This window comes from Pristiophorus japonicus, unplaced genomic scaffold (genome assembly GCF_044704955.1).
Source record: "Pristiophorus japonicus isolate sPriJap1 unplaced genomic scaffold, sPriJap1.hap1 HAP1_SCAFFOLD_112, whole genome shotgun sequence".
Lineage (NCBI taxonomy): Eukaryota > Metazoa > Chordata > Chondrichthyes > Pristiophoridae > Pristiophorus > Pristiophorus japonicus.
The window spans coordinates 213,127-285,215 of record NW_027250777.1 but is presented as its reverse complement, the minus strand read 5'-3'; the positions used below and the strand labels follow the sequence as shown (position 1 = coordinate 285,215).

At 45.7% G+C, this 72,089-nt stretch overlaps 5 non-coding genes across 5 annotated transcripts; 4 read left to right on the top strand and 1 right to left on the bottom strand.

Annotated features, from left to right (window-relative positions):
* Nucleotides 1–5,024: 5,024 nt before the first annotated feature.
* On the top strand, nt 5,025–5,097 carry trnav-cac (transfer RNA valine (anticodon CAC)). Its single transcript has one exon. It is a non-coding gene; the product is annotated as a tRNA-Val (tRNA).
* A 16,982-nt stretch (nt 5,098–22,079) lies between these two features.
* On the bottom strand, nt 22,080–22,153 carry trnan-guu (transfer RNA asparagine (anticodon GUU)). The gene has a single exon. It is a non-coding gene; the product is annotated as a tRNA-Asn (tRNA).
* Nucleotides 22,154–36,062: 13,909 nt separating this feature from the next.
* trnaw-cca (transfer RNA tryptophan (anticodon CCA)) lies at nt 36,063–36,134 on the top strand. The gene has a single exon. It is a non-coding gene; the product is annotated as a tRNA-Trp (tRNA).
* A 7,414-nt stretch (nt 36,135–43,548) lies between these two features.
* On the top strand, nt 43,549–43,622 carry trnaw-cca (transfer RNA tryptophan (anticodon CCA)). Its single transcript has one exon. It is a non-coding gene; the product is annotated as a tRNA-Trp (tRNA).
* An 11,529-nt stretch (nt 43,623–55,151) lies between these two features.
* On the top strand, nt 55,152–55,224 carry trnak-uuu (transfer RNA lysine (anticodon UUU)). The gene has a single exon. It is a non-coding gene; the product is annotated as a tRNA-Lys (tRNA).
* Nucleotides 55,225–72,089: the final 16,865 nt, after the last annotated feature.

The window sequence follows — 72,089 nt, the reverse complement described above, 5'->3', positions numbered from 1 at the left end:
AAAATTTAGAACTCAGCAGAGGAGGACAAAGGGTTTGATTAGGGCAGGGAAAATGGAGTACGAGAAGAAGCTTGCAGGGAACATTAAGACGGATTGCAAAAGTTTCTATAGATCTGTAAAGAGAAAAAGGTTAGTAAAGACAAACGTAGGTCCCCTGCAGTCAGAATCAGGGGAAGTCATAACGGGGAACAAAGAAATGGCAGACCAATTGAACAAGTATTTTGGTTTGGTAATCACTGAGGAGGACACAAACAACCTTTCGGATATAAAAGGGGTCGGAGGGTCTAGTAAGGAGGAGGAACTGAGGGAAATCCTTATTAGTCGGGAAATTGTGTTGGGGAAATTGATGGGATTGAAGGCCGATAAATCCCCAGGGCCTGATGGACTGCATCCCAGAGTACTTAAGGAGGTGGCCTTGGAAATAGCGGATGCATTGACAGTCATTTTCCAACATTCCATTGACTCTGGATCAGTTCCTATGGAGTGGAGGGTAGCCAATGTAACCCCACTTTTTAAAAAAGGAGGGAGAGAGAAAACAGGGAATTATAGACCGGTCAGCCTGACATCGGTACTGGGTAAAATGATGGAATCAATTATTAAGGATGTCATAGCAGTGCATTTGGAAAGAGGTAATATGATAGGTCCAAGTCAGCATGGATTTGTGAAAGGGAAATCATGCTTGACAAATCTTCTGGAATTTTTTGAGGATGTTTCCAGCAGAGTGGACAAGGGAGAGCCAGTTGATGTGGTATATTTGGACTTTCAGAAGGCTTTCGACAAGGTCCCACACAAGAGATTAATGTGCAAATTTAAAGCACATGGGATTGAGGGTAGTGTGCTGACATGGATTGAGAACTGGTTGTCAGACAGGAAGCAAAGATTAGGAGTAAATGGGGACATTTCAGAATGGCAGGCAGTGACTAGTGAGGTACCGCAAGGTTCTGTGCTGGGGCCCCAGCTGTTTACACTGTACATTAATGATTTAGACGAGGGGATTAAATGTAGTATCTCCAAATTTGCGGATGACACTAAGTAGGGTGGCAGTGTGAACTGCGAGGAGGATGCTATGAGGCTGCAGCGCGACTTGGATAGGGTGGGTGCGTGGGCAAATGCATGGCAGATGAAGCATAATGTGGATAAATGTGAGGTTATTCACTTTGGTGGTAAAAACAGAGAGACAGACTATTATCTGAATGGTGACAGATTAGGAAAAGGAGAGATGCAAAGAGACCTGGGTGTCATGGTACATCAGTCATTGAAGGTTGGCATGCAGGTACAGCAGGCGGTTAAGAAAGCAAATGGCATGTTGGCCTTCATAGCGAGGGGATTTGAGTATAGGGGCAGGGAGATGTTGCTACAATTGTACAGGGCCTTGGTGAGGCCACACCTGGAGTATTGTGTACAGTTTTGGTCTCCTAACCTGAGGAAGGACATTCTTGCTATTGAGGGAGTGCAGCGAAGGTTCACCAGACTGATTCCCGGGATGGCGGGACTGACCTATCAAGAAAGATTGGATCAACTGGGCTTGTATTCACTGGAGTTCAGAAGAATGAGAGGGGACCTCATAGAAACGTTTAAAATTCTGACGGGGTTAGACAGATTAGATGCAGGAAGAATCTTCCCAATGTTGGGGAAGTCCAGAACCAGGGGACACAGTCTAATGATAAGGGGGAAGCCATTTAGGAACGAGAGGAGGAAGAATTTCTTCACCCAGAGTGTGGTGAACCTGTGGAATTCTCTACCACAGAAAGTTTTTGATGCCAATTCACTAAATATATTCAAAAAGGAGTAGATGAAGTCCTTACTACTAGGGGAATCAAGGCGTATGGTGAGAAAGCAGGAATGGGGTACTGAAGTTACATGTTCAGCCAGGAACTCATTGAATGGTGGTGCAGGCTAGAAGGGCCGAATGGCCTACTCCTGCACCTATTTTCTATGTTTCTATGTTTCTAAATGTGGAAATGGCTGAGACCTTAAACAATTATTTTGCTTCGGTCTTCACAATGGAAGACACAGAAACCATGCCAGAAATTGCTGGTCACAGGAATGTGGGAAGAGAGGACCTTGAAACAATCACTGTCACTCGGGGTTAGTGCTGGACAGGCTAATGGGACTCAATGTAGACAAGTCCCCTGGTCCTGATGAAATGCCGGTATTAAAAGAGATGCCGGAAGTTATAGCAGATGCATTCGTTATAATCTACAAAAATTCTCTGGACTCTGCGGAGGTACCAGCGGATTGGAAAGCAGCTAATATAACGCCTCTGTTTAAAAAAGGGGGCAGACAAAAGGCAGATAACTATAGGCTGGTTAGTTTAACATCTGTAGTAGGGAAAATGCTTGAAACTATCATGAAGGAAGAAATAGTGGGACATCAAGATAGGAATAGTGCAATCAAGCAGACGCAGCTTGGATTCATGAAGGGGAAATCATGTTTAACTAATTTATTGGAATTCTTTGAGGATATAACGAGCATGTTGGATGTGTACCGATGGATGTGGTGTATTTAGATTTTCAAAAGGCATTCGATAAGGTACCACACAAAAGGTTACTGCAGAAGATAAAGATACGCGGAGTCAGTGGAAATGTATTAGCATGGATAGAGAATTGGCTGGCTAACAGAAAGCAGAGAGTCGGGATAAATGTGCCCTTTTCGGGTTGGAAATCGGTGGTTAGTGGTGTGCCACAGGAATCGGTGCTGGGACCACAACTGTTTACAATATACATAGATGACCTGGAAGAGGGGACAGAGTGTAGTGCAACAAAATTTGCAGATGACACAAAGATTAGTGGGAAAGCAGGTTGTGTAGAGGACAGAGAGGCTGCAAAGAGATTTAGATAGGTTAAATGAATGGGCTAAGGTTTGGCAGATGGAATACAATGTCGGAAAGTGTGAGGTCATCCACCTTGGGAAAAAAAAACAGTAAAAAGGGAATATTATTTGAATGGGGAGAAATTGCAACATGCTGCGGTGCAGAGGGACCTGGGGATCCTTGTGCATGAATCCCAAAAAGTTAGTTTGCAGGTGCAACAGGTAATCAGGAAGCCGAATGGAATGTTGGCCTTCATTGCGAGAGGCATGGAGTACAAAAGCAGGGAGGTCCTGCTGCAACTGTATAGGGTATTGGTGAGGACGCACCTGGAGTACTGCGTGCAGTTTTGGTCACCTTACTTAAGTAAGGATATACTAGCTTTGGAGAGGGTACAGAGACAATTCACTCGGCTGATTCCGGAGATGAGTGGGTTACCTTATGATGATAGATTGAGTAGACTGGGTCTTTACTCGTTGGAGTTCAGAAGGATGAGGGGTGATCTTGTAGAAACATTTAAAATAATGAAAGGGATAGACAAGATAAAGGCAGAGAGATTGTTTCCACTGGTCGGGGAGACTAGAACTTGGGGGCACAGCCTCAAAATACGGGGGAGACAATTTAAAACCGAGTTGAGAAGGAATGCCTTCTCCCAGAGGGTTGTGAATCTGTGGAATTCTCTGCCCAAGGAAGCAGTTGAGGCTAGCGCATTGAATGTATTCAAGTCACAGATAGATAGATTTTTAACCAATAAGGGAATTAAGGGTTATGAGGAGCGGGCGGATAAGTGGAGCTGAGTCCACGGCCAGATCAGCCATGATCTTGTTGAATGGCGGAGCAGGCTCGAGGGGCTAGATGGCCGACTCCTGTTCCTAATTCTTCTGTTCTTATGTTCTTATGTACCACTATCCCTCAGTAACCATATTATCATTTCTTTAATTCTGCAAAAGAAAGTTATCGGTTCATTGAACATGATTAAATGAATTAATTTTTTCACATTAGCTGTATGTTGACATTTATATAGGGCTATTAGTTTGAAAACTGTGTTGTAAATAGTATCTCCATGACCAAGAATCGAACCTGTGTTGCGGTGGTACAAGGGGTGGATTCAGTGAATCATTTGAATGTGATTTCAAGTGGCGTTTACTGTAGTGTATGTAGGCACCTTGCGTAATGACTCCACAAGGCAGGGTATGATACTTAAACTGTGTAGACCTGTTGTCATTTATTTGAAGCTCCTCGAGTGAGGACACCAAGCTGTGAGCTCCTTTATATACTGGGTTGCAGGTAACCTTTCAGTCTCAAGCAGCATCACCCTCTGGTGCAGGTAAGGTGTGTAGAGTGCAAGAGTCGATTCAGTGTTGCATAGCAGTGTTACAGACATCACACAGTAAACAGGCATGCATACACAACAGTTACAATCTTTTTCGGTGTGAATCAAGTGAACTGAAAATGACAATAATGTCATGAACTATAATGATGCAGCAGTAAAACGGTCTATCGGTCCCTGGTTGTCGAGTGGTAAGGATTCAATACTCTCAACGTTGTGTCCTGGATTCAATTCCCACCCTGGGAAGTTGTACTTTTAATTCAAAACCTTATAAAAAAAAGAGTTCATTTATTTTACAGATCTATATGCAAATCATGTATAAAAAATAAGAATCATTGACTTGAACATCATTAATTAATACATAAATTATTTTGTAAATCTTTTACCATTTATTTTGCCATAAGCCTGTGAGGAAATTTTTTCCGATCTCATTGGGTTTAATTGTGGTACAAATGACGAACCGGGGGCTGGGTTCAGGAAAGGTTTACGTAGTGCAGCCATTATCATGTTCACCTCCCACATGAAATGTCCCTGGTTTGAGCCTGGGCGCGTGCTTTATTTTAGAATATATTTGCTGTGAAATACATTGAACAAAAGTAGCCCCAGGTTCCGTGTCTTATGAGCAATGAACATTTTAAACCAATCTCCTAAAATACAGGGTGAGTAAAGTCAGATTTAAGGATTGAGTCGGCACAACTAGAGCTTTCTGATCCAGAAGATTCGGGGGGTGCGTTAATATGGGAGTTTAACGACTTTGAAAGGAACATTTTTGACTTGTGCAGCTTCGGTCAGAGAAATGTTTGTGAAAAGATTTTTTCACAGAAAGGGATTCAGAATTACACCTTCTGGCTTAACACTTCTCTCTGGGCATTAAGTTCAGTAGTGGTTTCTGTAGTGTAGTGGTTATCACGTTCGTCTCACACACGAAACGGCCCCGGTTCAAACCCGGGCCGAAACATCATTTTAGAATATATTTGCTGTGAAATAAATTGAAAAAAGTACCCCACGTTCCTTGTCTTCTGAGCAATGAACATTTGAAACCAATTTCAAAAATTCAGAGTGTGTCAAGTCAGATCGGGTGTAAAATATCATATATGATGAAAGCTCCTGAAATTATTACAGTTCAGTTATTGAAGTATTGAGTGTAAGTCTGCAAAACAATCTGGGTGGGAATATTGGCCCAAAAATTCCGGTTGGAGGCTTCCCGCGGACAATTCCCTTCCGATCGGTGATGTTTTAATCACCCCACCTCCCACAGAGTTTAATTAATTGCATGTAATTATTTGAAAAAAATTTTAATTTAAAAGTTACTTTCCGAACTCGGGCTCCCTCTGTGATTGCCTCACCACTAAACGAGCAGGATACACATTCAATAATTTAATTCCAGGCTTCATATTTTCTTTGCTGTTTCACAATAACCAGACCTATGCTCCAAAATCTGTCTCACCGTTTCCCCGGTGTCAGTCAGAGAAGCACATGGGACTGAATCAGTGACTTTGCTTTTTCAACCTGTCTTCTGAAGCGCCGAACGGTCCCACTCCGACAGTCAATGAACTGTTGGGACGTTAGTGTATCCAGGCTGCGGGTGGCTACCCCGAGCGCAGCAGAGGAGTTTCTGCATTAGTTCTGGGTGGAGGCAGTATTTCCCCTTCTCTCTTCCTCTTGTCTATATCCCTCGGCTTTGTTTTCTGGATTTATTCCCCCGGCCTCATTTTATGTGTTTAAAATGGAACAAAAGATGAAGTGTGCGACACTCTGGAACAATTTCTCTCACTCAAATATATCTATTTAGTGAAGTGAAATAAAGAGCAATTAAAGAATAAGGGAGAAGCCACTGTCGCTCTTTTGACAGGAGAATAAACTCGCCCATGACTGTTCATCCACAGCAAGTTTAAACATAATCTTCCTGCACGGGATGCTTTCACGTGGAAAGCAAACGTGATAAGGGCTCCACTGCGGAAACCGCTCTGACCAGAAGTACAGCAGAGGGCAGCTGACCAGTGAATGCCTTCTGTGCTGATCGGGAATGTGTTGGCTCACCTTAAACAACTTCTGTCCCTCACTGACAGCTGTCAATCCTTCTCCTCCGCTGCCCTTTACACAAACATGTCACTGATCCCCACCCACTATCCCACATCCGTATCGTGTTATCTTCCATGTTAGCACAGTGGGGCCGCGGAGACACCTACTCTCTCCCCGCGGTTAGTGAACTCAGTCAGTCTGTAAAATTAAAGGGGAACAAGTGTCCCGCAAAGGACACGGGAAAGAAGAGAGTCTGTAACCTGGGTTTAATTGTTTGTCAAAGGCTACCGTCCTGTTGTGTATTTCCAGCAGTTTCCTACTTTCACAGGTGGAGATACCAGGGCTGGACCATGCTCCTAAAATACAATGAGGTCAGGATAAAAGTTCCTCACATACTCAGGGCAAATTAAATGATTGAAGTTCTACAATGGATTAATTAATGATGTTTAAATCAATGAATCTTTTTTTCCACATGAGATGCATGTAACTCTTTCTTCTAAGGTTTTAATTTTGATGGAAATGCAATTTCCCTGGCCGGAAATCGACCCAGGGCCGCGGTGGTGAGAGCGCCGAATCCTAATCACTGGACCACCAGGGAACGCTGCATTGCTGCATCGCTGCATCGTAATGCTTGGTGTCATTATTGTCCTTTTCAATCCACTTGTTTCACACCGAAACACATCGTAACCTTGATCTGAATTTAACTTCACGTGATTCTTTTGAAATCACCATTAAATGATTTGGTAAAACCACTCCTTCTGCCACCGAAAAACAGCTTCGATTCCAGGTCAGGGCGGTAACTTCTGTAACAGCTTTTTTCAATTCAAAACCTTATAAAATTGACGACATGCAGCTAATATGAAAAAATAAGAATTCATTTAATCACCGTTAAATAACCGATAACCTTTTTCAGGATGAAATAAATAATAATATAGTTACTGAGGGACAGTAGTATCTTTAGTCATTCATTTTCTCTTTACATGTGATGAATTTTTATCCCTATCAAATTTACATGCTGTATGAGAAATTGTAAGTGTTTATGACTCAGTTGTAAAACCATTGATTGTGTGTGTGTCTATTCTTGATAGGAGGAGCACTTGAGACCGAAGTTCCAGTTCGATATATGCATCAATAGAATCAATTTTCAGCAGTTCCTTTAAACCCAATAACATAATTTATTTTGATTGGACTGGATGGAGGAACATGATCCATGTAACAAATTGTTATCGTTTTACTTGTGCTGAATGCTCATAAAAGTATTGGAGTGGGAACTCACTGGATAACAGCAAAGCTTTCAATGTTTGCGGAATATATTTGTGCAGCCAAAATGCACAATGACAACCCGGAACTGTGCGGCACCGAATCCTCGGGGAAAAACATTAAAAGGCTTCGCCCGGAGATGGGTTTGGATTACCTACCTTTCAGTTACCAGCCGAATGCGCTAAACCATTGCGCCACAGATACACACTGCAAGACATGCAAAACCAGGGTGTCAGTCAGTTAAAGCTTCAGATTTCTCCGACCGGGATGGAACTTATCCACTCTCAGTTGTACTTTTCCCAAATAAAGGGTGGTGCATTCATTGTGGATGTGTGGAAGCAGTCTGGTCCCGCAAACTGCAGACACTTCCATGTCACCACCAACCAGCTCTCCCACAACCGGTGTGATCTACCGTCCAGCCTTCCAGTGGCTTGCCTGTGAAGAAGTATGTTTCAAATGTTTTGGAATAGTTGGTTCCATGGTGTAATGGTGAGCCCTCTTGACTTTAAATCTACTGATTTGAGTTCAAATCTCAGTGAAACCTAAATTCTTGTTCTCCCATGTCGAAATCTCGACCTCCGAAAAGAATGACTCCGACACTTACAGCTCCGGTAGAAGTTTCCTTTTTAATTTACTTGCTCGCAAGGGGTAGGTTTCACTCAGTCAAGGGCTAAGTGAACACCTCCGAAATGGTTCAGTTTAACAAGATATTTATACAGTAAAACCAAAGTTCTGGCCTCTCCCTGTGTATTGCTGTCTCACAGTCAGTGAATACAGATAAAGAGTTAATTACTATATCCTGGTCCTGACATGGTTTACAGATATTTCCTTTTGTCAGGGTAATCAGGAAGCCAAACGGCCATTACTCCATGAGTCATAAGTAATGGGCTATCACCTGTCTTGTATTGTGTCAGGATTGTTTCAATTTCCTGGTCAGTTTATCTGTTTGCATCAAATGGATGAGGTCTCGGAAAGAGATAATGGCTAGAAGATAAGGGTGGGGTGACATGGAACTCCTGTAGTGTAGACAATAGGAGAGCACCATGGGGGGGTTACTTGTCTCAGCATGAGTTGTCTCCTAGCTGTCTGATGGCCATCAGCCATCTCACAGCAGGTTTAGCTGTTTATGCAAGCTGACTGCTAAAATGCAGAAAGTTCTGGAAGGGCCAGGACTCCATTTTAATCAAAAGGCACACAAATACCGTATGGTATCAGCTTCGATAAAAATACTTTCCACATTCCCCCATTTTGTCCTTCACAAGGACAACTCAATCCATTCTGATGTTGTACAGTCTCTCCATTTCCATTTCCACACAAGAGCCTTCAGCAGTTGTTGCTACCATAACTCTAGCCGTGGTCTCGGTAGGTAACATAGTTTCTCCCACCCTGGCACAGCAACACTTAACGATGACAAATAATAGATACAGGGCGAAGACTATCAGCAGGAATATGATCAAACCCTGTACCACATATTTCCCCTGGGCTCCCAACCATCCTGATGTTTTCAGCTAGACTGCCGATATCTTCTGATTTATCTGGGATATACGTACAGCATTCTTCACCTATTAATGCGCATGTTCCTCCCTCCTTGGCTAGGAGATAATCTAAGGCCATACGATTTTGGAGAGCCACTGTTCGAATAGCTACCATTTCGTCATTTATCCCTTCAAAGGCTTGGGAAGTTGCGTTGTCTACTGATTCTACTAAGTTAGCCAGTTCCCGTAACTGCCATTCGGTCAATGCTATTCCATAGGGTGGCACCATTACCTTGAATATTCCGTTTAGCCACCTCAAATCCCGTTTAAATCTGTGGCTTCCATAGGCCTCCCTTAGAGTCCTGACTGATCTGATAAGGGGTACCACATATCCTTAGTAACAGGACTCTGTCCAGTTGGCTGGTAACCATGGGTAGGCTTTATGGCCACAAAAAAAGTAGGTGCAATTATAGGACGTCAGCTCCTGGTCCTTTCGCACTGTCCCTACTCGAGTGGTCTCACCTTCCCACCCTTTACCTGGGGCTTTGTTATGGACCGTTGTCCAGCCAACGGTTGCTATCTTTCTCTCAGTGGGATTAGTTGTGGCTTGCCATTTAATCATTTGGGAACACTTGCTGCGTCCCATTTCTGGTCCTTTAGTTTCATTACTCACTAGGCATATTATACCTTCAGGATTTCCTATTCTGGGAGTAATGCTTAGGAAGGGAGGCTGATGGTTATTATCATAATTGGGCTGGTACCATCCCTGCAAGGCTGTAAGTTTATACTCTGCCGACCTCCATTCTGTTTGCTCCTTCGTTTCTGGCCCCTTAGTTAGTTTTGTCCTGTTTTGCACTGTCAACCATTCTACCATTTCTGATTCGTTAAAGGGGACAGATCTCAGGGGAATACCCCCCCTGGAGTGGACAGGTACATGGGAACATAACGAACAACTCGACAAGTTTCTTTCTTGAGCATACCTATGACTCAGAGCCATAAATACGTTTACGTGCAATTCCCTTCAGTGGCGGGTCTGTACCCCTGGTGTAATCAATAATGTGAAGTAAAACCCTGTCAAGCCCAGCACCATCAGTCCCCATAGTCCATACAGTTCCTTATTCAGTCTTCCTTTTTCTGTTCCTCTGATTCCTTCGTCCCTTCCTCCTGGTCGGGTGCCCGTTTGCAATGGGATGCGTGGATCCATGTTGGTCTTTCCTTTACCTTGATTGCAGTATTGGTCGCCAGCAAGACCTGGTATGGTCCTTCGAATCTTGGCTGTAGACTGCTTTTTCTTTTAAAAATCTTGATGTAAACGAATTCCCCTGGCTCCAGGTTATGACACTTCCCTTCCGCTGGCTTGACTTGGGCTTCCTTGACCTGTGATTGAAAGCTGGAAATACATTTTGTTAGTGCACAATAATTCAACATATGTTCCTCCATTTTGTGGATGTCCATCTGTTTTGCAGTAAATGGTGCTGTAAAAGGTAGTCGTTGGGGACGTCCCATAACTATCTCATGCGGTGACAGGCCTGTTGTTCTGTTGGTTGCAGATCGCATTACCATCAAAGCTAAGGGCAGCAGTTCTGTCCATTTCAGTCCAGTTTCATTGCATAGTTTTGCCAGCTTATTTTTAAGCATTCCATTATATCTTTCAACAAGTCCAGCTGATTGTGGATGATAACTGCAATGAAAACGTTGATTAATCTGTAAAGCTTTACACATTTCTCTTATAACTGTTCCCGTGAAATGTGACCCGTTATCACTGGAAAGCTTAGCAGGGATTCCGAAGCGCGGTACAATTTCTTTTAACAAACATTTAGCAACAGTAGTGGCATCGGCCTTTTTACATGGAAAGGCTTCAATCCATCTAGAGAACACATCTACAATAACTCATCCATACTTGAATCCCATACACATAGGTAATTCAATAAAATCCATTTGTAAATGTGCAAAAGGTCCGACTGGATTTGGGTGGGAGGCAGATTCTACTTTTTCCGTCTTACCCGGATTCATTGTCTGACAGGTAACACAATTTTCACAGATTTGTTTTGCAATTGCCGAAATACCTGGTGCATACTAAGTTGCCAAAATATAATCTGCCAATCCCCCTTTGCCTGCATGTGTGAATGTATGAACACATCGGGCAATCCATGGAGTAAGGATCTAGGGGCCACCACGCGGCCGTCATGGTGAACCCATATTCCTTCTGGATTTTTATAACATTGATCCTTCGTCCAGGTCACCACCTCCTCCGTACTGGCCTGTGTCTGAAAGGCCAGCACGTCATTAACAGTGGGTGGCGGGTCTGAGCAATTATTTTTCCTCAGTGGGAACAATGACACCTGCATCCCCCCTTTCGACAGAGCTGCTGACTTAGCTGCATTATCAGCTCTGGCATTCCCAAGTGCCACCTCATTCGACTGGCCTGTATGTGCTTGGGATTTGATAATGGCAAGTTTCAAAGGGCATTGAATGGCTCGCAGGAGATTTTCCACTTGTTCTGCATTTTTGATTGTCTGAGCCTGTTGCATAGCATAATAAGCTGCTGCCAACGAAGGAAGATATCCTGGTAGTCCGCGTGCCACTGGGTCTAGTTAGGTACTGAAATACGCTACCGGTCGCTGCCTGTCCCCATGTAACTGAGTTTAAACAGATTGTGCAAAACCCGACTTGTGATGCACAAATAAGTTGAATAGCTTAGTGTAATCTGGTAATCCCAAGGCGGGTGCTGAAGTGAGGGACTGTTTAAGGTTCTGAAAAGCATTCCGGGATACCTCATTCCAAATCAACTTCTCTGGTAGTGCGGGCATGGACATGTCTAACAGTGGATTAACAATCTCAGAATAACTCATATCCCATTGCCGGCAGTATCCTGTCATGCCGAGGAGGTGTTTCATTTCTCTCTTGGTTACTGGTAGTGGGGCAGAGCATATTGCTTTTACTCAGTCTTCTGTCAATTGTCTCGTATCTCTGACCAATTCGTGCCCTCGATACCGAACCTTTTCTGAGACAAATTATAACTTTGTCTTTGACACCTTGTGTCCTTTCGAGGCCAGAGCTTTTAATAACACAAGGGAGTCTGTTTCGCAGGTCAATTTGGAGGGTGAGGCAAGCAATAAGTCGTCAACATACTGCACAAGTGTAGAACCTGCTGGTAAAATTACATCTTCCAGATCCCTCTTTAGGCATTGTGAGAATATGGTAGGGCTCTCGGTAAATCCCTGCGGGAGTCTTGTCCACGTATATTGGCGTCCTTTATACGTGAAGGCAAACAGGAATTGGGACTCTGGGTGAATGGGTATTGAGAAAAATGCTGAACACAGATCAACTACTGTGTAATACGTTGATGATGCCGGAATACTGGCAAGTATAATTGCCGGGTTGGGTACCACTGGATAAGTTGGGAATACCGAATGATTCACGGCTCGTAGGTCTTGGACAAATCTCCATTTGTCACTATTGGGCTTCTGCACCGGAAAGATCGGTGTGTTACATGGACTTCTAGTTGGAACGATTACTCCCTGGGCCTGCAGGGACTTAATGACTGGCTCAATACCTTGTTCTGCGGCTGGGGACAAGGGGTATTTAGGCTTCTTGGGGAGCGGGGCGGTTGAATTGATCGCTACCTTATAGGGTTGTGCAGTGAGCATCCTTCCTACTTCATTAGCGTGTGTAGACCATAGTTGTTCTGGAACTTTAGCAAGAAGCTCTGCTGTGCTTTGTCGTACTGGGAAGCTAGTGGCTGAGAGCATCCTTTCTTCTAAGACAGCATCGAAGTATATTTTCCCATTCAACTTGACCGAATAGCCTCCCCCCCTTTCATGTTGCCCCAAAGTTCCATTACGTGTGTGCCATTTCTCTTGTACTGGGGATCCTTGCATTCTTTTAACCATTCGTCCGAAATCCTGGGGTTTATGTGTGCCTGCAACCGCAAGGGTGCAGTGTGGAACGCTCCCTTTAACCCTAAACAAGCTCTGACTGTGGGAGGATAATTCAACCCCTGCCGCTATCCCTTCGGGTCCGATAAAGATTTTTTCGATCATCAATTGATGTTTCTGGTGCAGGAATGGTAGATAAAAGATTTGTGCAGTAGCGTCTGATCCCGTGTTGTCACAATATGCTGTGCAGTGTGATGTTTCGTACCACTTGCCCAAGGTTTGCGATTTGAGGTAGTCTGTGATTAACCTTGTTACACACCAATATGAACCAACCAAATAGGGTAGGGTTTTGCTTAGTGTGGGGTCCAAATTTTCCCAGGCATACAATATGGGAGTTGTGGGTTGAAGTAGTGGATATGCGCCACATTTATCTATGGGGACTCGAACCTCCATACCAGCTGGGGAACAGAGGATCGTGGCATTCATTTTACATAACAGGTCACGTCCACACAGATTCACTGGAACCTCCTTAGACAGTAGGAATGAATGACTATCTTCGTAATCCTCTAATTGTACATTGATAGGGTTGGAGAAAAACATTTGCTGTGCATGTCCAGATAGTCCAATCACTGAGGTTTGATTAGTGGAAGTGGGAATTCCCCTTGTATCCTCCCTTGAAAGGACCGAATAGGTGGCACCAGTATCCACTAGGAATGGGACATCCTTTCCTTGTATTCGTATTTTTACTTCAGGTTCTCCTGTGGCATTTAACGAAACGACGGGTAGATGTTTGTTCGCAGCACTCGGGTCTGGGATTGGGTGTCATTGATCATTATACGGGCAATTTGGTGGTTGGCCGAATTGCTTTTGATTCTGTGATCCAAATGGATCTTGCACAGAGAAATTAGTCTGAGGTCTAGCATGTACCTGGATTGGGTCGCATACGGGTTGGGTACTGAAGGGGGAGGGTGTGCTCTGTTACCTGCCTGTTGAGTCCAATCATGATTTGCTTGTTGCTGTTTTGCCCGGCAAGTTCTAGCCCAGTGTCCAATCTCTACACAATTGTGACAGGTATCATATTGTTCCTGCCCTGCACCTCCTCTCCCTCTTCCCCTGTAATATCCTCCTCTGGCTCGCCCTCTTCCTCTACCCTGGGGGGGGGGGCGTAGGACGGTGTCACCGGGGTGGGTGTTATTGGAGCTGCTTGTCCTACAAACATAGAAACATAGAAACATAGAAAATAGGTGCAGGAGTAGGCCATTCGGCCCTTCTAGCCTGCACCGCCATTCAATGAGTTCATGGCTGAACATTCAACTTCAGTACCCCATTCCTGCTTTCTCGCCATACCCCTTGATCCCCCAAGCAGTAAGGACCTCATCTAACTCCTTTTTGAATATATTTAGTGAATTGGCCTCAACAACTTTCTGTGGTAGAGAATTCCACAGGTTCACCACTCTTTGGGTGAAGAAGTTCCTCCGTATCTCGGTCCTAAATGGCTTACCCCTTATCCTTAGACTGTGACCCCTGGTTCTGGACTTCCCCAACATTGGGAACATTCTTCCTGCATCTAACCTGTCTAACCCCGTCAGAATTTTATATGTTTCTATGAGGTCCCCTCTCATTCTTCTGAACTCCAGTGAATACAAGCCCAGTTGATCCAGTCTTTCTTGATAAGTCAGTCCTGCCATCCCGGGAATCAGTCTGGTGAACCTTCGCTGCACTCCCTCAATAGCAAGAATGTCCTTCCTCAGGTTAGGAGACCAAAACTGTACACAATACTCCAGGTGTGGCCTCACCAATGCCCTGTACAACTGTAGCAACACCTCCCTGCCCCTGTACTCAAATCCCCTTGCTATGAAGGCCAACATGCCATTTGCTTTCTTAACCGCCTGCTGCACCTGCATGCCAACCTTCAATGACTGATGTACCATGACACCCAGGTCTCTTTGCACCTCCCCTTTTCCTAATCTGTCACCATTCAGATAATAGTCTGTCTCTCTGTTTTTACCACCAAAGTGGATAACCTCACATTTATCCACATTATACTTCATCTGCCATGCATTTGCCCACTCACCTAACCTATCCAAGTCGCTCTGCAGCCTCACAGCATCCTCCTCGCAGCTCACACTGCCACCCAACTTAGTGTCATCCGCAAATTTGGAGATACTACATTTAATCCCCTCATCTAAATCATTAATGTACAGTGTAAACAGCTGGGGCCCCAGCACAGAACCTTGCGGTACCCCACTAGTCACTGCCTGCCATTCTGAAAAGTACCCATTTACTCCTACTCTTTGCTTCCTGTCTGACAACCAGTTCTCAATCCATGTCAGTACACTACCCCCAATCCCATGTGCTCTAACTTTGCACATCAATCTCTTGTGTGGGACCTTGTCAAACGCCTTCTGAAAGTCCAAATATACCACATCAACTGGTTCTCCCTTATCCACTCTACTGGAAACATCCTCAAAAAATTCCAGAAGATTTGTCAAGCATGATTTCCCTTTCACAAATCCATGCTGACTTGGACCTATCATGTCACCTCTTTCCAAATGCACTGCTATGACATCCTTAATAATTGATTCCATCATTTTACCCACTACCGATGTCAGGCTGACCGGTCTATAATTCCCTGTTTTCTCTCTCCCTCCTTTTTTAAAAAGTGGGGTTACATTGGCTACCCCCCACTCCATAGGAACTGATCCAGAGTCAATTGAATGTTGGAAAATGACTGTCAACGCATCCACTATTTCCAAGGCCACCTCCTTAAGTACTCTGGGATGCAGTCCATCAGGCCCTGGGGATTTATCGGCCTTCAATCCCATCAATTTCCCCAACACAATTTCCCGGCTAATAAGGATTTCCCTCAGTTCCTCCTCCTTACTAGACCCCCCGACCCCTTTTATAACCGGAAGGTTGTTCGTGTCCTCCTTTGTGAATACCGAACCAAAGTACTTGTTCAATTGGTCCGCCATTTCTTTGTTCCCCGTTATGACTTCCCCTGATTCTGACTGCAGGGGACCTACGTTTGTCTTTACTAACCTTTTTCTCTTTACATATCTATAGAAACTTTTGCAATCCGTCTTAATGTTCCCTGCAAGCTTCCTCTCATACTCCATTTTCCCTGCCCTAATCAAACCCTTTGTCCTCCTCTGCTGAGTTCTAAATTTCTCCCAGTCCCCAGGTTCGCTGCTATTTCTGGCCAATTTGTATGCCACTTCCTTGGCTTTAATACTATCCCTGATTTCCCTTGATAGCCACGGTTGAGCCACCTTCCCTTTTTTATTTCTATGCCAGACAGGAATGTACAATTGTTGTAGTTCATCCATGCGGTCTCTAAATGTCTGCCATTGCCCATCCACAGTCAACCCCTTAAGTATCATTCGCCAATCCATCTCAGCCAATTCACGCCTCATACCTTCAAAGTTAGCCTTCTTTAAGTTCTGGACCATGGTCTCTGAATTAACTGTTTCATTCTCCATCCTAATGCAGAATTCCACCATATTATGGTCACTCTTCCCCAAGGGGCCTCGCACAACGAGATTGCTAATTAATCCTTTCTCATTACATAACACCCAGTCTAAGATGGCCTCCCCCCTAGTTGGTTCCTCGACATATTGGTCTAAAAAACCATCCCTTATGCACTCCAGAAAATCCTCCTCCACCGTATAGCTTCCAGTTTGGTTAGCCCAATCTATGTGCATATTAAAGTCACCCATTATAACTGCTGCACCTTTATTGCACGCACCCCTAATTTCCTGTTTGATGCCCTCCCCAACATCACTACTACTGTTTGGAGGTCTGTACACAACTCCCACTAACGTTTTTTGCCCTTTGGTGTTCTGCAGCTCTACCCATATAGATTCCACATCATCCAAGCTAATGTCCTTCCTAACTATTGCCTTAATCTCCTCCTTAACCAGCAATGCTACCCCACCTCCTTTTCCTTTTATTCTATCCTTCCTGAATGTTGAATACCCCTGGATGTTGAGTTCCCAGCCCTGCTCATCCTGGAGCCACGTCTCCGTAATCCCAATCACCAAAAACATGGTGACCTTGCTTCTAGATTCTCGATTTCGCTCTTGTATGTCCTTTAACATAGATACAACCTTGGATAGCGATTCCTGTCGCCATCCGAGACAAACTAGTTTAAAGGGATCTCTGAGTTCGGGCCGTAGCCCGTTTACCACGGCGCTGATCATAGGAGCTTCTACCTCCTCCATTTTCATGCCTGAACATTGGTTCATGATCTCTCGCACTCTTTCTACATAATCCTCAACATCCTCCTCCTTTCTTTGTGTAGTTTCCATAATTTTGGACCAATTCACTTTTTTTTTTCCTCTTCTACCTGGGTCTCTGTCTATAAGGCATTCTTCTCGACAGGTTATTCTCTCTAAATTGAATGAACCATCGGGTGGAAATGGCCTGTTTTCACCCTTAGTCCATTTTACCCATTCTCTTAGGTGGTCAATTGAAGACTGACCACAATTCTGGAGCATGACATAGGCTGGTGTGCCTTTTGTGGTGTTTTAACTTGCTCCGGCACCTATTCTGGATGATTAAGATTTTCCACAGTTTCTGATCTCACAATCCTTTCGGCCAACCAAGTTCTCTACGCCCACTTCTCCTGGCCGTTACGTGGCCTGAAAAGGCTCTTAATTCGGGCTCAGTCTGGGTGTGTGAGATATGTTGGCACGAACCAATCGTAGTTGATCAATCAGTCACTGTTTCTTTCTTAATCAATCCTTGTGTTTTTTTTTTCGAATCACAACTTTCCCGAGTGACTCTTCCCGTTTCTCTCATGGCAATGACTCATAAAGGTATTGCACCCAACAGTAATACAAGGACAACAAACAATATTCCCGTGAGTACACAAATCATAATCTCTAAACAAATTATCAGTCTGCGTTGTTCGCCACTACAGACCGAGTCCTTAATTTATCCTAATAACAGCTGATAAAACTTAAGGTTCCGCACCCAAAATCTTTGATCGATTGCGCTCTTTTTTTTCATAGTCTTATCACATAAGAACCCCTTCCGAATTAAAAACAATAAAAATCTTATCACATAAGAACCTTCGATCGATTAGCGCTTTCTTTTTTCTTTTTTTTTTTAATAGTCTTATCACATAAGAACCCCTTCCGAATTAAAAACAATAAAAATCTTATCACATAAGAACCTGCAACCCTTTTCGATCGACGAGCGCTCCCTTACCTACAGAAACCTTCCCCGGGCTGTCTCGAGGTCTTTTTTCAGAACCTGTTCTCTTCTGCTGGCGAGTTGAGAAAGAAATGGTTATAAAAAAAATATCTTTAACTTTTAAATGCCGAGTCTTGTAGATGCAGTACCTCAGCTGTGGACAACAGATTACATCTGCGATTCAACAGTGAAGAAACCTCTTGTGAGCAAAGGCTCACCTTGTTTGGCCACCGAAGCCTTTCACTGGAGAGGCACTATGCCTGTATCCGTTTCACTCACAGGACAGAGAGTATGCATCTCGGTGGAACCTCCAATAACTGTCGAAATCTCGACCTCCGAAAAGAATGACTCCGACGCTTACAGCTCCGGTCGAAGTTTCCTTTTTAATTTACTTGCTCGCAAGGGGTAGGTTTCACTCAGTCAAGGGCTAAATGAACACCTCCGAAATGGTTCAGTTTAACAAGATATTTATACAGTAAAACCAAAGTTCTGGCCTCTCCCTGTGTATTGCTCTGTCTCACAGTCAGTGAATACAGATAAAGAGTTAATTGCTATATCCTGGTCCTGATATGGTGTCCAGATATTTCCTTTTGTCAGGGTTATCAGAAAGCCAAACGGCCATTACTCCATGAGTCATAGGTAATGGGCTATCACGTGTCTTGTATTGTGTCAGGATTGTTTCAATTTCCTGGTCAGTGTATCTGTTTGCATCAAATGGATGAGGTAAAGGAAAGAGATAATGGAAAGAAGATTAGGGTGGGTGATATGGAACTCCTGTAGTGTAGACAATAGGAGAGCACCATGGGGGTTACTTGTCTCAGCATGACTTGTCTCCTCGCTGTCTGATGGCCATCAGCCATCTCACAGCAGGTTTAGCTGTTTATGCAAGCTGACTGCTAAAATGCAGAAAGTTCTGGAAGGGCCAGGACTCCATTTTAATCAAAAGGCACACAAATACCGTATGGTGTCAGCTTAGATAAAAATACTTTCCACAAGACCAGTACCCGCTACCGAGAGTGGAGGACCTCTTTGCGATGCTATCCGGTGGCAAACTTTTTTCAAAATTGGACGTGACCTCAGCTTACATGACCCAGGAGCTGGCGAGAGAGTTGAAGAAGCTGACCATCATCACGACACACAAGGGGTTGTTTGAGTACAACAGATGTCCGTTCGGGATTCGCTCGGCCGCCGCGATCTTCCAACGAAATATGGAAAGCCTCCTCAATTCGATTCCAGGGATGGTGGTTTTTCAGGATGACATCCTCATCACGGGTTACGAGACTGAAGAACACCTCCACAACCTGGAGGAGGTGCTACGCAGACTGGACCGGGTAGGGCTGCGACTGAAAAAGGCGAAGTGCATCTTCCTAGCTCCAGAGGTAGAATTCCTGAGGATGAGGGTAGGAGTAGACGGGATGAGCCCTACTGCGTCCAAGACGGAAGCGATCCAGAGAGCACCCAGACCCCGTAACACGACGGAGCTGCGTTTGTTCCTGGGGCTCCCCAACTATTTGGTAACTTTCTTCCCAAATTGAGCACGCTGCTCGAGCCGCTACACGTGCTCCTAAGCAAAGGTCGCGAATGGGTCTGGGGGGACAGCCAGGAAAGGGCTTTTAATAGAGCACAAAATTTGTTCTGTTCCAACAATCTGTTAACGCGATATGACCCATGTAAGAAACTTGTGTTAACGTGCGATGCGTCGTCCTATGGTGTTGGGTGTGTGTTGCAGCAGTTCAATGCCAAGGGTCAGTTACAGCCGATAGCTTATGCCTCCAGAAGTCTGTCCCAGGCAGAGAGGGGCTACGGGATGATAGAAAAGGAGGCGCTCGCATGTGTATATTCGGTAAAGAAAATGCACCAGTACCTGTTTGGCAGGAAATTTGAGCTGGAGACAGTTCACAAACCCCTAACGTCCCTTTTGGCCGACAACAAGGCCATAAATGCAAACGCATCGGTCCGCATACAGAGGTGGCCACTCACGTCAGCCACCTATGACTACACAATTCGCCATAGACCGGGCACTGAAAACTGCGCCGATGCACTCAGCAGGCCCCACTAGCCACCACTGAGAGGGCTACCGAGCATGCCGCTGAGATGGTCATGGCTGTTGAAGCTTTCGGAAGCGAAGGCTCACCCGCGACAGCCCGTCAGATTAAAGTCTGGTCAAATAGAGACCCGCTATTGTCTCTAGTCAAGAAATGTGTCCTGAATGGGGACTGGGCAGCCACGTACAGGGCATGCCCTGAGGAATTTAAACCATTTCACAGGGGCAGGGATGAACTCTCGATTCAGGCCGATTGCCTACTGTGGGGAAACCGCGTAGTCATGCCCCAGATGGGCAGAGAGGTGTTCATCAGAGAACTCCACAATGAGCATCCGGGCATTGTCATGATGAAGGCAATTGCCAGGTCACACGTTTGGTGGCCAGGGATAGATGCAGATCTGGAAGTTTGTGTTCGCAGGTGCAACACGTGTGCCCAGCTGGGCAATGAGCCCAGGGAAGCCCCCCTTAGCCCCTGGCCATGGCCTGCCAAGCCTTGGTCACGCATCCATGATGACTACGCAGGTCCTTTCATCGGAAAAATGTTTTTGGTTGTAGTAGACGCCCACTCCAAATGGATCGAGTGTGACATTTTAAATTCAAGCACATCCTCTGCCACGGTAGAAAGTCTACGGGCAATGTTCGCCGCCCACGGTCTACCGGACATCTTGGTCAGCGACAATGGCCCGTGCTTCACAAGCACTGAATTCCAGGACTTCATGGCAGGCAATGGAATTAACCATGTCAGAAAGGCACCGTTCAAGCCAGCCTCAAACGGCCAGGCAGAACGAAAAGTGCAGATAATGAAACAGGGGATGCTCAGAATCCAAGGGGGTTCCCTACAAAGCCACTTATCACGCCTCCTGTTGGCGAATAGATCTCGACCACACTCGCTCACAGGGGTTCCACCCGCAGGGCTGCTAATGATAAGGATGCTCAAAACCCGTTATCCCTTATACACCCCACCATGAAAGAAATTGTTGAGAGCAGGCGCCAATCACAATATAACTACCATGACAGGAATGCGAGAGCACGATATATTGGTGTAAACGACCCTGTTGTTGTCCACAACTACACTGCAGGGCCTAAATGGCTCGCAGGGACTGTGATTGCCAAAGAGGGCAATAGGATTCTGGTAGTTAAACTTACCAATGGACAAATCTGCCGCAAACACATGGATCAAACAAAAAGGAGGTTCAGCAACCCCATAGTAGAAGCAGAGGAGAACATGATATAGAGTTCACTCCAGCACAGGTGACCGAACACCGGAACCAAAGGGAGGAGAGCCCAGTCACTGTGGGCAGTCCGGATAGGCCTGAGGCACCGCAAACAGCAGACACACAGGCCAGCGCCCAACAAACGGAGCCCCAACTCAGGTGCTCTACAAGAGAGCGTAAACCACCAGAGAAACTCAACCTGTGATCCCAAAAAGACTTTGGGGTAGGAGGTGATGTCATGTATTCAACCAACATTGTAACCCATTTTTAAATTCAAAACCTTATAAAATTGACGACTTGCAGCCAACGTGCAAAAGTAAGAATTCTTTTAATCACCGTTAATTTGCCGATAACCTTCTTCAGAATGAAATAAATAATAATATAATTACTGAGGAACAGTGCTATCCTCAATCATTCATTTTCTCTTTACATGTGATGAAGTTTTATCCCTATCTCATTTACACGCTGTATGAGAATGGTTTAAAATTGAAAGTGTTTATGACTCAGTTGTAAAACCATTGATTGTGTGTGTGTCTATACTTGATAGGAGGAGCACTTGAGACCGAAGTTCCAGTTCTATATATGTAACAATAGAATCAATTTCCACCAGTTTCTTCAAACCCAATAACACAATTTATTTCCAATGGGCTGGATGGAGGAACATGATCCATGTAAATTTTTTTTATCGTTTTACTTGAACTGAATGCTCATAAAATATTGGAGTGGTAACTAACCGGATAACAGCACAGATGGCAACATTTGTGGAATAGATTCGTGCAGCCAAAACGCACAATGAAAACCGTGGACTGTGCTGCACCGAATACTCGAGGAAAAACAGTTAAAGGCTTCGTCCCTGGGTGGGCTCGAACCACCAACCTTTCGGTTAACAGCCGACCGCGCTAACCCATTGCGCCACAGAGATTGATGGATGTATAAGGTGCAAAACAACCCAAACCAGGGGGTCAGTCAGTTAAAGCTTCAGATTGCTCTGACCAGAATGGAACTTGTCCACTCTCAGTTGTACTTTTCCCAAATAAATGGAGGGACATTCATTGTGGATGCGTGGAAGCAGTCTGGTTCCGCACACTGCAGACACTTCCATGTCACCACCAACCAGCTCTCCCACAACCGGTGTGATCTACCTTCCAGCCTTCCGGTGCCTTGTCTGTGACAAAGTATTCTGATTGTCCCAAAACCGGTATTAGGTTTGAATTCCTTTTCAGCTCCTGACTGCGGATATTCCTGTGATTAAACGGGAACTAAATGCTTACGGGGACAGTTGGATTCACCCTTTCTTTGCTTGGTGAAATTTCAATGATTGAAAGCGACACACATCAACCCCAAACCTCCCGTGAGATGAAAGCCCAGTTGCTGTTTCAAGTTTGAATGCAGGTACAAGCAGAACTTATTCAAAGAAAGTCCAAGTCCCTGAGGCACCTGATTATTTGCACCGAACTCCTTCGCAAAGAGTTGAGGTTCATGTTTGGTGATCTGGGCACATCTTTCCCCAAACTACAACACTTCAAACATAACTCAATAGTTGTAAAGCGCTTTGGGGCATCATGAGTTCCTGAAAGGCGCTGCAGATATGCAAGTCCTTCTTTGCAAAAGTTCGATGCAATTTCAAAATATGCGAGCAATATCAGGGCTCCTCTGGGACCCCACATAAATTTCAATGAACAACTCCGAAGGGAAATCACAGCCTGAGACCAACGAGCCAACTGTTTGACAAACGTGAAGATAAGATGTAACCATGATCAAAGCATTTTTTTGGGTCGCTATTCAGAACATAAGAACTTAAGAACTAGGAGCAGGAGGAGGCCATATGGCCACTCGAGCCTGCTCCGCCATTTAATATGATCATGGCTGATCCGATCATGGACTCAGGTCCACATCCCTGCCAGTTCCCCATAAGCCTTATTCCCTTATCAGTGAAGAAGCTACCTCTGTCTTAAATTTATTTAATGTCGTGGCTTTCTCAGCTCTCTGAGGCAGTGAGTTCGGCAGATTTACAACCCTCTGAGAGAAGAAATTCCTCCTCATCACAGATTTAAATGGGCGGCCCCTTATTCTGAGATTATGCCCCCTAGTTCTAGTCTCCGCTATCAGTGGAACCATCCTCTCTGCATCCACCTTATCAAGCTCCCTCATTACCTTATACGTTTCGCTAAGATAACCTCTCATTCTTCTGAATTCCAATGAGTAGAGGCCCAACCTACTCAACCTTTTCTCATAAGTCAACCCCTCATCTCCGGAGTCAACCCAGTGAACCTTCTCTGAACTGCCTCCAAAGCAAGTATATCCTTTCGTAAATATTGTAAGTGTTTGTGATCCTCGCCCAATTGCCAGACGGACGGTTTGAATCGCCCCCACCTTACGAAAGTTCTAGATCTGGGAATTATTATTCAGAGCGTAAATTAAATGAGTCACGGAAAGGGATGCTTCAGTGATAAATTGTAGTATATTTATTTGGTCTAACATACTCTGTCTAAAACATGCACTGCTAAACTAAATCACTGTCTCTGTGGAGAATAAAATCCCGGTTACAAACAACATACATACAGTACAGAAATGAACCTAGTAATACGCAGTAATTCCCTGGTGGATTCTAACCCCACCCCTACCAATGAATTACCCTCCCCAGAATAGCCCTGAAAAGCTTCACTTCTGAGAAAAGCCTGAGCCCTTACCCAGCTGGCCTGGGATATCTGGTTACTGGCTTGGGACACTCGCGACCATGTGCACCACCACACGCAGCCCGTTTCCTTGCTCAGCTCAGCTGTGGGAAGTCACTGCCTGGTCTTCAGTCTCGGTGGCTTCTTCTGCAGTACTGCGGCCCCTTCCTCTGGTACATCGATCGGTGGAGCGAGAGCGAGAGGGAGAGGGGGCTCTCTCTAGACACAAGCTGCAAGCTCCAAGCTTCACACCAAGCTCCAAGCTAAAAATAAAGTGGAAAGGACCCTGTCTATCTGGGAGTCTTGCTACCCCTATCTTTCCCACCAATCTTTAAAACCCCTTTGTTTCTAAGCACGGGTACTTAGTCAGTGATAGGCCATCCCACCCATGCATTGGGCTGATGGCCCTTAGTCTGGGCATCTCTCTGAGCCTTTGTGTTGGGAAAGACCCAGCTCCTCCTTGGCTGGCCAGGCTGGTGGGTTCATTGTTCTGTGTCTCCTTCTGAGATGGAGGTGAGAAGTGCTTTTACAAATTAGAGTGGCTTTGTCAGTGGCCCCCCTTCCTGGCCGACAGCTCTTTTGTCAATGGATGACTGACAGCTCTTTTGTCCCAGCTAACTGCCATTCGGTCTCTGGAGTTTTAAAAAAAACAGCTTTTTCACATATCTGCGCAGGGTGTTCCCAGCACAGGGAAGATAGCCTCAGAAAAATAAAATCCACAAAATATTCTCGACTGAGTCCATTCTTTAAACAGAAACTTTGCGATCTCTTCATTCTGCTCTGCTAATTATCGATCTTGCCACGTAAAAAGTGCGTTGGCATTGCATTGCATTAATGTAAAATTAATGAAAAGAAAATGCAACGTTTTGTCGAGTGCAAAACATGCAGTGACTGCATTTCAAAAAGCATTGCTTTTATTCATCCTGCAGAATGCATATTGCACAGATAATCTCAGCACATATTGTGCAGGCAAAGGCAGCATTAGACAACAAAGTGATTTGTCCTCCGCTGATTTGTCGCAGATAACTGACGGTTGAGCACACAATTTGACAACTAGACTTGTAGATCAAGCATCAATGAAAAAGGCAACAAAACTGCCCACCAGCACCAGGTATCTTTCACTTGTTTGCCCAAATTTTCAGCAGCTGGGACAACAAGAATTTAGATTTCACCGAGATTTAAACTCAGATCGCTAGATTTAAAATCAAGAGGGCTCACCATTACACCATGGAACCAACTATTCCAAAACTTTTGAAACATACTTCGTCACAGACAAGGCACTGGAAGGCTGGAAGGTAGATCACACCGGTTGTGGGAGAGCTGGTTGGCGGTGACATGGAAGTGTCTGCAGTGTGCGGGACCAGACTGCTTCCACACATCCACAATGAATGTCCCAGCCTTTACTTGGGAAAAGTACAACTGAGAGTGGATAAGTTCCATCCCGGTCGGAGCCATCTGAAGCTTTAACTGACTGACACCCTGGTTTTGCATGTCTTGCAGTGTGTATCTGTGGCACAATGTTTTAGCGTATTCGGCTGGTAACTGAAAGGTGGGTAATCCAAACCCATCTCCGGGCGAAGCCTTTTAATGTTTTTCCCCGAGGATTCGGTGCCGCACAGTTCCGGGTTGTCATTGTGCATTTTGGCTGCACGAATATATTCCGCAAACATTGCCAGCTTTGCTGTTATCCAGTGAGTTCCCACTCCAATACTTTTATGAGCTTTCAGCACAAATAAAACGATTACAATTTTTTACATGGATCAAGTTCCTCCATCCATTCCAATCAAAATAAATTATGTTATTGGGTTTAAAGAAACTGGTGAAAATTGATTCTATTGATGCATATATCGAACTGGAACTTCGGTCTCAATTGCTCCTCCTATCAAGAATAGACACACACACAATCAATGGTTTTACAACTGAGTCATAAACACTGACAATTTCTCAGACAGCATGCAAATGAGATAGGGATAAAAATTCAGCACATGTAAAGAGAAAATGAATGATTAAAGATAATACTGTCCCTCAGTAACTATATTATTATTTATTTCATCCTGAAAAAGGTGATCGATTATTTAATGGTGATTAAATGAATTCTTATGTTTTCATATTAGCTGCATGTCGTCAATTTTATAAGGTTTTGAATTGAAAAAAGCTGTTACAGAAGTTACCGCCCTGACCTGGAATCGAAGCTCTTTTTCGGTGGTATAAGGAGTGGTTTTACCTAATCATTTAATGGTGATTTCAAAAGAATCACGTGAAGTTAAATTCAGATCAAGGTTACGATATGTTTCGGTGTGAAACAAGTGGATTGAAAAGGACAATAATGACACCAAGCATTACGATGCAGCGATGCAGCAATGCAGCGTTCCCTGGTGGTCCAGTGATTAGGATTCGGCGCTCTCACCACCGCGGCCCTGGGTCAATTTCCGGCCAGGGAAATTGCACTTCCATCAAAATTAAAACCTTAGAAAGAAAGAGTTACATGCATCTCATGTGGAAAAAAAGATTCATTGATTTAAACATCATTAATTAATCCATTGTAGAACTTCAATCATTTATTTTGCCCTGATATGTGAGGAACTTTTATCCCGACCTCATTGTATTTTAGGAGTATGGTCCAGCCCCAGTATCTCCACCTGTGAAAGTAGGAAACTGCTGGAAAGACACAACAGGACGTGTAGCCTTTGACAAACAATTAAACCCAGGTTACAGACTCTCTTCCTTCCCCTGCCCTTTGCGGGACACTTGTTCCCCTTTAATTTTACAGACTGACTGAGTTCACTAACCGCGGGGAGAGAGTAGGTGCCTCCGCGGCCCCACTGTGCTAACATGGAAGATAACACGATGGTGATGTGGGGTGGTGGGTGGGGATCAGTGACATGTTTGTGTAAAGGGCAGCGGAGGAGAAGGATTGACAGCTGTCAGTGAGGGACAGAAGTTGTTTAAGGTGAGCCAACACATTCACGATCAGCACAGAAGGCATTCACTGGTCAGCTGCCCTCTGCTGTACTTCTGGTCAGAGGGGTTTCCGCAGTGGAGCCGTTATCACGTTTGCTTTCCACGTGAAAGGATCCCGTGCAGGAAGATTATGTTTAAACTTGCTGTGGATGAACAGCCATGGGCGAGTTTTATTCTCCTGTCAAAAGGGCGACAGTGGCTTCTCCCTTATTCTTTTATTTTGAGTACTGTTGAGGGGGATGACTCATCAGGGGAGGGCAGCAGCAGCCAAGTTCATGGCACCGTGGCTGGCTCTGCTGCACAGGAGGGCAAGAAAAAGAGTGGGACAGCAATAATGATAGGGGATTCAATGGTGAGGGGAATAGATAGGCGTTTCTGCGGCCGCGACCGAGACTCCAGGATGGTATGTTGCCTCCCTGGTGCAAGGGTGAAGGATGTCTCGGAGCGGGTGCAGGACATTCTGAAATGGGAGGGAGAACAGCCAGTTGTCGTGGTGCACATTGGTACCAACGACATAGGTAAAAAAAGGGATGAGGTGCTACGAAACGAATTTAAGGAGCTAGGAGCTAAATTAAAAAGTAGGACCTCAAAAGTAGTAATCTCGGGATTGCTACCAGTGCCACGTGATAGTCAGAGTAGGAATCGCAGGATAGCGCAGATGAATACGTGGCTTGAGCAGTGGTGCAGCAGGGAGGGATTCAACTTCCTGGGGCATTGGGACCGGTTCTGGGCGAGGTGGGACTAGTACAAACCGGACGGTCTGCACCTGGGCAGGACCGGAACCACTGTCCTAGGGGGAGTGTTTGCTAGTGCTGTTGGGGAGGATTTAAACTAATATGGCAGGGGGATGGGAACCAATGCAGGGAGACAGAGGGAAACAAAAAGGAGGCAAAAGCAAACGACAGAAAGGAGATGAGGAAAAGTGGAGGGCGGAGAAACCCAAGGCAAAGAACAAAGAGGGCCACTGTACAGCAAAATTCTAAAAGGACAAAGGGTGTTATAAAAACAAGCCTGAAGGCGTTGTGTCTTAATGCAAGGAGTATCCGCAATAAGGTGGATGAATTAATTGTGCAAATAGATGTTAATAAATATGATGTGATTGGGATTACGGAGACGTGGCTCCAGGATGATCAGGGCTGGGAACTCAACATTCAGGGGTATTCAACATTCAGGAAGAATAGAACAAAAGGAAAAGGAGGTGGGGTAGCATTGTTGGTTAAAGAGGAGATTAATGCAATAGTTAGGAAAGACATTAGCTTGGATGATGTGGTATCTATATGGGTAGAGCTGCAGAACACGAAAGGGCAAAAAACGTGAGTAGGAGTTGTGTACAGTCCTCCAAACAGTAATAGGGATGATGGGGAGGGCATCAAACAGGAAATTAGGGGTGCATGCAATAAAGGTGCAGCAGTTATAATGGGTGACTTTAATATGCACATAGATTGGGGTAGCCAAACTGGAAACAATACGGTGGAGGAGGATTTCCTGGAGTGCATAAGGGATGGTTTTCTAGACCAATATGTTGAGGAAGCAACTAGGGGGGAGGCCATCTTAGACTGGGTGTTGTGTAATGAGAGAGGATTAATTAGCAATCTCATTGTGCGAGGCCCCTTGGGGAAGAGTGACCATAATATGGTGGAATTCTGCATTAGGATGGAGAATGAAACAGTAAATTCAGAGACCATGGTCCAGAACTTAAAGAAGGGTAACTTTGAAGGTATGAGGCGTGAATTGGCTAGGGTCGATTGGCGAATGATACTTAGGGGGTTGACTGTGGATGGGCAATGGCAGACATTTAGAGACCGCATGGATGAATAACAACAATTGTACATTCCTGTCTGGTGTAAAAATAAAAAAGGGAAGGTGGCTCAACCGTGGCTATCTAGGGAAATCAGGGATAGTATTAAAGCCAAGGAAGTGGCATACAAATTGGCCTGAAATAGCAGCGAACCTGGGGACTGGGAGAAATTTAGAACTCAGCAGAGGAGGACAAAGGGTTTGATTAGGGCAGGGAAAATGGAGTACGAGAAGAAGCTTGCAGGGAACATTAAGGTGGATTGCAAAAGTTTCTATAGGTATGTAAAGAGAAAAAGGTTAGTAAAGACAAACGTAGGTCCCCTGCAGTCAGAATCAGGGGAAGTCATAACGGGGAACAAAGAAATGGCAGACCAATTGAACAAGTACTTAGGTTCGGTATTCACTAAGGAGGATACAAACAACCTTCCGGATATAAAAGGGGTCAGAGGGTCTAGTAAGGAGGGGGAACTGAAGGAAATCTTTATTAGTCGGGAAATTGTGTTGGGGAAATTGATGGGATTGAAGGCCGATAAATCCCCAGGAGCTGATGGACTGCATCCCAGAGTACTTGAGGAGGTGGCCTTGGAAATAGCGGATGCATTGACAGTCATTTTCCAACATTCCATTGACTCTGGATCAGTTCCTATGGAGTGGAGGGTAGCCAATGTAACCCCACTTTTTAAAAAAGGAGGGAGAGAGAAAACAGGGAATTATAGACCGGTCAGCCTGACCTCAGTAGTGGGTAAAATGATGGAATCAATTATTAAGGATATCATAGCAGTGCATCTGGAAAATGGTGACATGATAGGTCCAAGTCAGCATGGATTTGTGAAAGGGAAATCATGCTTGACAAATCTTCTGGAATTTTTTGAGGATGTTTCCAGTAAAGTGGACAAAGGAGAACCAGTTGATGTGGTATATTTGGACTTTCAGAAGGCTTTCGACAAGGTCCCACACAAGAGATTAATGTGCAAAGTTAAATCACATGGGATTGGGGGTATTGTGCTGACGTGGATTGAGAACTGGTTGGCAGACAGGAAGCAAAGAGTAGGAGTAAACGGGTACTTTTCAGAATGGCAGGCAGTGACTAGTGGGGTGCCGCAAGGTTCTGTGCTGGGGCCCCAGCTGTTTACATTGTACATTAATGATTTAGACGAGGGGATTAAATGCAGTATCTCCTAATTTTCGGATGACACTAAGTTGGGTGGCAGTGTGAGCTGCGAGGAGGATGCTATTAGGCTGCAGAGTGACTTGGATAGGTTAGGTGAGTGGGCAAATGCATGGCAGATGAAGTATAATGTGGATAAATGTGAGGTTATCCACTTTGGTGGTAAAAACAGAGAGAAAGACAATTATCTGAATGGTGACAGATTAGGAAAAGGGAAGGTGCAACGAGACCTGGGTGTCATGGTACATCAGTCATTGAAGGTTAGCATGCAGGTACAGCAGGCGGTTAAGAAAGCAAATGGCATGTTGGCCTTCATAGCGAGGGGATTTGAATACAGGGGCAGGGAGGTGTTGCTACAGTTGTACAGGGCCTTGGTGAGGCCACACCTGGAGTATTGTGTACAGTTTTGGTCTCCTAACTTGAGGAAGGACATTCTTGCTATTGAGGGAGTGCAGCGAAGATTCACCAGACTGATTCCCGGGATGGCGGGACTGACCTATCAAGAAAGACTGGATCAACTGGGCTTGTATTCACTGGCGTTCAGAAGAATGAGAGGGGACCTCATAGAAACGTTTAAAATTCTGACGGGTTTAGACAGATTAGATGCAGGAAGAATGTTCCCAATGTTGGGGAATTCCAGAACCAGGAGTCACAGTCTGAGGATAAGGGGTAAGCCATTTAGGACCGAGATGAGGAGAAACTTCTTCACCCAGAGAGTGGTGAACCTGTGGAATTCTCTACCACAGAAAGTAGTTGAGGCCAATTCACTAAATATATTCAAAAGGGAGTTAGATGAAGTCCTTACTACTCGGGGGATCAAGGGTTATGGCGAGAAAGCAGGAAGGGGGCACTGAAGTTTCATGTTCAGCCATGAACTCATTGAATGGTGGTGCAGGCAAGAAGGACTGAATGGCCTGCTCCTGCACCTATTTTCTAAGTTTCTATGTTTCTAATTGCTCTTTATTTCACTTCACTAAATAGATACATTTGAGTGAGAGAAATTGTTCCAGAGTGTCGCACACTTCATCTCTTGTTCCCTTTTAAACACATAAAATGAGGCCGGGGGAATAAATCCAGAAAACAAAGCCGAGGGATCGAGACAAGTGGAAGAGAGAAGGGGAAATACTGCCTCTACACACCGGAGAAGTGTGAGCTTGTGGACCGGAGAAGTTGCAGCTGCTGGAGCTGTGCGTTTCATCGGGGCGGGACGGGGGGAGAGCCCGCCGAGCGACCGGAGAAGCTGAGAAGCTGCTGTGCTTTTCATCGGGTTTGACACTGTTTAAAAATGGCAGAGTGCCAACTTTTCTCTCCCTACTGCCCATGCGCGAAGGTGCCGGCAGTGTTTTCGGCGCAGGCATTTGGCTCCGCCCCCCACTTCACCATCGACACCACGCCAGGACTCCGGGGACTGTACACAGCGGCGAGGATGGGGCGAGTTTTTCCCCGCGCCGTTTCCAGCGCGCAAAGTCGGTGCGCTTGAGGTCAGTGCGCCGACAAAACTGCTTGGGGAAAATCTAGCCCTTGAAGAGCAAGGAGTACACTGAAGGAAATACAAATATGTTTGCCTAGCAACTGTCAAATTTTAATAACTTTTTATGCATCCATCGAAACAGCAAAAAAACAGGGCACTCGGCCCATAGTACCTAATATATAGCCCACAGTACAAGAGTAAGGAAGTCTTGCTACAGTTGTACAAGGCCCTGGTGAGACCACACCTGGAGTACTGCACACAGTTTTGGTCTCCTTATTTGAGGAAGGAAATATTTGCCTGGGAGGAGGTACAACAGAGGTTCACCAGATTGATTCCTGGGATGAGAGGACTGTCTTAAGTTGAGAGATTGTGTAGAATGGGCCGATACTCTCCGGGGTTTAGAAGAATGAGAGGTAATCTCATTGAAACACACAATATTCTGAATAGGATTAACAGGGTAGATGCTGAGAGGTTGTATCCCCCGGGCTGGAGTGTCTACAACCAGGGGGTACAGTCTCAGGTTAAGGGATCGGCCATTTAAGACAGAGATGAGGAGTAATTTTTTCATTCAGAGGGATATGCATCTTTGGAATTTTCTGCCCCACAGACCTGTGGATGCTGAGTCTCTGAATATATTCAAGGCTGCGTTAGATAGATTTTTCGAGTCTCGGGGAATCAAGGGATCGAGAGATCACTGGAGTTTGGAAGAATGAGAGGGGATCTCATGGAAACATATAAAATTCTGACGGGACTGGACAGGTCCCGATGATGGGGAAGCCCAGAACCAGGGGTCGGAGTCTAAGGGATAAGCGGTAAGCCATTTAGGACTGAGATGAGGAGAAGCTTCTTCACTCAGAGATTTGTTAACCTGTGGAATTCTCTGCCGCAGAGTTGTTGATGCCAGTTTGTTAGATATATTCAAGAGGGAGTTAGATGTGGCCCTTCTCGCTAAAGGGATCAAGGGGTATGGAGAGAAAGCAGGAAAGGGGTACTGAGCTGAATGATCATCCATGATCTTATTGAATGGTGGTGCAGGCTCGAAGGGCCGAATGGCCTACTCCTGCACCTATTTTCTATGTTTCGATGTTTCTATGTCCTGCTACTGCTTCTTTAATAATGGATTCCAACATTTGCCCAACCACAGATGATAGGCTAACTGGTCTATAGTTTCCTGCTTTTTGTCAGCCTCCTTTTTTAAATCGGAGCATTACATTTGCAGTTTTCCAATCTGCTGGGTCCTCCCCAGAATCCAGGCAGTGCATGTCCACAGATCCCTGAAAGTAGCAGGCCAGGTAGATAAGGTGGTTGAGAAGGAATATGGAATGCTTGCCTTTATTAGCCGGGGCATAGAATACAAGAGATGGGGTCGGTGGGGCAGGTTTGGTCACAGCTGGAGTACTGCTTGCAGTTCTGGTCGCCATATTACAGGAAGGACATGATTGCACTGAAAATGGTGCAGAGGAGATTTACGAGGATGTTGCCGGGAGTGGAGAATCTTCGCCATGAGGACAGATTAGATAGGCTGGATTTGTTTTCCATGGAACAGAGCCTGAGGGGAGATCTCATTGAGGTGTATAAAATTATGAGGGTTCGAGATATAGTGGATAGAAAGGACCTATTTCCCTTAACAGAGGGATCAACAACAAGGAGGCATAAATTTAAAGTAATTGGGAGAAAGTTTAGAGGGGATATTTCTTCACGCAGAGGGATGTGGGGGTCTGGAACTCACTGCCTGAAAGGGTGGTAGAGGCAGAAACCCTCACCACATGTAAAAAGTGTTGGATGTGCACCTGAAGTGCCGTAACCTGCAGGTTTATGGACCTCGAGCTGGAAAGTGGGATTAGGCTGGATAGCCTCTTGTTGGCCGGCACGGACACGATGGGCCGAAATGGCCTCCTTCCATGCTGCAAACTTCTTTGATTCTATGAACTCGTTTGCAAAGAGTTGAGGTGATTTGGGCACATCTTTCCTCACATGACAACATTTCAAAGGCAACTCAACGGCTGTAAAGCGCTTTGGGTCGGAATGAGTTCCTGACAGACATGCAAGTCCTTCTTTGCAAACGTTCAATGCAAACTCAAGGCTGGTCTGGGATTTGAAGCCAGGATCTTTCTGCAAATTTCAAGTAACAACCACGAAACAAGAATCATACCCCTAGACCAACAAACTACCGGCTTAGCTGATGTGGAGATAAGATGTAACCATTATTGAAGCATTTTTAGCGTGCGTTGCTGTTCTTGATCGGAGGAGCACATGAGACGGAATCAGTGACTTTGCCTTTTCGACATGTCTTCTGAAGCGCCACACGGTCCCACTCCTGCAGTCAATGAGCTGTTGGAACGTTAATGTATCCATCATCATCATCATCATAGGCGGTCCCTCGAAACGAGGATGACTTGCTTCCACGCCGAAAAAGGATGAGTTCACAGGTGTTTCAATGAAGGGCCCGAACGACATCCCGAAGGGTGGAAGATGCCTGTGCGTGGATTTTTTTAACGTGTGTTGGCCGTTGCACCCCAGCCATCACACGGGCTTGACAGAGCGAGGTCTTGGTCCAGTGGCAAGGGTTAACCAAGACGACAGGCGACCAGCTCTGCCGCACGGACCTAGTGCACACACATGTCGCAGTGTGGGCTGGCCCGTGCTAACCCTGGGCACCTGGTCCGAAACTCATGCCTCCGCTGGGCCCCGATCACTTCCCTCTACAGTCTCTCGCCGCTCCTTCGCCCCGATCTCGCCGCTCCTGCTGTATCTGCCCACCCTCCTATCACCGACCTGGACCTTGATGACGTCACTCTTCGCTGCCGCCGCCCTCCTGCACCAGCTCGCGCTGCTCCCTGGAGTATTCTCCCGGGACCTCCAAGCTGCTCCCAGGGCCGCTCGCCGTTCCTTTTATGGCCCCGACCTGCCGCTGGTGTTCTCCCGTTAGTGTATCCAGGCTATAGGTGGACACCCCGAGCGCAGCAGAGGGGTTTCTGCATTAGTTCTGGGTGGGGACAGTATCTTTCCCCTTCTCTCTTCCTCTTGTCTGTATCCCTGGGCTTTTATTTCTCTATTTATTCCCCCTGTCTCAGTTTCTCGTGTTTAAAAGGGAACAAAAGATGAAATGGGTATCACTGTGGAACAATTTCTCTCACTCAAAGATAGACGCATTACCGTTGCACTATGAGGTCTAGGTAGCTAGCCGTTGATATTCAGGTTCATATATAAATATATATAAATATATCTGCATGTATCATAACTGTTCCCTGGTGGTCGGGGGTTAAGATCCGGCACACTAAACTGGTTTCAATTCTCGATCAATTCATCGCATAAAAATAATTGAGGTCTGCGAGACGATTAATAATTGCTGTTATCACCATGAATACCAATACTTTCTGCGATAGACCGAGCTTACAGACTATCTGACTTCTCCTGCCCATTGCCGAGCACGTGTTCGGGGTTTAATTTAGTAAACTGGGCGAGTTCGCTGATCGCGGGGAGACGGTAGGAGCCTCTGTGGCCCCACTGTGAGGATGTGGAAGTGTACACGGTGGCTGGGTGATCCGTGACATTTCTGTAAAGGGCAGCAGAGGAGAAGGATTGAGAACTTTCAGTGTGGGACAGAAGTTGTTTGAGGTGAGCCAACACATTCCCGATCAGCACAGAGGGAGCACAATGGTCAGCTCCGCTCTGTTGCGGCTGCTGTGCCAGAGGTTTCTGTAGTGTAGTGGTTATCACATTTGTTTTACACGTGAAAAGTACCCGGTTTGATTCTGGGTAAAAACATGATGTTTAAACTTGCTATAAGGGAACAATCGGAGGAGAGTTTAGTCTCCTGGAAAATGCTGCCTGACCTGCTGAGATTTCCAGCATTTGCTGTCGTTATTTGCTATTTATTCTCCTGGTAAAATGGCTCCCTTATTCCTGAATTGCTCTTTATTTAACCAATAAATAGATAACTTTCAGTGAGAGAAAACGGATCCACCGGGGACCTTTCGCATGTGAGGCCAACGTGATATCCGCCACACTGCAGCCCATCAAAGGGCGAGAAACCACTGAATATAAAGGATGAGCTCACAAATATCAGGGGCAGTGCAGTCTGGTCAACGTCAAACCCACCTTTCTTATTCATCAATGGCATGAACGGGAGTCAGACGCCACAAAGTTTAATTAAAGATACAAATACAAGTAACACTTCCAAATCTTTTCACTGTAACATTCTTTCACTTTATTTGAAATCCTACTGCGTTGAATCTGAAAATGAGCACCGTGGGATTTCATCTTCACCACTGATTCTATTTTCTGTGCACGGAAGGAATAACCGAAGCTGTTAAATTTGACAAAAGTTGCCCCGGATTGCTGGTGACATCGGCAATACAGTCTGTAAAATGGGTTAACATGCTGAAGAACATAAGAACAAAAGAAATAAGAGCAGGAGTCGGTCATACGCCCCTCGAGTCTGCTCCACCATTTAATACGATCATGGTCGATGCGATCATGGACTCAGGTCCACCTCCCTGCCTGCTCCCCAAAGCACAGGACAAATGATTGAAGTATCGACTGTCCCTCAGTTAGCATTTCTTTCATTGTGCAAAAGAAGGTGACGGGTTAATTAATGATGCTTTTCCATGAACGCAACACAAACGTTTAAGAAAAAAACATACGGTGACTGGCAGGTGAGCGTTGCTTCTGACACCTGGTGGGAATGGGCGGGGAATTTAAAGCCCCTTGAATTGTGAAAGCTTCATATAGAGGAACATCTCAAACACATTGTGTAGGCCTCGTGGCGCAACGGTAGCGTGTCTGACTCCAGATCAGAAGGTTGCGTGTTCAAATCACGTCGGGGTCACTGTTCTTTCAGAATTAATATTTTCTTTGCTGTTTGGCAATAACCAGACCTTTGTTCCAAGGTCTGTCTCATTATTTCCCCGGTGTCAGGCAGAGATACGCCTGCTGCCCTCATTTAATTCATGTGACAGGACACAACAGTTCAAAATCAACTTGCAGGTGGCCACACACACCGCCGAGCGGTCTGAGGTGCGGTGATTAGATCGCAGTTTTCTCTGGAGATGTGGGTTTGAATCCAACTTCTGACATTTCTTATTTTTAATCATTAAGTGAAACTCATTGTTTGACACCACGACCAACTCCTTAAAACTGGGATTCAGCAGCTCACCTGCTCGCTTAACATTTCCGTCTGACCTGGTGCTGAAAGTGGAGATGTTTCCGCAGTGTCGCGGTTAACACATTCGCCACACACGCGAAAGCTCACCAGGCGGGAATATTTTCTATAGCTTTCTCCTCATGCGTGCTCAGGGGCAAATTGGTTCTCCTGTGAAAAGTTCATAAGATGTACGAATTAGGGGCCGGAGTACGCCATTCGGCCCCTCGAGCCTGGTCCTCCATTCAAGAAGATCCTGGCAGTTCCTCGACAGCAAGTTTAAACATCTGGGGCGGAGCCAACAGGCTCCTGTCTGCAATCAGTGAGAGAACGGTATGTTTGGCAGAAGCCTGGCGAGCTCAGTCGGTGGAATATAAGACTTTTAATCTCAGGGTCGTGGTTTCGACACCCACTTTGGACATTTAAATTTTTCATAGAATTATAGAATGACAGAAGTTTGCAGCACAGAAGGAGGCCATTTTGGCCCATCACTTCCACCCCGGCCAACAAGAGGCGATCCAGCTTCATCCCACTTTCCAGCTCTGGGTCCATAACCCTGCAGGTTACGGCACTTCAGGTGCACATCCAAATACTTTTTACATGTGGTATCTGCCTCCGCCATTCTTTCAGGCAGCGAGTTCCTGACCCCCACAAACCTCTGCATAAGAATTTTACCTTCAAATCCTCTTTAAACCTTCTACCAATTACTTTAAATATATGCCCCTGTGTTGTTGACCCCTCTGCTATTCACTCTATCTAGGCCCCTCATAATTTTATACATCTCAATGTTGTCTCCCCTCAGCCTCCTCTGTTCCAATGAAAACAAACCCAGCCGATCCAATCTGTCCTCATAGCTAAGATTCTCCACGCCTGGCAACATCCTCGTAAATCTCCTCTGTACCCTCTCATACAATCACGTAATTCCTGTAATACGGTGACCAGAACTACATGCAATACTCCAGCTGTGGCCGAACCAGTGTTTTATACATTTCAAGCATAACCAACCTGCTCTTCTATCCCATGCCTCAGCCAATAAAGGTAAGCATTCCGTGTGTCTTCTTACCCACCTTATCCAACTGGCCTGCTACCTTCAGGGATCTGTGGACATACACTCCAAGGTCCCTTTGTTCTTCCACACTTCTCAATGTCGGACCATTTAATGTGTGTTTCTTTCCTTGTTTGCCCTCCCCAAATGCACAGCCTCACACTTATCTGGATTAAATTAGAAACACCTGAAAACGTTTTAATCAGACCTCCTATATTTAAGTTTAGATCATTGATGTTGCCACTAAAAGCCAGGGAACCAGCATGAGCCCTGTGGAACCCCACGAGAACAATCCTTCCAGTCCCAAACACTCCCATCAAACATTACCCTTTGTCCTGCCTCTGAGCCAATTTTGGATCCAACTTGCCACATTGCCCTGGATCCCATGGGCTTTTACTTTCGTGACCAGTCTTCCAGGTGGGAACTTGGCGAAAGCTTTGCTAAAATCCTGAAACACTACATCATACGCACTGCCCTCATCAATCCACTTGGTTACCTCCTCAAAAAATTCAATCAAGTGAGTCAGACTAAACCTTCCCTGAACAAATCCATGCTGACTATCCGTGATTAACCCATGTCTTTCTAAATGCAGAAAGTAAATCATCGATAAATTTTATCCTGCTTTCACGGGAAAACACCATGAATTAACCGATGATCTTTGTTGTGTATGTATAAAATAAGTATACACCCTGTACACTCAATGTACAGTTACATAAGACCACTGGATGTATCTTCACACTGTACACACACTATGCTTGTACCACCAGAGGGTGCAACTGGTGGAGACCTCGGGGTCACCTTTACACGACAGGTAACCAGGTATAAAAGGGAGCTCACAGTATTGTACCCTCACTCAGGAGCTGCAATAAGTGGACCAAGGTCACCACAGTTCAAGTACAATACCTTACCTCGTGGAGTCATTACGAGAGTGCTTACAGACACAATAACTGGTGACGAGAATACGAATTTCCATGTGACAATGGCTAACCTTGGCACGTTCGAACAATTCGCCGATGGGGAAGATTGGGAGGCCTTTGTGGAAAGGCTCGAACACTTCTTTATTGCGAATGACGTGGGGGGAGACGACCCGACCTCGCTGGCTGATAAGTGCAGAGCTATCCTGCTCAGCAGTTTTGGGCCCACCATCTATTTCCTTGTCAGGGACCTGCTAGTCCCAGAGAAGACAATAACATATCTGGAGCTCGTAACGCTGATACAGGAACAGCTCAAACCGATAGAGAGCATCCTCACAGCCAGACACCGGTTCTCTCCCCACCGGTGGATCCGAAGGCCAAGAAATTGCAAAATATGCTGCAGACCTGAGACGATTGGCTGTACCACGTGATTTTAGCAATCACCTCACTTCACCACTAAGGGACATCTTTGTTATTGGAATCGGTCACGAGGGCCTTCTCCACAAACTGCTCTCTGCGGACACCACGGTCACCCTGCAGATGACAATTAACGTGAGCCAGGCGTTCATGATCTCGGCCTGCGATTCCAAGTGGATGTCCCACCCCCAGGACTCTAACCCAGCAAGTACTGTGAACCGAAAGGTGCCTTTTAGAGGCAGGGCTGCTGCTAGCAGTCTCTCTCAGGGAAGAGAGAACAGAACCCCGAGTCCCAGAATCCTGAGTCCGCCACATGGGGCCAACCGGCCAACCCCATGCTGGCGCTGTGGAGGAAATCACAGGGCCCACCAGTGCCGCAATAAAGACTATACTTGCAAAGGCTGTAACATGAAGGGCCACCTCCAGCGAATATGCAAGAGAAATTGTACTCACCGAGTCGATGAAGAGTTGGCTGATCATCCGGAGTCCAGCGACGATGAGGTGTACGGAGTGTTTACCTGCACCACCGAGAGTTCCCCGTTGAAAATGGAAGTTGAAGTCAACTATGTTCCAGTCACGATGGAGGTGGACACAGGGGTGAGCCAGTCACTGATGAATCAGGCAGCCTTTGAGAAACTCTGGGACAATCCAATCGAACGACCTAAAATGATCCTGATCGAAGTGAAACTGCTGAACTACACAAACGATACATCCCAGTCGTTGGCAGCGTGGATGTCCAGGTGTCCCATGGCAGCGCGATGCACAGGTTACATTTGTGGATCGTTGCTGGGGATGGTCCAAAGCTATTAGGAAAATGCCTTCTAGAAGTCAAAATACATCACATCCACGGGTTTATCTTCATCCAACCTGTTTATTACATCCTTAAAGAATTCCAGCAAATTTGTCAAACATGACTTCCTTACATAAATCCCTGCTGACTCTGTCTGATTGAATTATTTTTTCCAACTGTTCTTCTGCTGCTTCTTTAATAATGGACTCCAACATTTTCCCAACCACAGGTGTTAGACTAACTGGTCTATAGCTTCCTGCTTTTTGTCTGCCTCCTTTTTTAAATAGGGGCGTTATATTTGCAGTTTTCCAATCAACTGGGTCCTCACAGAATCCAGGGAGTGCATGTCCACAGATCCCTGAAAGTAGCAGGCCAGGTAGATAAGGTGGTTAAGAAGGAATATGGAATGCTTGCCTTTATTAGCCGAGGCATAGATTACAAGAGATGGGGTGGGGATTTATACTTGTACTGTATAAAACACAGGTTAGGCCACAGCTGGAGTACTGTGTGCAGCTCTCTTCGCTGTATTACAGGAAGTACGTGATTGCACTGAAGAGGGCACAGAGGAGATTTACGAGGATGTTGCCGGGAGTGGAGAATCCTGTCGATCAGGACAGATTCGATAGGCTGGGTTTGTTTTCCCTGGAACAGAGGAGGCTGAGAGGAGGCCTCACTGAGGTGTATAAAATTATGAGGGGCCTAGATATAGTGGATAGAAAGGGCCTATTTCCCTTAGCAGAGGGGGTCAACAATAAGGAGGCATAAATTTAAAGTTATTGGTAGAAAATTTAGAGAATAAATTTCTTCACGCAGAGGGTGGTGGGGGTCTGGAACTCACTGCCTGAAAGGTTGGTAGAGGCAGAAACCCTCACCACATTTAAAAAGTGCTTGGATGTGCACCTGAAGTGCCGTAACCTGCAGGGTTATGGACCTAGAGCTGGAAATTGGGATTAGGCTGGATAGTCTCTTGTTGGCCGGCGCGGACATGATGGGCCGAAATGGCCTCCTTCTGTACTGTAAACTTCAATGATTCTATGAACTCCTTCGCAAATAGTTGAGGTTCGTATGGGGTGATTTGGGTACATCTTTCCTCACATGGCAACACTTCAAAGGTAACTCCATAGCTGTAAAGCGCTTTGGGGCGTCATGAGTTCCTGACAGGCACTGCAGAAATGCAAGTCCTTCTTTGCAAAAGTTTGACGCAAATTCAAAATTTGCGGCAAATTGAGGGTTCATGCGGGATTTGAACCCAGAAACACTCGCAAATTTCAATTAAGAACCCCAAAGCTGCAAGCATACTCATAAACCAACAAGCCAACTGTTTAGCAAATGTGGAGATAAGGGTTAACCATTATTGAAGCATTTTTAGTGTGTGTTGCTATTCTTGATTGGAGGAGCACATGAGACGGAATCAGTGACTTTGTCTTTTCGACATGTCTTCTGAAGTGCCACACGGTCCCACTCCTGCAGTCAATGAGCTGTTGGGACGTTAATGTATCCGTCATCATCATCATCATAGGCGGTTCCACGAAACGAGGATGACTTGCTTCCACGCCGAAAAAGGATGAGTTCACAGGTGTTTAAATGAAAGACCCAAACTACATCCCGAAGGGTGGAATATGACTGTGCATGGATTTTTTTAATGTGTGGTGGCCGTTGCATCCCAGCCATCACACGGGCTTGACAGAGCGAGGTCTTGGTCCAGTGGCAAGGGTTAACCAAGACAACTGGAGACCAGCTCTGCTGCACGGACCTAGTGCACACACATATCGCAGTGTGGGCTGGCCCGTGCTGCGCCTGGGCCCCTGACCCTGAACCCATGCCTCCCCTGGGCCCCGATCACATCCCTCTCCAGTCTCTCACCACTCCTTCGCCCCGATCTCGCCGCTGCTGCTGTATCTGCCCACACTCCAATCACCGACCTGGACCTTGATGACATCTCTCTTCGCTGCCGCCGCCCTCCTGCACCAGCTCGCGCTGCTCCCTGGAGTAGTCTCCCGGGACCTCCAAGCTGCTCCCAGGGCCGCTCGCCGTTCCTTTTATGGCCCCGACCTGCCGCTGGTGTTCTCCCGTTCGTGTATCCAGGCTGTGGGTGGCCACCCCGAGCGCAGCAGAGGGGTTTCTGCATTAGTTCTGGGTGGGGACAATATCTTTCCCCTTCTCTCTTCCTCTTGTCTGCATCCCTGTGCTTTTATTTCCCTATTTATTCCCCCTGTCTCAGTTTCTAGTGTTTAAAAGGGAACAAAAGATGAAATTGGTGTTTCTGTGGAACAACTTCGCTCACTCAAAGTTAGACGCACTACCGTTGCACCATGAGGTCTAGGTAGCTAGCCGTTGATATTCAGGTTCATATATAAATATATATAAATATATCTGCATGTATCATAACCGTTCCCTGGTGGTCGCGGGGTTAAGATCCGGTGAACTAATCTGGTTTCGATCTTCGATCTGTTCATTGCATTAAAATAATTGAGGACTGTGAGACAATTAATAATTGCTGTAATCACCATGAATACCAATACTTTCTGTGATACACCGAGCTTACAGACTATCTGGCTTCACCTGCCCTTTGCCGGGCACGTGTTCGGGGTTTAGTTTTGTCAACTGGGTGAGTTCACTGATCCCGGGGAGACGGTAGGAGCCTCTGTGGCCCCACTGTGAGGATGTGGAAGTGAACACGGTGGCTGGGTGATCCGTGACATTTCTGTAAAGGGCAGCGGAGGAGAAGGATTGAGAACTTTCAGTGTGGGACAGAAGTTGTTTAAGGTGAGCCAACACATTCCCGATCAGCACAGAGGGAGCTCACTGGTCAGCTCCCCTTTGTTGGGGCTGCTGTGCCAGAGGTTTCTGTAGTGCAGAGGTTATCATGTTTTCTTTACATGTGACAGGTCCCTGGTACAATCCTGGCCACGAACTTTATGTTTAAACTTGCTGTGGATGAACAATCGGAGGCGAGTTTATTCTCCTGGCAAATACTGCCTGACCTGCTGAGATTTCCAGCATTTGCTGTTTTTATTTTCTATTTATTCTCCTGGCAAAAGGGCTCCCTTATTCCTTAATTGCTCTTTATTTCACTTCAATAAATAGATAACTTTCAGTGAGAGAAAACGGATCCACCGAGGACCTTTCGCGTGTGAGGCCAACGTGATATCCGCTACACTGCAGCCCATCAAAGGGCGAGAAACCACTGAATATAAAGGATGAGCTCACAAATATCAGGGGCAGTGCAGTCTGCTCAACGTCAAACCCTCCTTTCTTATTCAGCAGTGGCATGAACGGGAGTCAGACGCCACAAAGTTTAATTAAAGACATAAATACAAGTAACACTTCCAAATCTTTTCACTGTAAAATTCTTTCACTTTATTTGAAATCCTACTGCATTGAATCTGAAAATGTGCACCATGGGATTTTATCCTCACTACTGATTCTATTTTCTGTGCACGGTAGGATTAACCGGTGCTGTTAAATTTGACAAAAGTTGCCCCAGATTCCTGGTGTTATCGGCAATGAAGGTTTTGAACCAGACTCCTAAAATACAGTGTGTAAAATGGGTCAACATGCATAAGAACATAAGAACATAAGAAATAGGAGCAGGAGTCGGCCATACGCCCCTCGAGCCTGCTCCGCCATTTAATACGATCATGGCCGATGCGATCATGGACTCAGGTCCACTTTCCTGCCCGCTCCCCAAAGCACAGGACAAATGATTGAAGTATCGACTGTCCCTCAGTGAGCATTTCTTTCATTGTGCAAAAAAAGGTGAGGGGTTAATTAATGATGCTTTCCCGTGAAAGCAACACAAATGTTTCAGAAAAAAACATACGGTGACTGGCAGGTGAGTGTTGCTTCTGACACCTGGTGGGAATGGGCAGGGATTTTAAAGCCACTTGTATTGTGAAACCTTCATATAGACGAACATCCCACATTTCCTGTGTAGACCTGTGTAGGCGCAATGGTAGCGTGTCTGACTCCAGATCAGAAGGTTGCGTGTTCAAATCACGTCGGGGTCACTGTATTTTTGGAAATTGTTCTTCCAGAATTAATATTTTCTTCGCTGTTTGGCAATAACCAGACCCTTGCTCCAAGGTCTGTCTCCCTGTTTCCCCGGTGTCAGACAGAGATATGCCTGCTGCCCTCATTTATTTCATGTGACAGGACACAACAGTTCAAAATCACCCTGGAGGTGGCCACACCCAGCACTGAATCGTCAGGATGGCCGCGCGGTCTAAGGTGCTGTGTTCTGTTCGCAGTCTCCTCTGGAGATGTGGATTTGAATCTGACATTTCTTATTTTTAATCATTAAGTGAAACTCATTGTTTGACACCACGACTAACTCCTAAAAACTGGGATTCAGCAGTTCACCTGCTCACTTCACATTTCCGTCTGACCTGGTGCTGAAAGTGAAGATGTTTCCGCAGTGTAGCGGTTAACACGTTCGCCTCACAAGTGAAAGCTCACTGGGCGGGAATATTTTCTGTAGCTTTCTCCTCAAGCATGTCAGGGGCGAGTTTGTTCTCCTGTGAAAGGTCATAAGATCATAAGCATGGAAGGATTAGGGGCCTGAGTAGGCCATTCGGCCCCACAAGCCTGGTCCACTCTTGAAGAAGATGCTCGCAGTTCCTCAACAGCAAGTTTAAACATCTGGTTATGTTCCCAACATCATTTTGTCCGCAGTGTTTCCGTAGCGTCGTTGTTATCACGTTCGCTTCACACGCGAAAGGATCCAGGGCGGAAGGTGATTTTTGAGACTATTTTTGCCGTGAAATAAATTGAACAAAAGTCGCCCCAGATTCCTTGTCACATGAGCAATAAACATTTTAAACCAGCCTCCTAAATACAGAGTGTTATGTCTTGAATAAAGAATCTGACCAGATACTGCAAACTGAAAGTAAGGTGTGACCGTCGTCCTTTATTACAAGTCTCCAGTGTGTCTCGCCAACCTGTGAGGCCTCCTGATGGATTGTGGGATCCCTTGGGACTCCAGTGGATGAGCCCTCTGATGGTTAAACAAGGTATTTACAGGTTTATATATGTAACAACACTCCCCCGGCACCGCTCCCCCCAGCCTCCCCAAAGTCAGTAGTGTAACTATTTACAATTTGAGTCAATCTGTGGCCTTCCTTTCCCTGGTTGAACTTCTCGGTGCAAATGTTGGTTTTGGTGAGTCATTTGTTGGGCCCTCGCTGGCCTGCTGGGCGTGGTGAGTCCTGCTGGGCTGCTGCGGGTGATGGGTTCTGCTTCGTGGTCAACCGCTGGGTTGATTGCCACTTGTGTGTGTGTTGTTGGAGTGAAAAAGGTAGAGTCTATTGTGGATAGTTCTGGATAGTCCATGAATCTGAGTTTGGTTTGGTCCAAGTGTTTCCTGCAGGTGAGTCCATATGAAAGTTTGACCAGGAACACCCTACTCCCCTCTTTGGCCACGACAGTGCTGGGAAGCCACTTGGGACCTTGTCCATAGTTCAACATAAATACAGGTTCATTCATCTCGATTTCGTGTGACACATTTGCTTGATCATGATATGTATTCTATTGAAGCCGCCTACTCTCTACCTGTTTGTATCGATCAGGGTGGACTAATGAGAGCCTTGTCTTAAGTGCCCTTTTCATGAGCAGTTCCGCGGAGGGAACCCCAGTGAGCGAGTGGGGTCTTGTGCGGTAACTAAGCAGGACTCGGGATAGGTGACTCTGCCGTGAGCCCTCAGTTACCCTCTTCAAGCTCTGCTTGATTGCTGCACTGCTCTCTCTGTCTGACCATTGGACGTTGGTTTAAACGGGGCAGATGTGACATGTTTGATCCCATTGCGTGTCATGAACTCTTTGAACTCAGCACTGGTGAAGCACAGCCCATTGTCATGACAAGAACGTTAGGCAGGCCGTGCATGGCAAACATGATCCGCAAGCTTTCAGTGGTGATAGCGGATATCATCTCACATTCAATCCACTTGGAGTACACATCTACAACCACAAGGAACATTTTACCCAAGAACGGGCCTGCATAGTCAACGTGTGCCCTAGACCACGGTTTGGAGGGCCAAGACCAAAAACTTAGCAGCGCCTCCCTGGGTACATTGCTTAACTGCGAGCATGTATTACATCTGTGAACGCAGGACTCTAAGTCCGCATCGATACCGGGCCACCACATGTGGGATCTGGCTATCGCTTGCATCATTACAATGCCTGGGTGGGTACTGTGGAGATCACTAATGAAAGTGTCCCTGCCCTTTTTCGGCACCACTACTTGATACAGTCTGCCTGTATGGACATTTTATCTCTGCGCCGCTGGTGCGGCTTTATTTCTTCCTGCATCTCTAACGGAACACTAGACCAACTCCCGTGGAGCACATCGTTTTTTACGAAGGACAATGAGGGATCCGGGCTCATCGAGGTTCTAATCTGTCGGGCGGTAACAGGTGATTGCTCACTCTCGAATGCTTCCATTACCATAACTAAATCTGGGGGCTGTGCCATATCCACCCCTGTGGTGGGCAATGGCAGCCTACTGAGAGCATCGGCACAGTTTTCTGTGCCTGGTCTGTGGCGGATGGCGTAGTTGTATGCGGACAATGTGGGCGCCCATCTCTGGATGCGGGCCGATGCATCTGTATTTATCCCCTTACTTTCAGAAAAGAGGGATATAAGTGGCTTATGGTCAGTTTCCAATTCAAATTTGAGCCCAAACAGATATTGATGCATTTTTTTTACTCCATAAACACATGCTAACACTTCTTTTTCGATCATGCTGTAGGCCCTCTCAGCCTTAGACAGACTCCTGGATGTAGAAATAACAAGTTGCAATTTCCCAGATTCATGAGCTTGATGCAATACACACTCAACATCGTATGACGACGCATCACATGTTCGCACGAAAGGCTTACATGCATCATACAGCACAAGCAATTTGGTTGAGTATAACAGTTTTCTAGCTTTTACAACGGCATTTTCTTGGCTTTTACCCCATACCCATTCGTTTTCTTTATGCAATAAAGCGTGCAGTGGTTCGAACAGTGTTCTGAGGCCCGGTACGAAGATACGAAAGTAGTTCAGGTGTCCTAGAAACGACCGCAGCTCCGTCACGTTCTGTGGCCTTGGTGCGTTGTCGATTGCCTCCATCGACGAATCGGTGGGCCTGATGCCGTCCGCCGCAATTCTTCTCCACAGGAACTCCACTTCGGGCGCCAGGACAACGCACTTTGAGCATTTTAACCTTTGCCCCACGCGATTAAGCCGACTAAGAACCTCCTCCAGGTTCTGCAGATGCTCATCTGTGTTCCGACCTGTAACCAAGATGTTGTCCTGGAAGACCACGGTGTGCGGGACCGAATTCAGTAAGCTTTCCATGTTTCTCTGGAATATTGCCGCAGCTGATCGAATCCCAAATGGGCATCTGTTGTGAATGAAGAGACCTTTGTGCGTGTTCATGCAGGTGAGGCCCTTCGATGATTCCTCCAGCTCCTGCGTCATGTAGGCCGAGGTCAAGTCCAGCTTCGTGAACATCTTTCCTCCACCACCGTCGCAAAAAGGTTGTCTGCCTTTGGTCGTGGGCATTTATCCTGAAGGGAGAAACATTTGATAGTTATTTTGTAATCGCCACAGAATCTGACGGTGCCCTCTCCCTTGAGGACTGGAACAATCGGACTGGTCCGCTCGTTGAATATGTTCAGCAAAATGATGCCCTCTCGTTGCAGCCTGTCCAGCTCGATATCCACCCTCTCTGTCATCATGTACGGTACTGCTCTCGCTTAGTGATGGATAGGTCGCGCCCCGGGAATTAGGTGGATCTGCACTTTTGCTGCTTGGAACTTCACGATGCCTGGTTCGAACAAGGAGGGAAATTTGTTTAAGACCTGGGCAGACGGAATGTTGTCGACGGGCGTGAGCACACGGATGTTGTTCCAGTTCCAGCGTATATTCCCCAGCCAGCTCCTGCCGAGCAGCGTGGGGCCATCGCCCGGTACCACCCAGAGTGGTAACTTGTGTATCGCTCCATCGTAGGAGACCTTTACAGTAGCACTGCCGATTTCGGGAATCAGTTCATTTGTGTAAGTTCTCAGTTTAGTGCGAATGGGAGTCAGGACTGGCCTTGAGGCCTTGCTGCACCACAATTTATCAAGTCTTTCTGCTCATAATGGACTGCCTCGCGCCCATGTCTTGCTCCGTTGACACTGGGAGTCCATTTAATTCAACCTTCAGCATTATCGGGGGCACTTTGTGGTAAATGTATGCACCCCATATACCTCTACCTGCTCGGTCTGATGCTCTGGTTCGTTGTGATCTGCCGTGGATCTCCCCTCCTCTGCAACATAGTGGTTTGCAGGATTAGCAGGGTTTTCAGCTTGCCTGCACATTCGTTGCAGGTGTCCCATTGTTCCACAACCCTTGCAAACGTATCCTTTGAAGCGGCATGAATGGAAACGATGATCACCAACAAAGCGCCAACAAAGTGTTAATGGCATAGCATTCATCACCCTTGATGGTGAGCTCTGAGACATCTGCAGACGTAAAGCTACAGGCATGTGAGGCCTGCCCTGCACGTAACGATTTGAAAACAACATTACTTTGTTCACAGTACTTGTACAGCACTCGTGTGCTGAGAGATTTGTTTGGTATTGTCACTGATGGCGATGAACGCTTGGGCTATCGCTATGGCTTTACTCAAGGTTGGGGTCTCGACTGTCAAAATTAGTTTACGAAGTATTACTTCATGGCCAATGCCAAGTACAAAGAAGTCCCTGAGCATGTGCTCCAAATGTCCTTCAAATTCCAAATGCCTGCAAGGTGTCTTTGCTCGACGACATAGCTCACCACTTCCTGGCCTTCAGAACTTTTGCACATGTAGAACCGGAACCTCGTCATCAGAACGCTTTCCTTCAGGTTAAGATGCTCCCGGACCAGTGTGCACAAATCAACATACGATTTCTCTGTGCATTTCGCTGGAGCAAGCAGCTTTTGCATGAGGCCATAAATGGTGCCCCGCAAACAGTGAGGTGAATCGCCCTTCCTTTGGCAGCATTCGCTTCTCCTTCCAGCTCGCTGGCCACGAAGTATTGGTCGAGTCGCTCCACTAAGCTTTCCCAATCATCTCCCTCTGAAAATTTCTCCACGATGCCCATTGGTCTCTGCATCGTTGCGGTGGGGTTCGTCATCTGTATCTCATCGCCAGTTGTAGTGCACGAATAAAGAGTCTGAGCAGATACTGTGAGCTCAAAGTAATTTGTGACCGTAGTCTTTTCTTGCAGGTCTCCAGAGTGCTTCTCCAGCCTGTGAGGCCTCCTTAAGTACAAGTGCTCCCAAGGGATTGTGGGATCTCTTGGGTCTCCAGGGGATGAGCCCTCTGGTGGTTAAACAAGGTATTTACAGGTTTACATAAATAACACTTGTTTGCATAAGTTCCATGCAAATTGAAAGGGCTCATTCGGTATTTAAACGCGGAATCTCTCGCAAATTGCCATAAACAACCCTGAAGTGAGAATCATACCCCTGGACCAACGAAACGACTGCTTGACAAGAATGGCGATAATGTGTAACCATTATAAAAGCATGTTATTGTGTCTATCTATTCTTTGTAGCCGGAGCACATGAGACCGAATCAGTGACTTTGCTTTTTCGACCTGTCTTCTGAAGTGCCGCACGGTCCCACTCCGACAGTCAATGAGCTGTTGGGACGTTAGTGTATCCAGGCTGTGGGTGGCCACCCCGAGCGCAGCAGAGGGGTTTCTGCATTAGTTCTGGGTGGGGACAGTATCTTTCCCCTTCTCTCTTCCTCTTGTCTATAACGTTGTGCTTTGATTTCTCTGTTTATTCCTCGTCTCAGTTTCTAGTGTTTAAAAGGGAACAAACGATGAAATGGGTTTCACTCTCGAAAAGAATTTCTCTCACTTAAATTTAGACGTGCTACCGTTGCGCCCTGAGGTCGAGGCTGCTAGCCGTTGATATTCACGGTCATATATAAATATATATAAATATATCTACATGTATCGTAACTGTTCCCTGGTGGTCGAGGGGTTAAGATCCGGCGCACTAACCTGGGAACGATACTCGATCAATTCGTCAAATAAATATAAATGAGGTCTGTGAGATGATTAGTAATTGCTGTAATCACCATGAATAACCCCATTACTTTCTGCTACGGACCGAACTTACAGATTCTCTTGTTTCTCCTGCCCGTTGCTGGACACGTGTTCCGGGTTTAATTTTGAGTTCGCTGATCGCGGGGAGATGGTAGGAGCCTCTGTGGCCCCACTGTGAGGATGTGGAAGTGAACACGGTGGCTGTGTGATCCGTGACATTTCTGTAAAGGGCAGCGGAGGAGAAGGATGGAGAGCTTTCAGTGTGGGACAGAAGTTGTTTCAGGTGAGCCAACACATTCCCGATCAGCACAGAGGGAACTCACTGGTCAGCTCCCCTCTGTTGGGGCCGCTGTGCCAGAGGTTTCCGTAGTGTAGTGGTTATCATGTTTGCTTTACGCGTGAAAGATCCCGGGCGGAAACATTATGTTTAAAGTTGCTATTGTGCAACACTCCGAAGCGAGTTTAGTTTCCTGACAAATGCTGCCTGATCTGCTGAGATTTCCAGCAATTGCTGTTTTTATTTGCTATTTATTCTCCCGGCAAAAGGGCTCCCTTATTCCTGAATTGCTCTTTATATCACTTCAATAAATAGATAACTTTGAGTGAGAGAAAACGGATCCACCGGGGACCTTTCGCGTGTGAGGCCAACGTGATATCCGCTACACTGCAGCCCATCAAAGGGCGAGAAACCACTGAATATAAAGGATGAGCTCACAAATATCAGGGGCAGTGCAGTCTGGTCAACGTCAGACCCTCCTTTCTTATTCAGCAGTGGCATGAACGGGAGTCAGACGCCACAAAGTTTCATTAAAGACACAAATACAAGTAAAACTTCCAAATCTTTTCACTGTAAAATTCTTTCACTTTATTTGAAATCCTACGATGTTGAATCTGAAAATGAGCACCGTGGGATTTTTTCTTCACTACTGATTCTATTTTCTGTGCATGGTCGGATTAACCGGTGTTGCTAAATTTGACAAAAGTTGCCCCAGATTCCTGGTGTCATCAGCAATGAAGATTTTGAAACAATCCCCGACAAAAATTGTGTAAAATGGGATCTGGTTTAACAGTTAACATGCAAAACACAGAAGAAATGATTGAAGTATCGACTGTCCCTCAGTCAGCATTTCATTCATTGTGCAAAAGATGACATTGGGTTAAGTAATGATGCTTTCCCGTGAAATAAAAACAAAAGTTCAACAAAAAAACGGACGGTGACTGGCAAGTGAGCGCTGCTTCTGACTCCGAGTGGGAATGGGCAGGGATTTTAAAGCCCTTATTTTAAGGAGCGTTCATATGGATAAACATCTCATATTCGTTGTGTACAGCTAGTGGTGCAACGGTAACACATCTCACTCGAGATGAGGACATTGCTATCGAAATCATGTCAGGGTTCCTGACGTTTGGGATAATTCCGGAATCAATATTTTCTTTACTGTGTCTTAATAACCAGACCCTTGCTCCAAGGTCTGTCTCACTGTTTCCCCGGTGTCAGGCAGAGATACGCCTGCTGCCCTCATTTATTTCATGTGACAGGACACAAAAGTTCAAAATCAACCTGCAAGGGGCCAAACACAGCAGCACCTAGTCAGGATGGCTGAGCAGTCGAAGGTGCTGTGTTTGGATTGCAATTGCATGTGGAGGAGTGGGTTCAAATCCAATGTCTGATACTTTCTGCTTTCAATCATAAAGTGAAACTCATTGTTTGACACCTCGACCAACTCTTCAAAAGTGGCATTCTGCAGTTCACCTGCTCACTTAACATTTCCGTCTGACCTGGTGCTGAAAGTGGAGATGTTTCCGCAGTGTAGCGGTTAACACGTTCGCCTCACACGCGAAAGCTCACCGGGTGGGAATATTTTCTGGAGCTTTCTCCTCATGCATGCTCAGGGGCAAGTTTGTTCTCCTGTGAAAAGTCATGAGATGATAAACATGTAAGGATTCGGAGCCAGAGTCGGCCATTCGGCCCCTCGAGCCTGGTCCACCATTCAGGAAGATCCTGGCAGTTCCTCGACAGCAAGTTTAAACATCTGTGGCGGAGCCAACAGGCGCCTGGCTGCAATCAGCGACAAAAACCCACATTTGGCAGAAGCCCCGCTCGATCAATTGGGAGAGCATGAAACTCTTAATCTTAGGGTCACTGGTTCGAGCCCCGCGTTGGGGCTTTTTGTTCAAGGTTATCCTGCATTCACTGGACAACATCATTAATTAATCGATGATCTTCATTTGCATAATTAAAGAAATGCTAACTGAATGAAAGTCAATAATTTAATAATTTTGGACAAACAAGTGAAAGACACCTGGTGCTGGTGGGCAGTTTTGTTGCCTTTATCATTGATGCTTGGTCTACAAGTCTAGTTGTCAAATCGTGTGCTCAACCGTCAGTTAACTGTCACAAATCAGCGGAGGACAAATCAGTTTGTTGCTGCATTTACCTGCACAATGTGTGCTGAGATTATCAGTGCAATATGCATTCAGCTGGATGAATAAAAGCAACACTTTTTGAAATGCAGGCACTGCATGTTTTGCACTCAACAAAACGTTGCTTTTTCTTATCATGCCAAATATTTAACATTAATGCATTGCAATGCCAACACACTTTTTACCTGGCAAGACTGAAGTACAAGCTGTGATGAACAGTGTGAAACAGAAACAGCTACTTGAGAACCCATAGCCTCGACGGTATCTGTGTGAATTGCTCTGCGCCGATAATTAGCAGAGCGTAAAGTGGGGAAACTAACGGTGTGGATGAGAAAGGCCGAGCCAAATTGTAATGTTGGAGATGATCTTGTTTTTGAGAAATGTTTCAAAGAATTTGACATCGTTGGTTCCATGGTGTAATGGTGAGCACTCTGGACATGAATCCAGCGATCTGAGATTAAATCTCGGTGGAAACTGAATGCTTGCTGTCGCAGCTGCTAACAATTTGGGACAAACAAGTGAGAGACAGCTGGTGCTGGTGGGCAGTTTTGTTGCCTTTGTCATTGATGCTTGATCTACAAGTCTAGTTGTCAAATCCTGTGCTCTGTATTAGCACAGTCCCGCATTGCTGAACTCTTTGCTTCAGCATGCAGTCTGAAGTTTGGATTAAATCACAGGAAGATTGAAGTTTGGATGGTAAAGAGACTATGAGACAATGTGGTGCCTTCAGCCAGTGAGATGAGTAACTGGTCATTGTCTGGATGTTAAATATGTGAGTACCTTGTTACGGTGGGAATAATGGAAACTCAGAACTAAACGATTTGATGATGTCTGTATGTTAAGTATTTGAGTGTAACCTTCTTCCTATTTAATGACATCTGTAAGTTAAACAAGCAACATTAAGTCTGTCTGTTAAAAGATTCAGAAAGCAGTTAGTCAGGATTGTCTAAATGCAAAGAATAAGAGTTCAAAGGCTTTTTCAGTATAAAGATGAGACATTTATGGACTGCAGAGACACAGACAGCAGAGACACTGGACATTCGGAAGGTGTATGTCTCAAGCAGCCACGGAAATCGAAGCAAGCTGCCTTTGTGAAGTGTTCTCAGTAACTTTCATACTTGGTTTGTTTAGTATGAATGTATAAATAAAAGACCCGATCCTGCCTTTACTACAACGGAGTGTGTGCGGGTAATTCGACATTGAAAGCAACGAAGCGAAAAGAGCAAGACAGCCGTTTGCAACATTTTGATGATCCCGACGTGATTTTCGAAAGTTCGTTGGCTTATTCGAAGCCCCCGACATGAAGCAGAAAGTTGGCTGAGTTGTTGGAAGAAGTGTTTCCCACACATCAGTTCGAGGGGTGAGCATTCTCTTAGTTGTCGTGATTAAAGGGATCTTTAGTTAGTAATGGGAGGCTCAGGGGATATTCCAGTTGAGCTCCAGTCATTTCTTAATGAGTATATTGAGTCGAAAGGGGGAACTTATGGGATAAGACAGGAAACAATGACAGGAGGATGGAGAGAGACACGGCAGTCCTGAGTGGAGGGTGTCCAGTTAAAAAAGATTAAAGGGTTTGGTTTAAAAAGTGATACAAAGAGAAAAGCGTTAGTGTTGCAGTGTCTCATACTGGGGATTCAAACATTAGGAGAAGAGGCTGAGGCTCGAGATAGGGAAGTCTCAGAACTCAGAGAGCAGCTAACAGCAGTGAGTAAAGAAGTAGAGAATTGGTGATTTCAGGCACTCGGGACAGCCAGGACTGTTCTGACACTGGATCAGCATCTTGCTGATGAACAGAAGCGTAATCAAGATCGAGAGAAAGGGATATCCAAGCTGCAGCAGATGGTGGTATTCGGTTGCCCAGCGGAGACAGCAATTGATAAAGCCGGGCGGTATTCGGAGGATTCCCTGGGTCTGAGAATTTTTACGCAATTTCAAAATTCGGGGCAGAATAATGGGCCCGGCCGGGATTTGAACCCAGAATTTTTCGCAAATTTTATTTAATCTCGAATCAGCAACAATCATGCTGTTCGATCAACAAACCAAATGTTTGACAATCATAAGATAATGTGTAACCATGATAAAAGCAAGTTTTTGTATGTCGCTACTCTTGATTAGAGAAGCACATGAGACCGAATCAGTGACTTTGCTTTTTCGACCTGTCTTCTGAAGCGCCGCACGGTCCCACTCCGACAGTCAATGAGCTGTTGAGACGTTAGTGTATCCAGGCTGCGGGTGGCCACCCCGAGCGCAGCAGAGGGGTTTCTGCATTAGTTCTGGTTGGGGACAGTTATTCCCCTTCTCTCTTCCTCTTGTCGATATCCCTGTGCTTTTATTTCTCTATTTATTCCCCCTGACTCAGTTTCTCGTGTTTAAAAGGGAACAAAAGATGAAATGGGTGTCACTGTGGAACAATTTCTCTCGCTCAAAGTTAGATGCACCACCGTTACGCCATGAGGTCTCGGCAGCTAGCCGTTGATATTCAGGTCCATAAATAAATATATATTTTTATATTTATACAAATTATCGAAGCTGTTCCCTGGTCGAGTGGTTAAGATCCCGAGTATTAACCCTTTCCATTCTCGATCAGTTCATCACAGAAACATCTTTGAGGTGTGTGAGAGGATTAATGATTGCTGTAATCGCCGTTAATAACCCCACTACTATCTGTTACAGAATGAGCTTACACATTCTCCTGCTTCTCCTGCCCTTTGCCGGACACGTGTTCGGGGTTTAATTTTACAAACTGGGCGAGTTCGCTGATCGCGGGGAGATGGTAGGAGCCTCTGTGGCCCCACTGTGAGGATGTGGAAGTGAACACGGTTGCTGGGTGATCCGTGACATTTATGTAAAGGGCAGCAGAGGAGAAGGATTGAGAACTTTCAGTGTGGGACAGAAGTTGTTTAAGGTGAGCCAACACATTCCTGATCCTCCTCTCTTCTTAAATAATCCCCGAAGTCGAGGCTGACTTGCTTCCACATTAAAAATCAGTGGTGATCAGCACAGAGGGAGCTCATTGGTCAGCTCCCCTCTGTTGGGGCTGCTGTGACAGATGTTTCCATAGTGTAGCGGTTATCACGTTCGCTTTTTATGTGAAAGATCCCCGGTTTAATCCCGGGTGGGAACATTATGTTTAAACTTGCTGGGGATGAACAATCGGAGCTGAGTTTAGTCTCCTGGCAAATGCTGCCTGACCTGCTGAGATTTCCAGCATTTGCTGCTTTTATTGATTAAAGTATCGACTCTCCCTCAGTTAGCATTTCTTTCATTGTGCAAAAGAAAGTGATGGGTTAATTAATGATGCTTTTCTGTGAAAGCAACACAAAAGTTTAAGAAATAAACATACGGTGACTGGCAGGTGAGCGCTGCTTCTGACACCCGGTGGGAATGGGCGGGGACTTTAAAGCCCCTTGTATTGCAGAACCTTCATATAGACGAACATCTGAGGCTCACTGCGTAGGTATCGTGGTGCAGTGGTAGTGAGTCTGCTTTCTGATCAGAAGATTGTGTGTTCAAATCATTTGAGGTCCCTGTCCTTTTGGGTAATTCCAGAGTTAATATTTTCTTTGCTGTTTCACAATAACCAGACCCTTGCTCCAAGGTCTGTCTCACTGTTTCCCCGGTGTCAGGCAGAGATACGCCTGCTGTCCTCATTTATTTTATGTAACAGGCCACAAAAGTTCAAAATCAAACTGCAGGTGGCCACACATAATATTGAGCAGTCAGGATGGCCGAGCGGTCTAAGTTGCTGCATTCAGGTTGCAGTCTGCTTTGAAAGCGTGGGTTCCGTAGTGTCGTGGTCATCACATTTGCTTAACACACGAAAAGTTCCTGGTTCAAAACCAGCTGAAAATGTGTTTAATTAAAGATGAAAACATTGAATAATGTGCATTTCTGGTTCAGTATTAACAAAGCACAATGTCTCTCAGTCCTGCTATATTTGCTGAATAATCTGGACAGTTCGGTACACATTCAAACTCTGCAGCTTCCAGCCCTGACGGTGCAGAAAGCCCCTCTCAAAGCTTCACATTCCGGCTGTATTCAGTTGAGTTGTGAGAGATTATTGACGGATCCTGCAGCTGTAAAAAGGAATGATGTGTTAGAGGGGTCATCAAACGAGGCCATGTGGGTTGAATTAAAGAACAAAAAAGGGGCGATCACACTACTGGGAGTGCACTATCGACCCCCGGGCAGTTAGAGGGAGATAGAAGATCAAATATGTGGGCAGATTGCTGAGAAGTGCAAAACCTATAGAGCTGTAAAAGTGGAGGATTTCAACCTGAATATTAACTGGGAAAATGATAGTGTGAATGGGATAGATGGTGGAGAATTCCTAAAATGCATTCAGGAGAACTTCTTTATCCAGTATATAACAAGCCCATCAAGGGAGGGGCGTTTCTGGACTAGGTCTTGTGATCGAAGCGGGGCAGGTAGAAGGGGTATCAGTGAGAGAGCATTTTGGTGCGAGTGATCATACTCTGTAAGGTTTAGTGTTGTTAAGGAAAAGGACAAAGGGGACCAGGAATAAAAGTTCTCAATTGGGGTAAAGCCAATTTTGCTGAGCTGAGAAGGAATTTCGCCAAAGTGGACTGAGAACGGCTACTTGCTGGTAAATCAGTGTCAGAGCAGTGGCAGGCATTCAAGGAGGAGATCCTGAGGGGACAGAGCAAGCATGTTCCCTTAAAACAAAGGTGGGACGAACAAATCTAGAGCTCCCAGGATGTCAGGGGACATACAGGGATAGTTATGGGAAAAAAAGGGAAGCTTATGACAGATACCGATAACTCAATACTGCAGAAACTCTCGAGGTGCAGAGGTGCAATTAAAAAATATATCATGAAAACAAAGAGAGAGCATGAGAGAATGTTGGCAATTAAAATCTGGGAAAACCCAAAGATGTTTTATAAATACATTAAGAGCACGATGATAACAAGATAAAGAGTGGGGCCTATCAGAGTCCATAAAGGGAATCTGTACGCGGAGGTGGAAGACTTGGGTAGGATTCTTTATGGATACTTTGCATCTGTTTTCACAAAAGAGAGGGGCGATGTGGACTTTGCAATGAGGATGGAGAAGTGTGAAATATTAGATGAAATAAATATAGTGAGAGAGCAAGTATTGGTGGTTTAGCAGCTTTGAAAGTGGATAAATCCCCAGGCCCGGATGAAATGTATCCCAGGCTTATAAGAGCAGCAAAAGAGGAAATAGCAGAGGCTCTGACCACCATTGTCCAATCCTCACTGGCTACAGGTGTGAGGCCAGAGGATTGGAGCACTGCTAATGTTGTACCTTTGTTTAAAAAGGGAGAAAGGGATTGAGTAAATACAGGCTTGCCAGCCGAACCTTTTACAATTATTTGTAAAAATCCTGAGGGACAGGATAAATCTTCATTTGAAAAGACATGTATTAATCAAGGATAGTCAACCTGAATTTGTCAAGGGAATTTGTCTGACTCAGTTCATTGCTTTTTTCAAGGAGGTAACCAGGAGGGTTGATGAGGGCTGTGGTATGATGTAATATATATGCACTTTAGCAAAGCTTTTGATAAGGTCGCACTTGGCAGACTGGTTACGAATGTAAAAGCCCATGGCATTCAAGGGCAAAGTGACAAGTTGGGTCCAAAATTTGTTCAGAGGCAGGAATCAAAGCGTAATGGTTGATGGGTGATTTTGTGATCCAGTGGGGTTCCGCAGGGCTCAGTGCTGGGTCCCTTGCTTTTTGTGGTATACATCAATGACTTGGACTTAAGTGTTGTGGCTATGAGTAAGAAGTTTGCAGATGACACTAAAATACGCTGTGTGGTTGATAATGAAGAAGAAAGTGGCGAACTACAGGAAGATATCAATGTACTGGTCAGGTGGACAGAACTGTGGCAAATGGAATTCAATTCGGATAAGTGTGAGGTAATGCATTTGGGGAGGTTTAACAAGGCAAGGGAATACACATTAAATGGTACGACACTGAAAAGTGTAGAGGAACAAAGGGACCTTGGAGTGCAGGTCCACAGATCCCTGAAGGTAGCAGGCCAGGTCGATAATGTGGTTAAGAAGGCATATGGAATACTTGCTTTTATTAGTCAAGGCATGGAATACAAGAGCAAGGAGGTTATGCTTGTTCTGTACAAAACACTGGCTACACCACAGCTGGAGTACTGCGTGCAGTTCTGGTCACCACATTACAGGAAAGATGTGATTTCACTGGAAAGGGTGCAGAGGAGATTTACTGGAATGTTGCCTGATCTGGAGAATTTTGGCTATGAGGATAGTTTGGAGATGCTGAGTCTGTTTTCTTTGGAACAGAGGAGTCTGAGCGGAGACCTGATTGAGGTGTATAAAATTGAGGGGCCTGGATAGAGTGGATAGGAAGGTCCTGTTTCCTTTGGCAGAGGGGTCAACAGCCAGGGTGCATAGAATTAAAGTAATTGGGGGAGGTTTGAGGAGATATGAGGTTTGAGGAGATATGAGGGGACATTTCATCACCCAGAGGGTGGTGGGGGTCTGGAACTCAATGCCTAAAAGGGTGCTAGAGGGAGGGACCCTCACCACAGTTAAAAGATACGTGGATGTGCACTTAAAGTGCCACAACCTACAGAGCTCTGGACCGAGAGCTGGAAAGTGGGATTAGGCTGGATAGCTCTTGGTCGGCCGGTGTGGACACGATGGGCCGAAATGGCCTCACTCTGTGCTGAAACTTTCTGATTATATGATTCTATTAATATAGATATATATATATATATAATATATACAATTATCGTAATTTTTCCTTGGTGGTCGAGTGGTTAAGATCCCGAGCACTAACCCTCTTTCTATTCTCAATCAGTTTATCACATGAAAATAATTGAGGTCTGTGAGAGGATGAATAATTGCATACCTCGGGAGACTATTATCAGCGAGGGCAGGCATCGACGACGAGGTTCAACACTGCCTCCAGTGCGCCAGTGCAGCCTTCGGCCGCCTGAGGAAGAGAGTGTTCGAAGACCAGGCCCTCAAATCTGCCACTAAGCTCATGGTCTTCAGGGCTGTAGTGATACCCGTCCTCCTGTATGGCTCAGAGACATGGACCTTATACAGTGGGCACCTCAAGTCGCTGGAGAAATACCATCAATGATGTTTCTACAAAATCCTGCAAACCCCTCGGAGGATAGACGCACCAACGTTACCGTCCTCAATCAGGCCAACATCCCCAGCATCGAAGCACTGACCACACTCGACCAGCTCCGTTGGGCTGGCCACATTGTTCACATGCCTGACACAAGACTCCCAATGCAAGTTCTCTACTCTGAACTCCTACACGGCAAGCGAGCCCCAGGTGGGCAGAGGAAAGGTTTCAAGGACACCCTCAAAGCCTCCCTGATAAAATGCAACATCCCCACCAACACCTGGGAGTCCCTGGATAAAGACTGCCCAAAATGGAGGAAGAGCATCTGGAGGGTGCTGAGCACCTCGAGTCTCATCATCGAGAGCTTGCAGAAAACAAGCGCAGGCAGCGGAAGGAGTGTGCAGCAAACCAGTCCCACCCACCATTTCCTCCAACCACTGTCTGTCCCACCTGTGACAGAGACTGTAATTCCCATATTGAAAGGTTCAGTCACCTGAGAACTAACTTTTAGAATGGAAGCAAGTCTTCCTCGATTTCGAGGGACTGCCGATGATGATGATGAATTGCTGTAATCACCGTTAATATCCCCGTTACTTTCTGTTACACACTGAGTTTACAGACTCTCTGGCTTCTCCTGCCCTTTGCGGGACACTTGTTCCGGGTGTAACTTTACAAACTGGGTGAGTTCGCTGATCGCGGGGAGACGGCAGGAGTCTCTGTGGCCCACTGTGAGGATGTGGAAGATGTAGTGTATCTGTAAAGCATGCACTCCCATGTTCCGCCACCAGGGAGTGCAGTCCCTGAAGTCCCAAGGTATCCCAGCATGGGGCACCTCCAACGAGCTTGCAAACGTGCTGCAAGCTCTGCAAAACCTGCTAACCACTACGTGGCAGAGGAAGATCAGTCCAGGGTGGATTAAAGCAATCTCAAGCCTCAGAGAGAGGAGGCAGATTCTGAGGTACATGGGGTGCACACGTTTTCGACGAAATGTCCACCTATAATGCTAAATGTAAAATTGAATGGCTTACCCGTAGCCATGAAACTGGACACTAGCGCTAGCCAATCCATCATGAGTAAAAAGATGTTTGAGAGATTGTGGTGCAACAAGGCATTCAGACCAGCCCTGAGCCCCATCCACCCGAAACTGAGAACGTACACCAAAGAGCTTATCACTGTCCTGGGCAGCGCCATGATCAAGGTCACCTATGAGGGCATGGTGCCCGAACTGCCACTTTGGATTGTCCCGGGCGATGTCCCCACACTGCTTGGAAGGAGCTGGTTGGGCAAAATCTGCTGGAACTGGGATGACATCCGAGCACTATCACATGTCGATGAGGTCTCATGGACCCAGATTCTTCACAAATTCCCTTCCCTTTTTGAGCCAGGCATTAGAAACTTTTCCGGGGTGAAGGTGCAAATCCACTTAGTCCCAGAGGCACGACCCATTCACCACAAGGCGCGAGTGGTACCTCACATGATAAGGGAGAGAGTGGAAATTGAGCTGGACAGGCTGCAACGCAAGGGCATCATCTCCCCAAAGGAATTCAGCGAGTGGGCCGATTGTTCCAGTACTCAAAAGTGATGGCATGGTCAGGATTTGCAGCGATTATAAAGTAACTATTGATCATTTTTCGCTACAGGACCAATACCCACTACCTAAGGCAGATGACCTATTTGCGACGCTGGCAGGAGGCAAGACATTCACCAAGCTCGACCTAACTTCAGCCTACATGATGCAGGAGCTGGAGGAGTCTTCGAAGGGCCTCACCTGCATCAGCACGCACAAGGGATTGTTCATTATAACAGATGCCCGTTTGGAATTCGGTCGGCTGCAGCGATCTTACAGAAAAACATGGAGAGCCGACTCAAGTCGGTACCACGCACGGTGGTTTTTCAGGACGACATATTGGTCACGGATCGGGACACTGGCAAGCACCTACAAAACCTGGAGGAGGTCCTCCAGCAACTGAATCGCGTAGGGCTGCGGCTGAAGAGGTCAAATTACGTCTTCATGGCAACAGAAGTGGAGTTTTTGGGGAGAAAGGTGGCAGTGGACGGCATTCGGCCGACAGACGCCAAGACAGAGGCTATCAGGAAAGTGCCCAGGCCACAGAACATCACAGAGCTGCGGTCGTTCCTGGGACTCCTCAATTATTTTGGTAACTTCCAACCGTGGTTTAGCACCCTCTTAGAGCCCCTACATGTGTTAATTGCGTAAATGTGAGAACTGGGTATGGGGAAAAAAACAAGTAATTGCTTTTGAGAAAGCCAGAAACATTTTATGCTCCAACAAGCTGCTTGTATTGTATAACCCGTGTAAAAGACTTGTGCTAGCATGTGGTGCGTCATCGTAGGGAGTTGGGTATGTATTATAACAAGCTAACATTGCGGGGAAGTTGCAAACTGTCGCCTATGCCTCCAGGAACTTGTCAAAGGCCAAGAGGGCCTCCAGCATGATTGAGAAAGAAGCATTAGCATGTGTGTTCGGGGTAAAGAAAATGCATCAGTACCTGTTTGGCCTCAAATCTGAGCTGGAAACCGATCACAAGCCCCTCATATCCCTGTTCGCTGAAAACAAGGGGATACATACTAATACCTCAGCCCGCATACAAAGGTGGGCACTCACGCTATCAGCGTATAACTATACCATCCGCCACAGACCAAGCACCGAGAACTGTGCGGATGCTCTCAGTCGGCTGCTATTGGCCACCACGGGGGTGGAAATGGCGCAGCCTGCAAACTTGTTGATGGTGGCAAAACCCGCGGACTTGTTGATGGTCATGGAAGCGATTGAAAATGATAAATCACCTGTCACGACCAGCCAAAATCCTCTGCTGTCCCGAGTAAATAACTGTTCTGCATGGGAGCTGGGCCATTATCCCTGTTGAAATGCAAGAGCCAATCAAGCCGTTCCAGCGGCGAAAGGACAAGCTGTTCATTCAGGCAGACTGCCTGTTGTGAGGTAACTGCCGTAGTGCTAACCAAAAAGGGCAGGGAGACATTGATGTCAGATCTCCATAGCATACACCCGGGTATACTAATGATGAAAGTGATAGCCAGATCCCACGTGTGGTGGCCCGGGAGACAGGTGGTCCTGTGTATGGCAATGCAGCGTGTGTGATCAGTTGAACAACGCGCCCAGAGAGGCACCACTAAGTTTGTGGTCCTGGCCCACCAGACCATGGTCGAGGATCCATGTCGACTATGCGGGCCCGTTTCTCAGTAAAATGTTCCTGCTGGTGGTGGATGCTTTTCCAAAATGGATTGAATGTGAAATAAAGTCGGGAAGCACCGCCACCGCCACCATTGAAAGCCTGAGGGCCATGTTTGCCACCCACGGCCTGCCTGACTTACTGGTCATTGACAACGGGCCATGTTTCACCAGTGCCCAATTTAAAGAATTCCTGACCCGCAACGGGATCAAACATGTCACCTCGGCCCCGTTTAAACCAGCCTCCAATGGGCAGGCAGAGCGGGCAGTACAAACCATCAAACAGAGCCTTAAACGACTCACAGAAGGCTCACTCCAAACCCGCCTGTCCCGAGTACTGCTCAGCTACCGCACGAGACCCTACTCGCTCACCGGGGTGCCCCCGGCTGAGCTACTCATGAAAAGGACACTTAAAACCAGACTCTCGCTGTTTCACCCCAACCTGCATGATCAGGTAGAGAGCAGGCGGCAGCAACAAAATGTAAACGATGGTCACGCCACTGTGTCACGGGAAATTGATCTGAATGACCCTGTGTATGTGTTAAACTATGGACATAGTCCGAAGTGGATCGCAGGCATGGTGATAGCTAAAGAAGGGAATAGGGTGTTTGTAGTCAAACTAGACAATGGACAAATTTGCAGAAAGCACCTGGACCAAACGAGGCTGCGGTTCACAGACTGCCCTGAACAACCCACAGCACCTTTTTTGAGTCCACAACACACACCCTAAGGATCAACGACACGACGCCGGACCAGGAAATCAAACTCATCACACCCAACAGCCCAGCAAGGCCAGGCTCACCTAGCAGCCCTGCAGGGACAACAATACGCCAGCCCAGCGAGTGCACAGCCAACACACCAGAACAGGCATTTGTACCGAGGCGGTCCACCAGGGAAAGAAAGGCTCCCGACCGCCTCACCTTGTAAATAGTTTTCATTTTGACTTTGAGGGGGAGTGATATTGTGTATCTGTAAAGCATGGACTCCCATGTTCCGCCACCAGGGAACTCATCCTGTGAAGTCCCAAGGGATCCCAGCATCCCTTGGGAGCAGTGTATATAAGCTGGTCCCTTAGGCCTGTTCCTCACTCTGGAGTGTCTTAATAAAGACTGAGGTCACTGTTACGTTAACCTCCCCGTGTGCAGTCTCATCTATGTTAGGGACACAATACAAACTGATAGCGTTGTTTAGCAGAATAAAAAAAATGCTAACAGGGACAGTCGAAACTTCAATAACTGAACATTATAATTTGTGAAACTTTAATTCTTGATGAAGTTTTATTGCCTATCTGATTTTACACACTCTGTATTTGAGGAGACTGGTTTTCAATGTTCATTGCTTATGCAACAATGTCCCCCGGACTGCTTTTGTTCAATTTTATTGCAAACAAGTTTTTGCTTCAAAAATAATGTTTCCACCCAGGAACCTTTCACACGTGAGGCGAATGTGATAACCGCTACAATACAGGAACTGTGGCTTAGCTCAGTGCCCAGAGAGAAGTGTTCAGCAACAAGCTGAAATGCTCATTCCCTCTCTCGGCAAAAAATTCCTTTCACAAACATTTCTCTGACCGGAACTGCACCAAACAACAATGTTCTCCTTTCAAATCATAAAACTCCCCAATTTCCACATCTGCAATTTTAAGGACCAGGACTGAAAGGGCTTTGCGATCAGAAAATTGCCGGAAACCCCTGTGGTTAATGACAGGGCTTTTGATGGTTGATTTCTGTACACACCGTGTGTTATGTATTTAACCCTTGGCCACCTGTATCACACCACCACCAGAGGGCATACCTGTTGGAGTCCCAAGGAATCCCTGCATCTTATTAAAGGAGCTAAGGTCACACTTCCTCATTGTTCACAGGACTCAGTTTCATCCTTTATCATGAGCCTTTCAATTGGCGACGAGGCAACGAATAACCACGCAAAAATGCAAGGAACAGTTGGTATTGTGGAGAAGTTCTCAGAAGGGGATGATTGGGAGGCCTTCGTGGAGAGACTCGGCCAATACTTCGTGACCAATGAGCTGAAAGGGGACGAGAATGCTGCCAAATGAAGGGCAATCCTCCTTACCTTCTGTGGGGCAACAACATATGGCTTCATGAAGAATCTTCTAGCTCCGGTAAAACCATCATCTAAATTCTATGAAGAATTGTGTAGGCTGGTCCGGGAGCACCTAAATCCTAAAGAAAACGTTCTGATGGGGAGGTATCGGTTCTACACGTGCCAACGGTCGGAAGGCCAGGAAGTGGGGAGCTATGTTGCCGAACTATGGAGCCGCGCAGGACATTGCGAATGTGAGGGATTCCTAGAACAAATGCTGAGAGACTTTTTTTGCTTGGCATTGGCCATGAGGTAATCCTTTGCAAACTGTTGACTGTTGAAACTCAGAATCTGATCAAAGCCATAGCCTGGCAATTTCCACCAGTTTCTTTAAACCCAGTAACATAATTTATTTTGAGTGGGCTGGATGGAGGAACCATGATCCATGTAAAAAATTGTTATCGCTTTACATGAACTGAATGCTCATAAAAGTATTGGAGTGTGAACTCACTGGATAACAGCACAGCTGGCAATGTTTGCGGAATATATTTGTACAGCCAAAACGCACAAGAACAACCTGGAACCGTGCGGCACGGAATCCTCGGGGTAAAATAGTTAAAGGCTTCGTTTCTGGATGGGCTTGAACCACCAACCTTTGGGTTAACAGCAGAACGCACTAACCCATTGTGCCACAGACACTAACAAAAACACGTACTTCAAGACATCCCAAACCAGGGTGTCAGTCAGTTAAAGCTTCAGATTGCTCCAACCGGGATGGAACTTGTCCACTCTCAGTTGCACTTTTCCCAAATAAAGGGTGGGACATCAATTGTGGATGTGTGGAAGCAGTCTGGTCCCGCACATTGCAGACACTTCCATGTCACCACCAACCAGCTCTCCCACAACCGGTGTGATCTACCTTCCAGCCTTCCAGTGCCTTGTCTGTGACGAAGTATTCTGATTGTCCCGAAGCCGGTATTCGGTTTTAATTTCTTTTCAGCTCCTGACTGCGGATATTCCTGTGATTAAACGTGAACAAAATGCTGACAGGGACAGTTCAATTAATCATTTCTTTGCTTGGCGAAATTTCAAAGATTGAAAGCAACGGAAATCAACCCCAAATCTCGTCACCTACTCACAAACTCGATAAAACTTTGCATTTTATTTTCATGCCAAGCATTTTGCATTAATGCATTGCAATGCCAACACACTTTTTACCTGGCAAGACTGAAGTACAAGCTGTGGTGAACAGTGTGAAACAGAAACAGCGACTTGAGAAAACATAGCCTTGACTTTGGCATCTGTGTGAATTGCTCTGTATCAAAAATTAGCAGAGCGTAAAGAGGGGAACCTGACACGATAGATGAGAAAAAACCGAGCCAAAGTGTAATGTTGGAGATGATTTTGTTGTTTTTGTGAAATTTTTTGAAGATTTTAGCATTGTTGGTTCCATGATGTAATGGTGAGCACTTTGAGCTCTGCGTTCAGTGATCTGAGTTCAAATCTTGGTGGAAACTGAATTCTTGTTGTCCCAGATGCTGAAAATTTGGGACAAACAAGTGAAAGACACCTGGTGCTGGAGGGCAGTTTTGTTGCCTTTGTCGTTGATGCTTGCAAGATCAAGATTAATTATCCAAGCTTTTATTTAGGCCCTGAGCTGGCTGAACAGAAGGTATGATTAAAACTACACATACGCATAGAGCCACAAGATGACCACTCGTTGACCTCGGGCTCAAGGAAGGAATATAATATAAGGCGAGTGACACTTGGAAGGAGGGAATACATTGGTATTTGATCATGCGTTGGAACAACCAATCACGTCACTGTTAAGGTCTGTCCATGTGCTAAACCCTATATGATTGCTGTGCAATTTGAGCAGCTCGTTGGAGATCCTTTCTCAGGGGCTCAGAATTGAGATGCTCCCCCTTCACGTGTTGGAATTAAAGTCATTGAACCTTATCCAAGGTGTCCATCTGTTGAATCCGGGCTTGTTAAAAGAGGAGAAGGGTGATTCTCCCCATCAGTAACACATGACAAAGTCGGTTGAGGTCAGCTGTTAAAATACTTAACATTTTGAGTCGAGTTCTCTCGGGGAAGAGATAAGAAAACCGGTGTTTGGGAACAGAGTTACTTCACACCTCATGGGGACTAAGGCAATGTTCACATCACTGAACAACACTATTGACATATGACGGTAGATGGACAGTTGGGAAACACCATTCAGAACCAGTCAGATAAGAGATGACAAATCAATGTAACTTCGCTGATAAGCAGTAAACCAACCGATGTTTTTGTTGGAGAGGCACACACTTGGGTTTGTTGTATAATTGTGGGTGAGAACCCTTGTTCTGGGAAGGTTCACGTTTGAACTCTTCCCTTGCATGTGCTTGAATAAACCGGTTGAACCGAAGATTGTGCCTGAGTGATTCCTTGGTCATTATAGGAACGGGCAGGTGTCGATTCCTGATATCAGGTGTCCACCTTGAACAAGAGAAGTCTTCTTCTAACACCTACATTTGGTTAGTGCGAAACAGCAACGAAAATATTAATTCTGGAAGAACAATATCCCAAAGAACAGTGACTCCAACGTGATTTAGAAACGCAGAATTCTGATGTGGAGTCAGACACGCGACCATTGCACCACGAGGCCTACACAGTGAGCCTGAGATGTTCGTCTATATGAAGGTTCTGCAATACAAGGGACTTTAAAATCCCCGCCCATTCCCTCCGGGTGTCAGAAGCAGCGCTCACCTGACAGTCACCGCATGTCTTTTTCTTAAACTTTTGTGTTGCTTTCACGGGAAAGCATCATTAATTAACCCCTCACCTTCTTTTGCCAGTGAAAATAATGCTAACTTTGATCGATACCAGGTTAGTGCGCCGGACTTAAACACTCGACCACCAGGGAGCAGCAACGAGACTTGACGATATATTTAGATATATTTATATGTGAACCTGAATATCAACGGCTAGCTGCCTAGCTCTCATGGCAAACGGTAGTGCATCTAACTTTGAGTGAGAGAAATTGTTCCACAGTGACACCCATTTCATCTTTTGTTCCCTTTTAAACACTAGAAACTGAGAGAGCGGGAATAAATAGAGAAATAAAAGCACAGGATATAGGCAAGAGGAAGAGAGAAGGGGAAATACTGTCCCCACCCAGAACTAATGCAGAAACCCCTCTGCTGCGCTCGGGGTGGCCACCCGCAGCCTGGATACACTAACGTCCCAACAGCTCATTGAATGTCGGAGTGGGACCGTGCGGCGCTTCAGAAGACAGGTCGAAAAAGCAAAGTCACTGATTCAGTCTCAACTGCTCCTCCAACCAAGAATAGCAACATACACAAAATATGCTCTTATAATAGTTACACCTTATCGCCGTGCTACTCAAAAAGTTGGCTCATTGTTCTAGGGGTATGATTCTCGCTTCGGGGTTATTATTGTAAATTCACGAGCGATCCCGGCGAGCCCATTATTTTGCCGTGAATTTTGAAATTGTATCGAACCTTTGCAAAGAAAGACTTACATTTCTGCAGTGCCTTTCAGGAAGTCATGACGCCCCAAAGTGCTTTACAGCCGTTGAGTTATGTTTGAAGTGTTGTAGTGTGGGGAAAGATGTGCCCAGATCACCCCACACGAACCTCAACTCTTTGCGAAGGAGTTTGGTGCAAATAATCAGATGCCTCAGGAACTTAGACTTTCTTTGAATGAGTTCTGCTTGTACCTGCTTTCAAATTTGAAACAGCAACTGGGCTTCCATCTCACGGGAGCAGCGTGTAGCGGTTAGCGAGTAGGTGACGAGGTTTGGGGTTGATGTGCGTCGCTTTCAATCTTTGAAATTTCACCAACCAAAGAAATGGTGAATCCAACTGTCCCTGCAAGCATTTTGTTCACGTTTAATCACAGGACTATGCGCAGTCAGGAACAGAAAAGAAATTAAAACTTAACACCAGCTTCGGGACAATCAGAATACTTCGTCACAGACAAGGCACCGGAAGGCTGGAAGGTAGATCACACCGGTTGTGGGAGAGCTGGTTGGCGGTGACATGGAAGTGTCTGCAGTGTGCGGGACCAGACTGCTTCCACACATCCACAATGAATGTCCCACCCTTTATTTGGGAAAAGTACAACTGAGAGTGGACAAGTTCCATCCCGGTCGGAGCAATCCAAAGCTTTAACTGATTGACACCCACCCTGGTTTTGCATGTCTTGCAACATGCTCTTCCATCAGTCTCTGTGATGTAATGGGTTAGTGCATTCGGTTTTTATCTGAATGGTTGGTGGTTTGAGCCCACCCAGGGGTGAAGCCTTTAAATGTTTTTTCCCCGAGGATTCGGTGCTGCACAGATCCAGGTTGTCATTGTGCGTTTTGGCTGCACGAATATATTCTGCAAACATTGACAGTTGTGCTGTTATCCAGTGAGTTCCCACTCCAATACTTTACTGAGCATTCAGCTCAAGTAAAACAATTACATTTTTGGATCATGTTCTGCCATCCAGCCGACTAGAAATAAATTAAGTAGTTATGTTTAAAGAAAAGGACAATAATGACATCAAGCATTACGATGCAGCAATGCAGCAATGCAGCATTCCCTGGTGGTCCAGTGATTAGGATTCGGCGCTCTCACCACCGCGGCCCTGGGTCGATTTCCGGCCAGGGAAATTGCACTTCCACCAAAATTAAAACCTTATAAGAAAGAGTTACATGCATCTCATGTGGAAAAAAAGATTCATTGATTTAAACATCATTAATTAATCCATTGTAGAACTTCAATCATTCATTTTGCCCTGAGTACGTGAGAGACTTTTATCCCGACCTCATTGTATTTTAGGAGCATGGTCCAGCCCCGGTATCTCCACCTGTGAAAGTAGGGAACTGCTGGAAATACACAACAGGTCGGGTAGCCTTTGACAAACAATTAAACCCAGGTTACAGACTCTCTCCCTTCCCCTGCCCTTTGCGGGACACTTGTTTCCCTTTAATTTTACAGACTGACTGAGTTCACTAACCGCGGGGAGAGAGTAGGTGCCTCCGCGGCCCCACTGTGTTAACATGGAAGATAACACGATGGGGATGTGGGGTGGTGGCTGGGATCAGTGACATGTTTGTGTAAAGGGCAGCGGAGGAGAAGGATTGACAGCTGTCAGTGAGGTACAGAAGTTGTTTAAGGTGAGCCAACACATTCCCGATCAGCACAGAAGGCATTCACTGGTCAGCTGCCCTCTGCTGTACTTCTGGTCAGAGCGGTTTCTGCAGTGGAGCCGTTATCACGTTTGCTTTCCACGCGAAAGTATCCCGTGCAGGAAGATTATGTTTAAACTTGCTGTGGATGAACAGTTATGCGTGAGTTTATTCTCCTGTCAAAAGGGCGACAGTGGCTTCTCCCTTATTCTTTAATTGCTCTTTATTTCACTTCACTAAATTGTTCCAGACTGTCGCCCACTTCATCTTTTGTTCCGCTTTGAGCACATAAAATGAGGCCGGAGAATAAATACAGAAAACAAAGCAGAGGGATACAGACAAGAGGAAGACGGAAGGGGAAATATTGTCCCCACCCAGAACTAATGCAGAAACCCCTCTGCTGCGCTCGTTGTGGCCACCCACAGCCTGGATACACTAATGTCCCAACAGCTCATTGACTGTCGGAGTGGGACCGTGCGGCACTTCAGAAGACAGGTCGAAAAAGCAAAGTCACTGATTCAGTCCCATATGTTTCTCTGCCTGACACCGGGAAACAGTGAGATGGGTTTTGGAGCATAGATCTGGTTATTGTGAAACAGCAAAGAAAATATTAAGTCCAGAATTAAACTCTATAACATGTGTCCTGCTCGTTTAGTGATTAGGTGCTCACAGAGGGAGCTCGAGTTCGGAATGTGACTGAAGGACAGTCGAAACTTCAATAACTGAACTTTAATAATTGCAGGATGAAATTTTATTCCCGATCTGAATTTACACACTCGATATTTTCGGAGATTTAAAATGTTCATTGCTCATCAGACAGGGAACCTGGGGCTACTTCTGTTCAATTTATTTTACAGCAAATATATTCTAAAATAAAGCACGCGCCAGGGACATTTCATGTGTGAGGCAAACGTGATTACCGCTACACTACAGAAACCTTTGCCTCACCCAGTGCCCTGGTTCGTCATTTGTACCAAATTAACCCCAATGAGATAGGGATAAAAATTCCTCACATGCACAGGGCAAAATAAATGGTTGAAGTTTTACAAAAGAATTTCATAGATTAATTAATAATGTTTAAATAGATAATTCTTATTTGTTATACATGATTTGCGAAATAGATGAAATCTTGTTTTTATAACGTTTTGAATTAAAGGTGCAACTTCCCAGGGTGGGAATCAAACCCAGGACAGAGCGGTGAGATCACCAAGTCCTTACCACGAGACCACCAGCAAATTATAAATTGTATTATTGCTGCATCGTTATAGTAGGTGACATTGTTGTCATTTTCAATCCACTTGATTCACACCAAAACAAATTGTAACCATAATCATAAATTCACGCCACTTTGAGATCATATACAAATGATTTGCTGAATCCACCCCTTACACCATTGCAACACAGGTTCGATTCTTGGTCAGGGAGATAATATTTACAACACGATTATCAAACTAAAAACCGTATATCATTGATGACATGCAGCTAATGAGACAAGTAAGAATTCATTTAATCACCATCAATTAACTGATAACTTTCTTTTGCAGAATGAAAGAATTGATAATGTGGTTACTGAGGGACAGTGGTGGTTTCAATCATTTATTTTCTCTTTACATGTGATGAACTTTTATCCCTATCTCATTTACACACTGTATTTTAGGAGAATGGTTTAAATTTTAAGTGCTTATGACTCCAGGAATCCGATGCAACTTTTGTTAAAATTAACAGGACCGGCTACTACACAGAAAAAATATTCTCGAACATAATGTTTTTAAATCATGCCCCGGCCGATCATTCTTCGGTGCAAAGTGGATGAACTGACCCTTCCCCACATTGAACCCCAGTAATCACAGTTAAGGGGAGATTTAATAGAGGTTTTCAGAATTATGGGAAAACTGTTTCCACGGGCAGGAGTGTCGGTAACCAGAGGACACAGACATAAGATAATTGGTAAAAGGAAAAATCCGGGGCGGGTGATATGGGGAGAGGAGATAGATTTTTACTCAGCGAGGTGTTACGATCTGGAATGCACTGTTTAAAATGCTTTGTAATCAGGTAAGAAGGCAATGTTCAGGAATAAGGTGAAATGATGAATCTTCTGCACTGACTCTCTTTAACAAACATTTCACCGTTCCAAACGGCAGAAGTCACACGGAGATAAATATCCACTACAGAATCTTTAAACTCCTGCTGGAGGTCCCAAGTTCCCTTCCGGAACTGGGAAATGTTCGAGTTGCAACAGGTTTTAAGTAAGTGCAGAGGCAGGGAAATGGGGGAGGGCAGGGTGGAAGGCAGGAGAGATCAAATGACAAAACGGAGATGGTGCATTTCTCTTCAACAAATATTCATTATTAGATGCAGGTAAAATATCATTAAAATTATCCAGCGTGTTCTGAATTGTTTCCCCGAATACCATCTGTGCAATAGCCAGAAGTTAAATATTGTGTCACATGGTGTGATG